This window comes from Capsicum annuum, chromosome 9 (genome assembly GCF_002878395.1).
Source record: "Capsicum annuum cultivar UCD-10X-F1 chromosome 9, UCD10Xv1.1, whole genome shotgun sequence".
Classification (NCBI taxonomy): domain Eukaryota; kingdom Viridiplantae; phylum Streptophyta; class Magnoliopsida; order Solanales; family Solanaceae; genus Capsicum; species Capsicum annuum.
This window is the reverse complement of record NC_061119.1, coordinates 218531390-218603478: the sequence shown is the minus strand read 5'-3', so window position 1 is coordinate 218603478 and position 72089 is coordinate 218531390. Positions and strand designations below refer to the sequence as shown.

The window sequence follows — 72089 nt, the reverse complement described above, 5'->3', positions numbered from 1 at the left end:
AAAAAAAAAAAAACTGTTAGAGAATGTTTCTCTTTTAGATGCGCCTCATGAAAAAATTGAACTGGTGCGAACATCGACTGGTGAGAACATCAATACAAGTATCGAACAACTGAAAAACGAAATTTGTTAGAGAATATTTCTCTCTTAAATGCGTCACAGGGGTTTACCTAGTACGGTTTACATCTCCTATGTGGTTTACGAGCGATTGCACAGTGAGGGATTTACCCAGTGCGCACAAAGTGCTCACCCGAAGGGCAGAGGTTGTAGCGGCAGTGAGTTTTCCTGGAGTTTCCAAAAAAAATAAAAATATAAGTATCGAACAACCAAAAAAAGAAATCTGTTAGAGAATGTTTCTCTCTAAGATGCGCCTTATGAAAAAATTGAATTGGTGAGAACGTCAATACAAATATCGAACAACCAAAAAAAGAAATCTGTTAGAGAATGTTTTTCTTTTAGATGCGCCTCGTGGAAAAATTGAACTGGTGAGAACATCAATACAAGTATCGCACAACAACTAAAAAAAAAGAAAACTGATAGAGAATATTTCTCTCTTAGATGTGTCTCGTGAAAAAATTAAACTGATAAGAACGTCAATATAAATATCGAACAATCGACAAAAGAAACCTATTAAAGAATGTTTCTCTCTTAGATGCGCCTCATGAAAAAATTGAACTAGTGAGAATGTCAATACAAATACCGAACAACCAAAAAAAGAAATATGTTAGAGAATGTTTTTCTTTTAGATGCGCCTCATGGAAAAATTGAACTGGTGAGAAAGTCAATAAAATACCGAACAACCAAAAAAAGAAATATGTTAGAGAACGTTTTTCTCTTAGATGCGTCTCGTGGGAAAATTGAACCGGTGAGAACGTCAATACAAGTATCGAACAACCAAAAAAAGAAATTTGTTAGGGAATGTTTCTCTCTTAAATGCGCCTCATGAAAAAATTAAACTGATGAGAACGTTAATACAAGTATCGAATAATCGAAAAAAGAAATCTGTTAGAAATATTTCTCTCTTAGATGCGTCTCATGAAAAAATTGAACTGGTGAGAACGTCAATACAAGTATCGAACAACCCAAAAAAAAATTTGTTAGAAAACATTTTTTTCTTAGTTGCGCCTCATAAAAAATTAAACTGGTAAGAACGTCAAAATAAATACCAAACAACTGAAAAAAGAAATTCATTAGAAAATATTTCTCTCTTAAATGCGCCTCATAAAAAAATTGAAATGGTGAGAACGTCATACAAGTATCGAACTATCGAAAAGAATATGCTTTTCAATGGCTTATTTCTTGCATTTCTCTAAGTGGGGTAAGATCACAATTAATTTTTTTTAAAAAAAATTAAAGAGAATTAACTACAACTACCTCAAAGAATATGCTTTGTGGCTTCTTTAATTTTCCATCATTATTTAAATTTCATCCTATTAAATTTGTGCACATTTTATGTTAAACAAAGTTTCATGAGAGGATCTTTAGGGCCCGTTTGACCATCAATTTTTTTTCCTTTTTTCGGAAAAAAGTTTTCGGAGTTGGAAATTATAGTGTTTAGCCATGAAAATTTGAAAAATAATTTTAGAAAATTTTTTTGAAAAGGAAAAATAGGTTTTTGTTGTTTTCCAATTTTCCAACTCCGATTTCAACTTTTATTATTATTACATATAACCCCAATCTTTAAAATTTTTACATAAAACTCTCCTTATAACATCACTTTTTCAATCTTACGTATATAACAGTTTTAAAGAATAAGATAATTATAATTTCAAATTTAATGATATCCTAATTAATATATATCTCTTTTTCTCTTTCACCATTATTTTTCTCCCTTATTTAATTTTATCTCTTATTTAAGACATTATTTTAGTGCTAATGATCTTAATTACTATAATATAATAATAATAATAATTTTTCTGTTGTGATACGTACGTTTAAGGAATTATAGTCGTTTAATTAATAATGGATAATCGTTTTCTATATTTATGGAATTAATAAAATTGTAGCAGATTAGTTTACCACTGTCACAAATTATTCTCATTTTTAATTTGATTATATATATTATATTGTGTACATCTTTATTATACTATTCAAATATAAATAGTTTATACGATATATATGCTACAAATATAAAATGGTGATAGTTTTTCATAAAAAAATATGTCCAATTTAACAAATTTATACCTTAAACTGCAACTACTATCTTTATATACCATAATACTCGACATCTTTATACATAAAATATTATATTTATACCCATAAATATATAAAGTATCATATTTATAACAGAAATATACAAAATATGTTATATATAAAGTTTATACCATGTATATACCATATACACACATATATAAATATACAAATTATTAAGAAACATACTAAGCATATTTATAACATAAATATACAAAGTATATTATATATGAAGTTTATATCATGTATATACCATATACATACATATATAAATATACAAAGTATAAAGAAACATACTAAGCATATTTATATATTTATGGTATATGATCTAATGTACCATAAATATGCAAAGTATGTTTTACATAGAAATAATTTATTCACACACAGTAAAATCTTTCATGTATAAGAAAATTAAGGAAATAAATTAGCGGCACCCTAAAATTTAATAACAACTCATCATTTCCTATTTTTTAGGAACGAAAAATAAAATAAATAAATTAGATAAATTCCTAAGAAAATAAATTTGTTCGAAAGATAATATTTGTTATCTAAAAAATAGGAAGCAGTGATCTGTTAATATAACATTCATATTTAAAATTTTTAAGTATGAGAAAACGGCTATTAATGTAAATATTATATATGTCAAAATTGAAATTCATTAAATACAACCATGTATATGTAATTATTTTTATAAAAGTGTCTAATTGTGTTCTTTTTCCGTTAGTAGGTAAATTTTGATAATTTGTAAAAGTTGGGGCATAAAATCATATTTAAAAAAGTTTTTTCAAAAGTAAAAAAAAGAATTCAAAAAAGCATGGCCAAACAACTTCAACTCCAACTTCAACTCCTAACTCGAAAAAATTTTAGTTTTCATGGCCAAACGACTACTTAAAGAACATGCCAGATGGATAAAACATAAAATTTCATTAATCTAATCCAACTTGTGGTTTAAAAGACGGAATTGAGATTTGAAGTTTAATCGAGGATTCTGAATATTAAGGTTAGATAACGACCTCAAAGCAACTATCCATTTGTACGTGGTTTGCAAGTTAATAATACATTTACTAAATTTTTAAATACAAATATAAAGTTTACGCAGAAGTTATTAGATTCGTCTGAATGTTTAGTCCTTTCTTAAATTTTAGAGTAAAGAATCTAGTACTCCTAAAGTATGATCAAATTTGGTACGATACACTTCAACTCACGGGGGTCCTATTACTCCCTTGAACTAAATTTTAGCGTATTTTTGACAATCTTTTTAGCTGACATACACCTTTTGTCGGCCTTTTTAACATCAACAATGAAGCCAAATCCATAACTAGCTAATATATATAATTGTCCACACCCCATCAGTGGCGGAGACAAAATTTTCATTGAGGGGTTCAGAAGTAAATATACGAACTAGTCGAAGGGGGGTCCAACATCTACTATATATACATAAAAATATTTTTGATTATATAAAAATAGTATAATGTTATGACGAAGGGGATTCGGATGAACCCCCTGAATTCAATGTGGCTCCGCCATTGCACCCCACCCTTCCTTGGGTTTGCTTCCATGAATACGCCACTTAGGAGTCCTACTCATATTTCAAAAGCGCTATTTTAATCCAAGCGCAACCCTACCCGACCCCCCTCCCACCCCACCCTCACTCAGTGACGGAGTCAGTTTTGCTTTGGAGGGTTTATCAGAACTCTCTTCGACGGAAAATTATATTGTTTTTATATTATTTTTACATGGTTAAAAATAGTTTTATGCATATATAGTAGATGTTGAACCCCTTCGACTGGTTCGTATATATACTTCTGAACTTCCTCAATGAAAATCCTGGCTTTCGCCACTGGCCCCCACTCCCCACTCCCCACTCCCACCTCTTTTGTTTGCTTTTGTTGTCTTAACTAATCAAACTTGATGATGTTGAAGCATAGAAGTATTGCATTAATACAACAAGCCAATTTTTTGTTTATTTAGTTTCTATGACTTGTATCCATCTACAACTCATTAAGCAACTTTTCTTTTGTCTATAACATAGCTCAGCATGTGTTTTTGATCTAGTGATCATATTTTAGAGTCACATTCACAATAATCTTTGTTTCTTTTGTTTGTTTCTGTTTTCGTTCTAAGTTTAGTATCTATTTTGAGGTTAGACTAAAGATTTTCATCGAAAAGTCCACTTTGAGAAATAAATCGCTCCTTATAAATAAATGATTCCACATTCAAGACTCAAATTTAAAACATCTGATTAAAAATAAAGAAGTACTTAGCATTCCATCAGAATATTTCATGGTCACATTCATAAGAGTCAACATTTAAAAGAAAACACTCCATCATTTGATAATTGAATTTGAGGGGTCATTTACAAGAAAAAATAAATGTTGTACAAGTAAGATAGCATTTGGTATAATAGTATTAAACAACGTTTATATTAAACTTTACATGAATTTAATTGATAAATGTTGGTAATAATCTATTTCTTTTAATTAAAGTAAGTAATCTAAGTATAATAATCTATTCAATATTAAGGAATAAACTGTCAGTCTTGAAGTAAAAAAGAATTCTTTAATTATTTCATAGATATTAATATCTGATTCGACTTTTACCTGATTCTACTTTTACCTGTTCGTTATTCAATATTAAGGAATAAACCGTCAGTCTTGAAGTGAAACTGAGTTCCTTAATCATTCCATAAATATTAATATCTCATTCTATTTTTACCTGTTCTTCAGATCAAATAAAATAATCGATTATTATAAATAATACTCTTTAAGGTTCACCTTTAAAACACGTGTATTATCATTTAACGAATTAGGTTGCTCACCAATCGAGCTACACCCCACTTGTCTTGGCATAAATAGTAATTTAACCAAATATCTATAAGAAATAATATAAACTTTGTAAAAAGGAATTTAGGATAATACCAAAACTTTGGATTATGCTTTTTTTTTTTTTTTTTTTTTTTTTTTTTTTTTAGCATATACTCTAATTGATTCGAATCTCATCCTTTCTTAAAGTGTTAAAATGTCAAAAGGGAATAGTCAATAACATTAACTAATGAATAATGGAAAAAATAATGTTATCAACGAGGATTGTGATAGAATAAATAATTTTTTTTAAACAATCTGTTAGAGAATGTTTCTCACTTAACTGTGTCTCGTGGAAAAATTGAAGTGAACTGATGTGAACATCAATATAAGTATCGAACAACTAAAAAATAAAATAAAATCTGGTAGAGAATATTTCTCTCTTATATGCGCCTCATGAAAAAATTGAATTGGTGCGAACATCGATTGGTGAGAGCATCAATACATGTATCGAACAACTAAAAAAAGAAATCTGTTAGAGAATATATCTCTCTTAAATGCGCCTCATGGAAAAATTAAACTGATGAAAACGTCAATACAAGTATCGAATAACCAAAAATTAAATATGTTAGAGAATATTTCTCTCTTAGATGAGCCTCATGAAAAAATTGAACTAGTACGAACATCGATTGGTGAGAACATCAATACAAGTATCGAACAACTGAAAAAAGAAATCTGTTAGAGAATATTTCTCTCTTAAATGCGTTTCATGAAAAAATTGAACTGATGTGAACATCAATATAAGTATCGAACAACCAAAAAAAGAAATCTATTAGAGAATGTTTCTCTCTAAGATGCGCCTTATGAAAAAATTGAATTGGTGAGAACGTCAATACAAATATCGAACAACCAAAAAAGAAATCTGTTAGAGAATGTTTTTCTTTTAGATACGCCTCGTGAGAAAATTGAACTGGTGAGAATATCAACACAAGTATCAATTAACAATCAAAAAAAGAAATTTATTAGAGAATATTTCTCTCTTAGATGCGTCTTGTGAAAAAATTAAACCAATGAGAACGTCAATATAAATATCGAACAATCGACAAAAAAAAACCTATTAAAGAATGTTTCTCTCTTAGATGCGCCTCATGAAAAAAATTGAACTAGTGAGAATGTCAATACAAATACCGAACAATTGAAAAACGAAATCTATTGGAGAATGTTTTTCTTTTAGATGAGCCTCATAAAAATTAAATTGATGAGAACGTAAATATAAATATTGAACAATCAAAAAAAAAAATCTGTTAGAAATTAACATATTTCCCTCTTAGATGCGCCTTATGAAAAAATACGTTAATACATGTATGGAACAAGTGATAAAAAGGAACTAATGAAAAAAGAGGAAGAAAAAAGATTAGTATTAATTAATATTTTGTTACATAGAATTCTAATTTTACCCCTTAAAATAGAAAAGTTGGTCCATTGTTGAATTTATTTTTTGTCCTTTTGTGGAAATTTTATTTATTTTTTAATATAAGCTAAACGCATATTCCTAAAGACTTGGAATTATACCATTTTTCTTATAATTATTACATAAAAATTTATGGAGAATAGTTAATATGGCTTGACTTCTGCAGCTGTTTTTAAGCCATTTGTTTAAATGATAAATGAAAAAAAGGCATATGAAATCCTCAACCCAACTTATTTAAAAGAAATATATAATATGATACAATACATATACATTTAATTTATTATATACTATTAATATTATTTTTATATTATTGAAATGAAAGGAGTATCTAAGATAGAATATGATAAGCAATATAGCTCACCAGCTCAAACTGTTAACTAACTGCCACGTCACTATATACAAAATCCAAAGGGCCCCACCAATAGCCTACCTGTTGAAATAAAAAAAAGAATATATAAAGCATAAACCAAAAGATATCCTCTTCTAGATATCAAATAAAATGGCACCATAAAAGAATATTCTCAACTATACCCCCTTATATTCGGTGGACAGATATGGAGTCAGAATTTTCATTGAAAGATTTAGAAATAAAAATACGGACTAATTTAAAGGGTTCAATGTTTGATATCAATTTTATAGAGTGGCCAATAAAAAAAATTTCCATACTCGAATTAGAATATGAATTTTTTAGTTAAAAGTAGAGGATTACTACTATTTCACTGTAATTCATATTGATTCCATTCATCACCCTCATTCATAATATTCTCCACATATTTTACCTTTTATCTTAAAAGGGTCAAAAATATTCTTTTAGTGATAACAAGAGTTATATTTGAATTTTCTAAATTGCTCAAAATATATTTAAAGATAAAAAAGATAAAAATGAGGTTTTTATGAGTGGATAAGTTAAAGGAAAAATATGTATAAACCAAATCACAAACATTAATAGTTAGGGCGCCTATAACATATTATTTAATAACTTATTACTATTATATTCTATTACATTATATCAAACAATTGTAACAATAACTTATAGAGTTTAGGATAAAAGCTATGCAAAATTTTAGCCCTATGTCCTGATAATACAATTATTGTTTCCAATAAATTCTTAGCTCAAATAACTTATATCATTATATTGTAATATATTATTTTAAGTATACATAAATATACAATTAAACTATTATAAAATTAAATAAATACACGCATTTAACATGATAAATCTCACATGATTTTACAAATATAACATATACATCTCACGTGATTTGTTACATAAAATGAGGTTTTTCATTATGACACGACAATGAATTGAGATATAAAACAACATATCTCATGGGTAAAGTCTAAAATGATACAATACAATGAATTTAACAATACGATATAGACACAAGAACATAACCAATACTATACCACAAGTGAAATCTAGAACGATATATTATCGATGTGGCTTCTAAAGAAAGTCAACTTAAGCATCTCCCGGAGCTTAACCAAAGAGAGGTGCATCGCGATATATTTTTTCCTTTTCTTTTCTTTGATGGATCATAATTCTTCGGTCGAAATATTTTGAGCTGTTGAATGACAATTGATCGAGGAAATTTTCATCACATAGCTTGATAGTTAAGGTCGAAGCAGCGCTTTTAATTTGTGAAGATCTATTGAAGTGGCAAAAGTGAATAATATTTTAATAATAATAATAGTATTTTAAAAAATAAAAAAGGAAAGAAGCACAAGAAGAGAATATTCCCAACTAAACCCCCAACTCACTCAATATTCTCCCTCTTTTTTTTCACTCCACACATACAAAACACCATTATATCAACCTCTCAAATTCATATGTTCCCCTCATTTTTTCTCAAATCACACCTTCACTGTGTGTAATTTCTCTCAAAATCACACCTTCACTATGTGTTACCGTGTGTAGTTTTCCTCAAAATCACACTTTCTCTGCGTGTAATTTTCCTCAAAATCACACCTTCACTGTGTGTTACTGTGTATAATTTCTCTCAAAATCACACCTTCACTGTGTGTTTTTTCTCAAATCACACTTCAATTCAGTGTGTGTTACTCTGCGTATTTTTTCTCAAATCACACGTTCACTGTGTGTGATTTCTCTCAAAGTCACACTTTTTTGTGTGTGATTCCCTCTATATTTGAACAAATGAAGTTTGGAAAAAGCTTAAGCAATCAAATAGAAGAAACATTACCTGAATGGCGAGACAAATTCTTATCATACAAAGATTTGAAGAAGAAATTAAAGCTAATTGAGCCGAAGAAATCATCAGATTCCGGCGACGTTAGAGCTAATAAGAAGATGAAATATGCTATTGGAGATACTACAGAGAAGGACACTATGACGGGTGCTGAAGTTGAGTTTGTGAATTTGTTGGAAGATGAATTGGAGAAATTTAATTCCTTTTTTGTTGAGAAAGAAGAAGAATATATCATTACATTAAAGGTAACTTTAATTTAATCATAGTGCTTGTACCTTGATTTTTGTTTGTTGATATTTGTTATTTGTTTGGAGTATTTTGATTGTATTGTTCTGTAAGTTAGTATTTATTGTTTCGTTATTACCTATTTTTGTCTAATGTACTTTGATTTTGTCTTTTTCTAGAATTTTTTACATAAATATATTTAATTAGTTTTCAATTCTTAAATATTAGAAAAAATAATAAAAAGATGATTTTATCTGAAGCAAAACTTTTAATGAATGACAAAATTTAAACAATATTTTTAAGTCCGTTCACACTTTTAATAGATTATAGCTTATAGATTATAAATTATAGATTTTGTGTCTTGAGCTTATTGCCTGTTGTCGTACTTGTAATTTCGAGAGTCAATTAGATTTTTTTATTGAATTTTTTTTATATAGCTTTTAAATATTATAAAAATAAAAATAATATCAATATATATATTCAGTATAATCCCATAAAATGGAGTATGAGGAGAATAGATTGTACGAAGTAGAGTGTATGCGGACTTTATTTTTTTACTTAGGTATTTTAAGTTGTTAATTGTTGTGATTTAAAGTAGTTTTTAAGTAGTTTACAAATATATAGGACAGGGTGAATGCAAGATTTTTATTTTCCTGATAGACCCTCGACTTAGTTATTTTAAGTTGTTAATTAGTGTGATTTAGAGTACTTTTTAAGTAATTTACAAATATATAGGACAGAGTGAATGCAAGACTTTATTTTTTCTGATAGACCCTCGACTTAGAAATTTTAAGTTGTTAATTGTTGTGATTTAGAGTAGTTTTTTAAGTAGTCTACAAATATTTGGGACAGAGTGAATGCAAGACTTTATTTTTATGATAGACCCCCGACTTTGATATTTTAATTTGTTAATTATTGTGATTTAGAGTACTTTTTAAGTAGTTTACAAATATATAGGACAGAGCGTATGCAAACCTTAATCTCTATCTCAGAGATAGAGAGATTGTTTCTTATACATCATTCGACTTCAAAACTGGTTAATTATTGTGATATATCGTAACGTTTGCCTAGTTTTCAAATATATAAGGTATGGTCTGGAGAGGATAGACTAGATTGTAAGCAAACCTTTATCCTAGCTTAGAAGTAGAGAGACGGTTTCGATAGACCTTCATATTAAATATTTTAAGTTGTTAATTATAATTATTTATAGTACTTTTTACATAGTTTTCAAATATATAAATTTTATATCAGAAAAACTAAAGCTTTTATGTCAGAATTTATAGTCAAGTTTAGAAATTCGAAATTCAAATTGTGCCATATAAATTGAGACGGAGTGAGTAGAGGGAGTAGAACAACACAGTTTGCCGTTGTAAACCTTGAAGGAAGTCAAAATTGTTTGTGATAACTGCATTAACCCATTCATAAAAGTACATTAAAGGTAAATTTAATTTAGTCGTAGCGCTAAGCTTGTAGTTTCTTGTTCATCGATTTTTGTTGATATTTGTTTTTTGTGTTGTTTGTTTCCGGTAGATTGATTGTATTGTTCTGTTAGTTAGTATCTGTTGTTTAGAAAATGATACTTCAGGTGTGTTTTTGATCGATATCTCTTGAGTAAAGGCATTACTGTTTCTATTTTGGTGATATACATCTCCGTGTGAAACTTGTGTTTTTGACCGATATCTCTTGAGTAAAGTTATTACTGTTTCGATTTTGGTGATATACAGCTCCGTGTGAAACTTGTTGATATGTGTTTTTTTATGTTTTGATGTTTAACGGATAAAGAGATCACTCAGATATTGATCTATAGTATATTACTGCAGTTGTATGTTGCAGGGAGAGAATAAAGTAATGGAATAATTTGCTTTTAACTGTACTAATTAGAACCAAACGCTGTGATGTAGAAAAGCATATAGCAATACTAGTTGCGTAATTAAAGAACAAACATAAAGGAAAGGAATCCCGCAAATCAATAAGCTCATGTAATTCAACTTGTGAATAGAGGTAGAGTAGTAAAAAGATCCCGGCTTTGTTGGATTTATGTAGCAGCGTGCTTAGTGCTTACAAAGTCGGGTCCAGAATTTGAAGTTTACAAGCTCCTACAGTTGACCTTGAGTTAATATACAATAATAACTGTGTTCACGGTCAAATGTAGATTATGTCTATATTATGCTTTAGACCGGCCACTGCGTGCTTATCTGCTTGTATCTGTGACTTTAAGATTCTTTTACACACACATAATTGACTTTAAGGGAAGAGGTTCCATGTCCTCGCTGAATTGTGTGTATATGCTTTATGCAAGCTTCAATTGTTCTGTTAGGTATTTCCTCGTTGTTTTTCAGGTTTGCACTATCGTGTATGAATTTGTTGTAACACGGTGTAACAAACGTTTTTATCTGCATCCATTATTTGACCATAGATATGCCATAGTATATCTTTTGATGTAGTTAGAAGCAAAATCTTGATGCCATAGTTGTGCTGGGATACAAAGAAATCATTGGCCACAGATGTACTTCACATTAACTAATTGGTTATGCATCTAGTTGTTTCCAATAAGGAGGAAAAAAATCGTTACTTCTCAAGAAATAAAAAATGATTATGCTTGTCTTGTTAAATTTTGATCCTGTAGTTGACATGTCTTACGAATTGGTAACAGGAGTTGCAAGATAGAGTGGCAAAGGCGAAAGATCGTAATGATGAGATCATTAAGATTCGCAGGGAGATAGTAGACTTCCATGGGGAGATGGTTTTGCTGGAAAATTACAGTGCCCTCAACTATACTGGTAATTTCGAGTTCTTTCTTTGAATGTGAAAATTAGTTATACCTCAGAATTTTACGGGCGCCTCTGAAAAGTCTCTGTAAATGCGCAAGACTTAACATTTCAGGCTTTTGTTGTACGTTTGTATCTACAGTGATTGTCTGATTATTGTGCACCGAGACGGTGGCATCATAAGTCACTTTATAATCTCATAGGTAGCGAGGAGCATTGGCGGATGTAGCTCTTTGGCAATGGGTTCATCCCAAGTACTTTCAATGTGGTCTATAGATACTATATGTGAAAACCGATTATAATTTCAGTGCTAAAAACCTTAAAGGTCGAACTTATCAAGTTTAATTCCTGGATTCGCTTTCGGGGTGATAATCCATTCTGATCCTTTACCATTTTTTCTTATAGGGCTCGTGAAGATACTCAAGAAGTACGACAAAAGAACCGGTGCTCTTCTTCGGTTGCCTTTCATTCAGAAGGTCTTGCAACAACCTTTCTTCACTACTGATTTGCTTTACAAGCTTGTGAAGGAATGTGAGAATTTGATCGACCGTCTATTCCCCGTCATTGACGCCTCGCATATTCCTGACGGAAATGAAACTTCCACCAGCAACAACAACAAAAGGGCGGGTCTACTGAGAGCCCCCAAGGAGCTGATGGAGATAGAGTATATCGAAAGCTTATACATGAAGAGCACCATATCCGCTTTACGAGCTTTAAAAGAGATTCGGAGCAAGAGCTCAACGGTTAGTGCTTTCTCATTGCCTCCATTGCAAATTAGTGGACTCGAAGATACCTGGAACAAAATTCCAATCTTAGAACAAGTAGCCAAGTAGTTTAACAGTTGTTTACGAGCCCCTTGAACGTATTTGCTTATTATACACTACACTATTTTCGTTTTTTTTTTTTTTTTTTTTCCTTTTAGCGTTCGATATTCTACATGTTTTGCATGTATTAGATACTAACACAGATGTAATATACACAAATTTTAATCTCAAAGAGTATGTGATGAATTTCTGTTCTTCTCTTAAACTGGTTATTCTGCTAGTACATATCATCTTTGTGTCTATGATTGCCTTTATTCTTTGCTATGCACCCTATTGAATATCATCTCTGCGTCGAGCCTGCCTTCCGGCGAATATAGAAAACCTTAGAGCTGCCTATCTTGCTGGCATCCCGGAGATTAAACAACAACAACAACATATGTACTCAGTATATTCCCATCAAGTGGGGTCTGGGGAGGGTAAGTGTGCGCAGTCCATACCGTTACCGTAGAGGTGAACATCCCGGAGGTTAAGAGTCATTTGTGTTACATTTTTGAATTCGAGAGAGGGCTTTTCTAGTCTCTCAAATTATAGGCATTAAAGCTATCGAGAGATTGTACGATAACTATTGCACATGCCCCCAACTCTCTTATCTTTCAGATTTCGATTTACTCTTATAAACCGATAGCAACCTCGCCTCTTCCATTAGTGTGTGATCTTACAGCATCCATGATCAGTTATAGACGAAGCCTTCCTATCGGAAAGAGAATCCATTATTTCTTGATCGTGAATATATGAACCGGTTGGTCTTGGTTTCAATTTGGTCATTCTTTTGCTTCTTCTCCATGCTGGAAAGGATTAACTTGCTTTTACAATTGTTTTTGAGTACATCAAACCGTTGAGCGACAACCCTTCCACTTGGTATTATTAGATCACTAAGGCCGACTTTCCTCCTTTGTTCGAGGGGTGGATCTTGTAATCAAGCTCCCTTCTGCTTTTGTACTCAGCGGGTCAATCTTGGTCTAATCCAAGGAAACCTCAGTTAAATTACTTTTGAGATTTTTATGTCGCTTAGAAAACTGTCTACCTGAGAATGTCTCTTGGTCTGAAGCTTTGGTTCTATCAGAAAACTGAGAAAGATGGTGAGAGATTTGTCTTCACCACCTGTTTAGTTGGTGTCAAAGAAAAGGCCCCACCATTACATCCAAACAACAACAACGTACTCAGCGTAATAACTCAATGTATTCTAGAAAAGGTAGACTGTACACAGTCCTCAGCGCTTCTTCCCAACATTCAATGATCATAAAACTATTCTTCTCATGAATTTACCTTCTATACTCTGTGCAATTACACAAGTGTATTCTGGAGAGAGTAAAGTGTATGCAAATCTTATCCCTATCTTGATAGATTGAAAGGCTTTTTCCAATAAACCTCAGCTCTTCTTGGGATATTCAATGCTTGCTATAAGTATTGCCTAAATTTTTATGATATATTGGAAATACTTTAATATCTCTCTTTAAATTCAGAACACACATTGTCTAAATTTTGAATTCGCCCATGCTTGTGATATTATAGACTTCGTAGTATCTTAAGTGGCAGAGTGTTCTTACTATTACGATCTATTAAGATTCATCCCTTTGTCGCTTCAATTTATAAAAAAGAAAAAATGGAATGAGTTTTGACAATAATAACTGATTTACGGTCGAATATTTAGTGAATAATTTATACACATACAGGTTTGAGCACAAGTTATTACGTTCCCGTGAACCTGCAAAGTTAATTTCGAAAAATTCCCAATTCTCTCTAATCTACCACTGAATGTAATAATCGTTTAGACGTTTCTCAACATATATTTATCTAATAAACGACGAGTTCTATTCATGCCTCAATAAAATATCATCAAGGAGTGTTGCGGATGATCGAAATTCCCCCACTTTTAATAGGAGATCTCGAATTAAAGAAAACAAACAATATTTTTATTAATATAATAATGTTAGAAATGAATAATATTTTGATGAGGAGCATTTATAATTTCAATATATCTACTCTACTCGATACACGATACAAATTTGAATTAATTTAGTGAAGTACTTGGAATACTGAACTGTTTAATCAGAAAAGGACATGTCACACACTAAAAATAATTGATTTTAATTTTGCCCATACTTGTACTTTGCTCTTATCTTCATCATTATTGTTGTTGCTATACATTATTGCTCTTCTTTATTAAAAAAAAAAATAACATCGATTATAACTTCTATAATTATTATATTCATCGACTTATTCAAGATTTTGTAAAATAGCAATCCTCGATCACATGCAAAATTTATTGCATTAAACACACACCTCCGAGACAGTGATAGGGACTATGTATCCTCTACTCTCCGTAAATCGCATCGTGTAAAAATATATCGAATATGTTATTATGTTGTATGCATGATTTATTGTATTTAATGCACAACTAAATCCTTTAAATATATAGTTACATGGACCACAAGGACCACCGAAAATTATTTTTTTCAAATCGAATCAAAATTGAACTCTCGCGGAGCGACATTTAGAAGTTCGATATCTATTTCTAGTTATCGATAACTGAAAGATGAAAATAATGATAAATTTTCATTCATCAAATTATATTAATAAATAGAACGGCAAAGGAATGAATATAACTTCAAATTATGATAAATGCTACGCATATACCCGTCATTATACTTTGAATACATATATGCCCCTACCGTTAATGAAATAGTACATATATGCCCCTCATACTAACGGTAGGGGCATATATGTATCCAAAGCATGACAGAGGGTATATACGTACTATTTATCATAGTTCGAGTTTGTTTCTTTAAATAATTAATTCAAACCCACTACCCGACCCAATAAACTCACTACCCGACTCAGTCTCAATTAAAATTTAAGAGACACCTATCTAACATATGCGTTTTTTCCACCCTTATAACGATATACACACAATACTGTAACACCCACTACTATTAATTTTTTTAAAAAACAAAAAGGAACATTAACCCATAACACCCAAAAACAACACCAAATAAATTGAACCTCACACGTTTCAAACCATCGGTAGGGGTGTTCATGGGTCGGTTTGGATCGGTTAGCGGATAAAGTCATAACCAAAACCAATTTAGTCGGTTTTTGAATTTCTAAAATCAAATCAAACCACAAAAAGGAAATAACCATCGGTTTGGTTCTTGTCGATTTGGTTCGTTTTTTTTGTTTTTTTCGGTTATTGACTAGCCTACTCAAACCATCTCTAGAATAAACTTCTTTTTTTAACCCATAGAAAAGAATATTACATTGAACAATTTCTCATGAAATATTTGTACAGTGATGGACAAATGACACTATAAACTCTTAAAAATCAGAACAAACACATTAAACAAAATCAACATTGAGATAAAAAGCACTAGCTTTGTATTGTAGGCACTAAGATTATCCAATAACATACAAACACATATATGTACATTGTAAAACAGAGCTTTGTATTCTATTGCAGTGTACAACAAGAAGAGACATAGTTGGGGTAAATTTGGGTAATCTCTTTACTTTAAAGACTAGCTATGATACAATAAAGACAAGAGAAACACGAAACAACTTCAAAACAGTTCGCAAATCTTAAGGATCCGAGGACCTTTCTGGAGATCACTCTCGGATTCGCTATCAACAAGAAGAATACAAGATATAATGATGTATATATCACCAAAAAATAGCTACAAAATGTAATGAACAAGATGAACAACAATAACACAAGTTTCGGATTCACTTAAGGACCCAAAACAGTCCACTACACAAGATAACAACGACAAAAGTACAGGATAGATAGTGAGACCAAGATTATTACAATATTAAAAACTAAAGAGTGTATTAAACTCAAAACCCCCTAATAAATGTAATAATCCAAACCACACTCTTACGGTGATTGCCAAGGGAATCAACTCACCTCAAGATTCACCGTTTCCAAGCAAAGATTAATATTAGCTTTTTCAAGCCCTAAACTAAGACTACCTAAAGTGTTCTACTCTCAAGAGAGAGGATTTGTGTTTCAATCTTTCATTCTTCCAAAACTAGTGAAAATAAGACTAAAGGGGCCTATTTATAATATATTACAAATGAAGATAAAAAGACCACTTTGCCCTTAATGAGAGGGGCTGCCATGGTGTGTAAATACACCATATGTAATGTATAAAATATCCTTAATGAAGGGGCAACCAAGGTATGTTATAACTTGAATGAATGGCGCCTTTTCAATGCTCTCAAAAACTGAGTATGGTTCATACTTCAAGGCTTGTGGTTCTCGGGTTAGCATCAATGTAAGCAACCAAGCAACCTTCCACACACGAGATTGCTTTAAGTCGTGCTCAAAATGATCCTTCCTTACGTATCCTTGTGCTCTCGGGGTGACCAAGTCTTGAGCCTTTAGGTGTTGGCCTTCAAAGATGTCATCAAAAGCTAAGGTGACCATTTGACTCGTATCATCCTCCCCATCTTGAAAAGGATTCGACCTCAAATCCAAACCTTGCAAAACCAAAGAAAGAACACACAAATACAAACTCCTCATGGAATGAGGGTTAGGGTTAGCACGACAAATCACCTCAACATTCCAAGGTTGCACATATTTAGAATATAACTAAGGATCTCTTGAACTAAATATTATATAATTAATGAAAAATGCACAAAGGATTTGGTTATGGAATTTACCAAAAGTGATACTTTGCTTTTCATGTAAACCAAGCAACAAATTGGGTGCCCCATCATCATAAAATCTATATTTGGCACCGGGGTCAAAAAGAGTGGCCATAGACACGAGTCTAGACAACACTCCCCTTTTCCGTGGTCTCTACCCAAACTAAATGGCGTACTCACTACAATAGCATATATATTATCCAAAGCAAATAGAGAGTAGAGAAAGGTATCACTCAAGTCAACTTCTACTAAGGTGCCCTCATGTGTGTACTCACTACTAGTTTCACAATCATCACTATGAGTACTCTCAACAATAAAATCACACAAAGTAGAAGGAGAAGTAGTTTCCAAGACTACACATCCCTTACCCTTAAGAGTACTTTCATCTTCCAAGAAGTGATTTCCATCTTTAGTAGAAATGTTGTCACGCCATAGTGGGTTAGCATATCGGCTATAGCTTCTAAGGCAAGCTATACCATAATTTTCACCACTAGGTTCATTAGGAGTGGTTATATCATCTTCAAACAAGACATTATATCTAAAGAGAGCATGATCTATTTCACGGCCAGATTCAGAACAAACACGTTCATCACTTTCTTAAAGATTAATATCAAGTTTCAAAGAGATTTCAAGTGCAAGATTATCCCAAGAATAGCTCTCGAGTTCACTCCTATACCTTTGATCAACATTTTCAACATCATCACATACTCGAGGTTCATTAATTACATCATAAACATCCTCAAGTGGTGGGTAATTTCACACATAAGTTGATCAACACAAATTTCAGAAGATAATCTACTTTCATTCAACATAATGGTTTCAACACTAGGTGGACATAGATCGATCTTACAAGAAGAGTTGATTCGGTCATCAATAGGATCAACTAGTGTATCCACACTCACAACATGTACATCATCATCAAGTGGCAAAGAAACAATAGACTCACATATAGGCAAGCTACAACTCACACTCAATGGACTACTAGCCACACAATTATCATTCACATGTACAAAAGTGTAAGAGTTAGCCATTTTACCTTGAAGTCCTTGAGTAGATTCTTCTTTGTCATGGTGTGAAGGTCCTCCAAAAGCTTGGGAAACAACTTACTTTTGGCATTGTTCGTCTTCGCTTGCCATGTTGGTACCTACACAAATGTCCTTAGAAATAGAAGGAAAACCAATGTTAGCACAGTTTGGTGGTAATCCCCTCACTTCGCTCCACACAACCTCTTCTTTTTCCACTCTCGGATTACCACCTTTCACTCCCTTACTCCTCTCAATCTTTTGTCTCTCATAATTATTTGGATTGAAGTAGGTAGACATTTCTCTTCACGATTTCGGCAACAAGTAAGTCATGAGGCGATTTTTCCATTGGTCTCTTACAATATTAGGCCAATTTTCCACGTTAGGAACTTGATGTTGTGCAAACCAATCGGCGCCTAAGTATACAAGACCGTAGGCCAAGGAAAGAACATCGTACCACACCTCCTCATGGTATTCATATTGGGAGAAGATAACTTTTACCCTCTCGGTAACCTTGAACTCGTCCAAGAAGTATGGAACAAGTTAAAGATCGCAAAACAACCCCAAGTAGTCAACCATGGAGGGAACGATGTATTTTTCATAGTACCTATCATTTAACACAATGAGGCAGCCCGGTATCCCACAAATGGTCACCTTTCTGAAGTGTACACTCCTTCTTGGATCAACATTGTAAGGCATATGAGTACCCCTTGGTTTTGGAGATGCATACCCTCTTCTTCTCATTGGATAACCTCCACTATAGCTAGTATAACCATTCACACTATATCGACCTTAATAAGAAGTACTACAAGGTGGAGAATATGAATATTCACACTCCTCACGTGTACTCTCATCATATGTCTCATAAGTTTTTCGAACGAAAGGATTATACCTAACACCAAATCTAGGTTCAGAGTGAGAATTATAAGACACCTCACATGCTCCAACGTTATAATATGATCCATCACGAGGTCCTATATCATCTCCAAAGTCACCATAAGCACTAGGTACTTTATTCACCTCATTTTCTCCCTCAAAACAATAACTTTCAAATCTGCCCAAGTTTTGATCATGGCTATTTTCATAGCCTCCGCAATCTCCCTCAACTTCGTAGCCATAAAACCCCTTACTACAATCATAGTCTCCCATATTGTAGTCACATTAATCCCCGGCTATCGAAGACATGTTTCCCTTATATTACCTTTTAAACCTACAAAGTGAACAAACAAGATTAGTAGTAAAATCTCCTCACCAACACTCGTATTCATTCACTTTTGTGATCCTTACAATTTGGAGCGGCGAATATTGAAAGTTGCTTTTACTCCGGTAGTCAATAAGATGCCAATTCTACTTGGCGGCCAGAATAGATTCTTGTTTGATCGACTCAAGACACAAAATAAATCTACTTATGAACTTGAAACAATGAAGTTACGACGAGTTAAAAATAAGAAAAAGCACATAAATAACGAAGACACGAAAGAAACAAACTCAACAACTAATCTACAACTAAGTAGGTGATTACTAGTTGCTAATTAGTATTAGAACCAACACCGAAACTAAGGGACAATTAAAATGAAACTAAGAATCTAAAATTTTGAGCTCGAAAATATTACGTGAACAATAGTAGTGATGACATGGCAGCCACGTATTGGTTCGATTTTATCAAGTGGTTATTCTCAAATGTTCAAGTCTTAGTCAAAAATTAATTTGGATTGGTGGAATTTGTTTTAGGAGGGAAAATAAGTCTTGTGGCCTTTTTCAATTTTCAAGACTTGACTTTTTCTTGTACTTCTCCTTAAAACATGGGTCCTTAAATCATGAAAAAATGGTTGAGAAGTGATATAAAGTCTTTTGGTGGTTGGTGATCTTTCAAGACTAACAAGTACATACACCTTTTTCCTTCACCTTTTAGGATCTAACATTCACTTTATGTTCTAACAATATATGAAGGAAGGTGAAGAACTTCAAGAACAACAACAACCGCACCAAGAACAATAACAACAATCTTCAAGAACAACAACAATTCCAACGGCCAACTCCAATCCACAATAACAATATCTTCAACACTTGGCCAAGACAACTACAACTTCAACAAAATGGTTCTCAAGCCACCAAGTAACAACAATGTCACGTGGTCAAGTTTAGAACATCAAGGAGAATCCACACGGCCAAAACAGTCCACCACAATAATGGTCAACAACAATGGGCCAAGTTTATGTTCACAACAACAACTTTCAACAAGTTCAAGCTCAAGTTTAAATCTATACTCAAAGTGTTAGTGGACAAGAAAACTAACACTAGAAACAACAAAACAAACAAGAACACTACTAGATCTAGTCACACAACAAACAAATCTCGGCCAAGACAAAATAAGAACACAATTTTGGCCAAGAACACAAACACGGACAGATTGCTATTTTTCTATAATTTTCAGTTTTTCACACTTTTTTTTTGAATTTTTTAACAAGCAAGCCCAAGAATGATACCAAATGATACAATAAAGACAAGAGAAACACGAAACAACTCCAAAACAGTCAGTAAATCTTAAGGATCCAAGGACCTTTTTGGAGACCACTCTCGGATTCGCTATCAACAAGAAGAATACAAGATACAATGATGTATATATCACAAAAAACAGCTACAAAACGTGATGAACAAGATGAACAATAATAACACAAGTTTCGGATTCAATAAAGGACCCAAAACAGTCCACTACACAAGATAACAATAACAAAAGTAAATGATAGACAGTGAGACCAAGATTATTGCAATATTAAGAACTAAAGAGTGTATTAAACTCAAAACCCCCTAATAAATGTAATAATCCAAACCACACTCTTACGGTGACTGCCAAGGGAATCAACTCACCTCAAGATTCACCGTTTCCAAGCAAAGATCAATATTAGCTTTTCCAAGCCCTAAACTAAGACTACCTAAAGTGTTCTACTCTTAAGAGAGAGGATTTGTGTTTCAATCTTTCATTCTTCCAAAACTAGTGAAAATAAGACTAAAGGGGCCTATTTATAATATATTACAAATGAAGATAAAAAGACCACTTTGTCCTTAATGAGAGGGGCTGCCATGGTGTGTAAATACACCATATGTAATGTATAAAATACCCTTAATGAAAGGGCAGCCAAGGTATGTTATAACTTGAATGAATGCTGCCTTTTCAATGCTCTCAAAAATCGAGTATGGTTCATACTTCAAGTCTTGTGGTTCTCGGGTTAACATCAATGTAAGCAACCAAGCAACCTTCCACACACGAGATTGCTTTATGTCATGATCAAAATGATAGATTGCTTTAAGTCATGCTCAAAATGATCCTTCCTTGCGTATCCTTGTGCTCTCGGGGTGGCCAAGTCTTGAGCCTTTAGGTGTTGGCCTTCAAAGATGTCATCAAAAGCTAAGGTGACCATTTGACTCGTATCAAGCTAGGTGAGCTAATCATATAGGGAAAAGATTGAATAAACAAGGAGACATAAACCTACCATTTAAATCAGGGACCATGGTAACTTGTTTGAAAGATTCTTTGTTTATGTAACCGAAGATGAAGCAACATATGGATTACAGTTTCAGTCATCATTCATGTCATCTCTCTTGGATTATTCACAAACCATACATCAATAAAAATTCAGTAACATTTAATAAAACCCCTCTGCACCATTGCCTGGCTAAAGTTATATCCCATGAAACTTTGAGATTTTACTATAGAATAGAATCAGATTTAATCACCGAAAACATCCCATAAAAAATGTAGAGAACACTACACTACAAAAGCGAGCATAAACGAGATATAGGGGGTTAAGAAACTAAACAAGAAAATATTGCAATATCTGAGCTAGTCGAGACTTCTTTCAATGCGGTGTGGTGCTGCCTTTCAATGAAGAACAAAAGAAGCAACAGTTGATATACTATGTATTGTGAAAGCTAAATTAGAAAAAGTGAGGCAGGGACCGTAGGGTTAACTTATTAGTAATAATAGATAGAGTTGAGCTTGGTTTGGGGCTTTGGGCAATTGGGCTAAAGTATTGGTTGGGTTAGATATAGATTAAAATTTAGTTTAAGATTAAATTAAATAAAATATTTATATTTTATTTATAAATTATATATAAATAATTATAATATATATACATAAAATTTATTGGTTCGATTTGGTTATTTTCACGGTGTTTTAAAAGTAAAATCAAAACCAAACCAAATAGCATTGGTTTTTTAAAATTTAAAACCAAACCAAACCAAACGTCGATTTTTTTAATAAGTTTGGTTCGATTTACGGTTCGATTTGGTTTTTAACCAAACCCATGAACACCCCTAACCATCGGTCAACACCATATAGTCACGTCTTCGTGAACTGAAAACACCCACCGACGAATAATCGTTGTACCCCTAGCTCCGGCCATTAATCTCCACTCTCTCCAACTAGTAAACACCAACTAGTAGGAATGATCAATCATTGCACTTTGATTGGGGTTCGCGTTTCAGAAAACAACAAAGGGAGTGTTGGGTTTGGAACGAAAAATAGTGGTAGAGTCGAGTTGGTTTGAAATCGGGTTCAATGGATTTATTGGGTCGGATAGTGGGTTTGAGTTAATTATTTGAGATAAAAAAATTAGAACAGTACCCCCGAACTATGCTAAATGATACGTATATACCATTTGTCATACGTATGTATATACCATCTGTCATACTTTGAATACACATATACCCCTATCGGTAGTGTGCGTGGCATATACGTACCATTTCATTAATGGTAGTATATTTATGTACCCGAAATATGACGGATGATATATACGTACCATTTATTATAATTCGGAAATATATTTATCTCTTTTCAATAAATAAAATATTGTACAAGGACAAAATAGTAGCTATATTACGTTAATCAAAACTAAAATTCAAAACAAAGTTTTACTATAAGTTATTGTCACTTTGTAGTATTAAAAGTTTGAATTTACTTTAACGTTAAGTAGATTAATTAGTACTTTAACAAGAAAAATAGAAGAAGATTACAAGTTAACATTTGATTAGAACAATGTAATAAAAAGATTACAAGTTGGAGTATAGATATAGATTTTTCCTTATCTTATGTTATAAAAATATAATAAAAAGAGAAATTATTTTCAATCCAACTACCAATCTATTTAATAAGTTATAGCTTATTTGGCAAAATTTATAAAATCGAATTATTTGATTTTTTTTTAATTAAAAATGACTTTTGGAAAAAGAATTTTCATGAGTTTGACTAATCAATTTGATAATCATTTTTGTTAATATTATACCAACAATTTGTACTTGTTAAGGTTCTAAAAATGATTTGAAAGAAAAAAATGTTTTTTTTTTCTTTAAATTTGATCACAAACAATTATTTCAAACGGTCTAAAATAACCTTTTTTTTTCTCTTAAAATTATATAAAATATACTATTAATTAATTTGCTTAACAAATGAACTCACAATAACAATGATATATTCAATGTAGTTTTATAAATACAATCTGAAGTGGATGATATATATACAACTTCATTTCCTATTTTATGAAGATAAAATAATTATTTTCGATAACGATAGACTCTTATACTACAAATAAAAAAATAACCATATGTTTTTTTTTTTTTTGTAAAGGAAATTTATTAATGGCACTAGGAATGCCACGTCAGCTTTTCCTATCACAAAGTACATTATTTTATTTTATTTTTTTAATAAAAAACTTATTAATAGGGCCACACAATAAGAATAAGAATAAAGTAAACGTAAAGGACTCAAACGACGTCGTATTCATACAATTTTCTAATTGTTACGAAAGCATTTCCAAATTAAGATAAGAAACAAATAAAACAAACTTATATATGTGGTACTACCAACCGACCTGACGCAGCGAATAAGGCTGCTCTTCATTTAATTACTGTTACAAAAGTTTTTCTCAATTAAGAAACAAATAAAACAAACTTATATATGGTACTATCAACCGACCTAACACAATGAATGAGACTGCTCTTCGTTTAATTGTTGTTATGAAAGTATTGCTCAATTAAGAAACGAATAAAACAAATTTATATATGGTACTGTCAGTTGACCTGACGCAGCGGATGAGAATATGTTGTTGTTGTTGAATATGAAAAAGTCTTTGGTAGGAGGCTTTGTCTTCAAATAGCCCTTTCGACACAAAGTTGAATTAGTCCTGTTTCAATAAAAGTATCGAGTACCAGATGAGAAATAGATAAAAGAAAGCCGTTCATAGTACCATCGACTGATATGAATGGATAGAAGTGCTGCTCTTTTAATTAAAGATCTTAATTTTAAATAATTTTAAATTCTGCATAGAAAAAGTCTTTGATAATACTCATCACTTTTGAATGGGATTTATCTAAATTAGTCCTGTCTAATGTAAGTATCAGACATCATCTACGAAAACGAGAGTGAATGAAGTTGCTCCTCTCTCAACTTAAGGACCTCAATTTTAAACTCTACGAGAGAAATTCTTTGATAGAATCCTACATGATGCGAATCTAAATTAATTGTACTCTAATATAAGTATCAAATATCAAATAAGACTTAAAAAAAAAAACTTACAGCACCACTTATAGTTATGATTCAATGAATAAAGGTGCTCATCTCTTAATTAAAGATCTCAGTTTTGCATTATCTGCATGCAAAAGTAACTTCGAATGAGCTCTACTTAACGTAAATGTGAATTTATCGCAAAGCAAATATCGAACACCACCACCACCAATAATATATCCAATATATTCCCACAATATGAGATTTGGGGAGAGGGTAAAGTATACGCAGTCCATATCACTACCTCAGATGAAGTAATATCCCTTAATTAAAAGGCTTAGTTTTGCATTGTCTGCATGCAAAAACAACTTCGAATGGACTCTACTCAACGAAAATGTAAATTTATCGCAAAGCAAATACCAAACACCATCACCATCACCAATAACATATTCAGTGTATTTCCATGACGCGGAGTCTGAAGAGAGCATAAAGTGTACGCAGTTCATACCATTATCTCAGATGAAGTAGAAAGACTGTTTTCGATAGATCCTCAGCTCAGAACATATAACAGTATAACAAAAAAAACACACAATTCAATAAAGTTGAGATGAGTACCATAGGTCTCAGGTTCAACTCACTGCAGAGACAAACACTAGGTATTTTCTTTCTATCTGTTCTAACCTTGGTGGACAGAGTTACCTAGTATTTGTTGTTGGTAAGAGGTGACAGGTATCCTGTGAATTTAGTCGAGGTGCGAGCAAGTTGGCTCGAATACCAAAATTTAGAGCTATCAATATGGGTCGGCCCAGCTCATTCGGGCTAGACGACACGAGTTTTGAGTTTGACGGGTCAAGCCGGATTGACCCATCAAAATAATGGGTCAAAAAACACCAAGCCCACACTATTTCTTTGTGGGCTGTGGGCCTCGCGGGTTAACCCACTTTTAAAAAAAATAATATTTTATAATTAAATTTTAGAATGTTAATAAACATAAATATTACCAGACAATATTATATAGTGTTAATACTTGTTAATCAAGTCTCCAACACCTCCAAAAAAAAAATACTCCTAATAGCGAAATTAAATAACTTTTGACATGATATTCTGAGTCAAATAAAAATACTAATAAGCAATCTAAATAGTTGCATGTATTTGACTTACGGGTCGGGTCACGGATTAGCCCAATCCATATTGCTCAAACCCATAAGCTACAGACTTATCCGACCCAGGTTAAAAAGCCTTGTTCTTAAATGAGCAGCAAAATCTGAAGCTCAACTCCATCAAGTTATTGGCCGGCTTGGGCTGGTCCAACGGTTCTAGCTCTTACTCTACCAAAATTCTTCAAGAATCACAAGCACACAATAAAATTAGATAACACATTGCTTTATAATAAAGAAAATAGTACACCACCAACATGAGTTGCGGTGCAGTGAATGGGCTGTTCTACCCTTAATTAGAGGTAGAGAGTTCGATTCTGGATATGAAGAAAACTCTGTTAGGGAGCGCTTTGCTCTGAGACTTACGTGGTGCGAATCCAAATTAATCGAGTTTCAATATTGGATACTCGATAAAAAAAGAAAAGAAAAGAAAATAGTACACCATATAAGGAAAAAAAAAGAAAAGGAAAGAAAAAAGAAACCTATCCATGGAGGTCTTCAAGAACTTCCCATAAATCCCATTAAAGAAAGCATTTTTATATTCTTGATTGAGCATATAGATACACATGTGGTATGTTTGTATCTATAACTCTTGCTTCTAAGAAACCCCACAACAATTAAACTAAAGATTTTCAATTATTATTATTATTATTATTTTGCTATCATCACTTCCATTTCTTTGTTCCAATCCATTCAAGAAGAAGAAGAAGAAGGTTAATCTGTCCTTTTCACTCCATTTATTCAAATACCAATTATCAAGAACTCTTTAAAATGGCTTGTATTACACCTTTATCTCAATCCCAACCCCTTTATGAGAATACCCCATTTACAGTTTTGAAAAAGTCTAAGAATCAAGTTTGTGCAATACCCTTTTCAAGAATCACTCAAAGTTCAAATCTTTGTGAATTTGGAGTTGTGAAAAAGCCTAAAAATCAAGTTTGTGAGATACCCTTTTCAAGAATCACTCAAAGTTCAAGTCTTTGTCAGTTTGGAGTATTGAAAAAGCCTAAGAATCAAGTTTGTGCAATACCCTTTTCAAGAATCACTCAAAGTTCAAATCTTTGTGAATTTGGAGTTGTGAAAAAGCCTAAAAATCAGTTTTTGGAAATACCCTTTTCAAGAATAACTCAAAGTTCAAATCTTTGTGTGAAAAAATCAAGGATGGTGTTGGTTTCAGCAACAACTACTGCTGAGAAATCAAGTAAGAGGTATCCTGGTGAAGCTAAGGGGTTTGTGGAGGAAATGAGGTTTGTGGCTATGAAATTGCATACTAAGGATCAAGCTAAGGAAGGGGAAAAAGAGGTTGAAGGTCAGCCTTTGGCTAAATGGGAACCTACTGTTGAAGGGTATTTGAAGTTCTTGGTGGACAGCAAATTGGTTTATGATACTTTGGAAAAGATTGTGGAAAAAGCTCCTTTTCCTGAATGTGAGTTTTCTTGACTTATGTTTATCTTTTTGGAGTGTTTGGTAGAGTGTATAATAATAGTACTAAATAAGGTGTTTAGTAATGTTGTGATTAGTTATGCTGCACTAGTTTATATGCACTTATCTTTGGCGTTTGTTGTTCTGTCAGTTTATTTTGCGTACCGTACTAGTTTATATGCACTTATCTTTTGTGTTTGGTATACTGTTATCGGTCCTAAGCCGGGGGTCTATCGGAAACAGCCTCTCTACTTCACCTGAGGTAGTGGTATGGTCTGTGTACACTCTACCTCTACCTTCCCCAGACCCCACTATGTGGGAATACACTGGGTATGTTGTTGTTGTTGTAGTTATGTCGAGATTATTTTTTATCTATTGTTTGGTTTGATATATTAAGGTAGTTCTATCTTAAATCATGGAATGTGAGCCTTGGAGTGACTGGTTAAGTTGCTGTCATGTGACCTAATAGGTCACGGGTTAAAGCCGTGGAAACAGCCCCTTGTAGAAATGTAAGTGACGCTGCGTACAATAGACCATGTGGTCCGGCCCTTCTCTAGACGCCGTGTACTGCAGATGGTGCATTAGTAATGCTGCCCTTAGTTATGCTATACTGGGATTATTTTTATCGATTGTTTGGTTTGATATATTAAGGTTGTTCTATCGTTAATTATGGTAGGGGAGCCTTGGAGTAACTGGTTTAGTTGCTGTCATGTGATCTCCTCAAGCCGTGGAAACATCCCCTAGCAGAAATGGAAGGTGAGGTTGCGTACAATAGACCCTTGTGGTCCGGCTCTTCCCCGGACCTCGAGCATAGCAGGAGGTTTAGTTCACCGGGCTGCCCTTTATCTTTAATCATGTTTATCCGTATATTAATAATCCTTGTATTGCTACTGGCATGGTTTTCTGTGTATAACTAATTACATAGGCTGAAAATCCTATCAAACAAAGAATCAAACAATACCATAATTAATACATGTATTGTTTTCTCTAATAAATCCTACCCAACAAACCCCTTAGAGTTCTAATCTGTTGTTTTGTTTGGTTCATGGTATTGGCAATTGAAAAACTTGATTAATTGGTCCTGCTGTGGGGCATTGTGTTAAACTCTTTACTTTGGAAACTATGGAATTTCCAGATGAGTTTTTCAATTTCTGTTGATACCTATGGTGCTTTCTGGTATATTGTTTTTTTTCAAATAACCATGGTGTCTGAGCCAGCTTTCGCTCACCTCGATTAATTCCACGAGATACCTTTCTCCTCCCACCAACAACAAGTACCAGGTAACTCGGTCCACCTAGGCTAGAACAGATGGGCACCAAGTGTTTTTGTCTCCGCTGAGATTTGAACATGTGACCTCCGGGTTCTCAATCCACCTCATTGACCACTAGGGTACACCCTTGGGCAGTGGTGGAGTTACCTTTGCTCCAGGTGGTTGAATCCCCTTTGACAGAAAATTATATTGTTTTTATGCTATTTTTACATGGTTAAAAATACTTTTTATGCATATATAGTAGATGTTGAACCCCCTTCGATTAGTTCGCATATTTACTTCTGAACCCTTCAATGGCTCCGCCACTGCCCTTGGGTGCATTTGTGGTATACTGTCTTGTTATCCAGAATACCTTTACATACAAAAAATAAGTGATACGTTTTCTTGTTTGCTTCATGGTATTGACAAATGACAAACTTGATAGATTGCTCTTGTTGTGGTGCAGTTTGTTATACTCTTTTAACCACTATCTGCCGTTTGATTGAGTGACTGTTAATGTGATTATGATTTTATGTGCTACGTGTGAAAGCAATATGTTTCTGTCAAGTTAACCAGTTCATTTTATCACCCTAAGCTGGGTATATATTTTCCTTTGTTAGTGTTGTTATAGGTGGAAATAGAACAACAATTGTAAACGTTGGAGTTCTTTAATGTTTTAGGGAACTTTGTCAATTCGTCCTTCTTATTTATAGGTAAAAGAAAAGGTCTTGACACTTTACCATACGTTCTTTTTCGGCATCTGTGTGCTCCACATATTGTAAGCTGAGTTGTTTCTTAAGAAAACTCAAGCATAGCGTACAACTAGACCTTCAGTAAACAAGTGGTTGGGTATTATGCTGAGATGGCTTGAGAAGGATAACCAAACTCTGATTTGGGATCGACTAATAATTAACGTCGAGCAGCTGTGACTCATTATTTGGCTATTTTTTGTATATCTAAAAAGTGAATTTTGGTTCTTTCCGTAATCCGTGACTCATTTGGCTGATGCGAACGAAGACATGTAGACGCTTTGGTAAGGGTGAAGTACTGAATTTGCTGACGTTTTTGTACCAATCGGTTGCATTTCAGCTTTAACTAATGACCTCGGGGCTGGTCTGCTACGCTTCTCTTTTCTTTCGCTTTGGTTGTTTCAGCTTTATGTTTAATAAAATGCTTTTCACCAATGGAGTCTACAACATGAAGTGATTAGTTTTCACATACGGCAAAATCAAGTGATCTGTACCTTCCAATTTTCAAGACGTATAAATAAATATGACACTGTAGAAAAACGGAATCTTAGTGCTCTTTCGTTTGACTGCAGATGCTGAGTTCAGGAACACGGGATTAGAAAGGTCTGCGGTCTTAGCAAAGGATTTGGAATGGTTTAGGCAGCAAGGTCATGCCATCCCGGAACCGTCTACTCCTGGTGTCAGCTATGCTCATTACTTAGAGGAGCTATCGGAAAAGGATCCTCAAGCATTTATTTGCCATTTTTACAACACCTACTTTGCACATTCAGCCGGAGGTCGCATGATAGGGAGAAAGGTCAGTAATGTCTTCTTTGAAGTGTTAGTATTTTTCGACATTGTACTTATTGATACTGTGGTATATAAAGCTGGATTTTCATCATAGAAATATGGAACGAGCGAAATTCTAAGTTAAGTCATAATTTGAAGGGTATCCGAGGACACCCAAGGGTATGGTATAATAGTCAATGAATTGGGAGGAGAAATATGATGAGGTTTAAATCCGAGCAGTGGCAAAAAAAAACACTAGGCGGTTCATTCTGTTTATCTAAGCCTTGCTAGGTAGAGTTACCCCATACCTGTGTTGGTGAGAGGTAGCAGGTACTCGGTGGAATAGCCAAAGTGAGCACAAGCTAGACTCCGCACCACCATTGTAGATCTTTTTCTCTTTGAAGGGTAGCCAAGGCAACTTATGTGGTGAACATGGTTCAGTAAACTCAATGTTCCACACTAAGTTGCTCGGACTCTCCAAAAATGTTGCCGCACTCGTGTCATATCCTTTAAAAATACAGTATTTTTGAAGGATCGGACACACATCCATCAGACATTTTTGAAGAGTCCTAGCAACATGGGTTTCACATGTGTGTGAGGGTGGATGGTTTAGTTCATACCACAACAATACGCTTCTGTCACAAACAATTTAGTTCATTGGTCTTAGAATTTTCGGAATTACATTTTTCTCCTTACATATTGCCGTTCGATCCCTTTTACTCGTTAGTACTTCAACTTTGATGGATAGTTGAAATATTACCAGTTCCTGTCTTTATCTTCACTTAGTCGTAACATCAACTTAATCTGTTGAAATATGATTACAGTAGGAAACAAACTAAAAAACATTGTAAAAACGAAAATTTTTAGCATTCATCAGTGTTAAAAATGTCCGGCAGATGATAAATTCAGATTAGAAGAAATGTAACATATAGTAATCCTAAACTGTCGATACAAATTCCTTTGTTAAACTAGTGCTATCGTAGAAGTTGCTGCCGCTCTATCGCGTTGTTTCTTTTCCTCCTTAGACCTACGAACGTTCAAGGAAAAAAGGTAACCAGCTACTGTCCACAATCTTGCTTTCGTCTTGCTTTATAGGTAGCTGAAAAGATACTCGACAAGAAAGAGCTGGAATTCTACAAATGGGACGGCGACCTTTCTCAGCTGCTGCAGAATGTTAGAGATAAGCTGAACAAAGTTGCAGAAGTAATCCTATCAACTTTTTAGAACTATTATCATCTTCTTTCACGTAACTTGTTATTATCGACTTAACATGATCCATTTTCATCGATGCTTTTGTTCAGAACTGGACTAGAGAGGAGAAGAACCATTGTCTGGAAGAGACGGAGAAGTCATTCAAGTTCTCCGGGGCCATCCTCCGATTGATATTCTCTTGATGCACAACTTTTTACGCTCTGTTTCCTTGTTAACTTGTACATTGTATGGTCAAAACCTGCAAATTTCTGTGAATAGTCGTGTTTCTTTTCGCGTTTAATTCTGTCTATGGTGTACAAGAACTTGATTATAATTCAAGTGTTACATCATTACTCAATTCTCAATGTTGCTGATACTTAACTATGGGCTTTCCAGCCTCATAGAAAGCGACGTTTTCTTTTTTCCTCTGTTGTAATGTGGTGCTTGTACATCGTGTTTGGCCTAAGAAGTATCGGACAGGATGAAGTTCTTACCATTTGATGAACCTTGATCCAACTATAGATCAAAGGCTTGTTGGAAACTAATAGCTTGTTTGGCCGAACTTCCTATTTCTGGCTTTTGTCCAAAGTAATTTTGGATGTAGCAGTTTGTGTTAGGCTAATCAATTTGAGAAACAGTCTACGTGTTGTCCAATTATCTGGCTCATAAGTATATCTGTGATGGCCGGGTTTACAGCAGAAATTTGTGTGTACACCACTGATTGTTTTCACCTGGATCATTGTAAGAACGAACCTCTACAGCTTTGTTTCCTAGGCATTCTCGCTCTTCCTGAGTTCGTCCTGCAGAAGCCACGAGTTTTGCGCTACTGTTTTGTAACTCGATTAGTTGTAGCATGTACGGAGCCACCTATATCAAAGGGTAGTGAGCACACCCTTCGTCCAAAAAATGTGTTGTGTTGTGTAGGTATAAGTTCTATACGAAGAAGGAAAGAAAGAAAACATCAAAGTTTATGAACTTTATAAAAATGGGCTGACGACTGTGGCAGATCTAGAATTTTCCCTTAGAAAGTCAAAGGATAAAAATATAGTGCCGCTGATTTGAACTTGGAGAGAGTAGAGTGTAGGCAGATCTTATCACTACCCCGTGGAGGTAGAGAGACCGTTACCCCGTGGAGGTAGAGAGATCGTTTCCGAAAGTATTAGGCAAAGACTAAAAAATTTGTACGTCTAAATCCTTGATAAACAAGTTATTTTTAAAGAAAACTATTGTATTCCACAGCTTTGTTTCCTAGGTATTTTTGCTCTTCTTGAATTCGTCCCCTATCCAAAAGTTGAAGGTGGCAGAGATGCGAATGTTGCGATGGATGTGTGGACATACCAGGAAAGATAGGGTGAGGAATGAGATTATTCGGGAGAAGGTGGGAGTTGCTTTGGTGGAGAATAAGATGCGAAAAGTGAGGTTACGTTGGTTCGGACACGTGATGAGGAGGGGCTCGGGTTAAGAGCGATTCTATTGTTCTCATAAGAGAAGCCACACTTGCATGAGCCATATCTACTGTATTCTCGTTTTTGTCCTTTGTGACTATGACCTGAAACCTGCAGGGTTGCAAGAGGTCAATGGTATTACAAATAACGAGATACACAGATTTGCTAAAAAGGCACACATAAACTAAATAAGATCAGGTAATGCATTTTCCTTAATCATAGCTATCACAGGGTAACAGTGAGTTTAGTCCCAAACTTGTGAAATTCAAGCATTACAGCTTGATAATTCATGAACAAGGAAGAAGAGATGAGAGAGTGAAATTGTAAACTTTATTCATCATCAAAAATCACGTGTTACAATCTGATATTGTGCCTTATATATTGGCTATGAAAGAGATACAAAAATATTTAATAACTACCTCCTTCTAGAATATTCTACTTGACACTTCATTGCACCTAACTAATCATTTGTCAAACAACCTCTAACAACCTTCAACACCCTATACAACTGACTCAACAATATACTAACTAACTAAATATCTACTCCTATCAGTGCTACACATTAGTGAAACAGGTAGTCACACATGTGTCTTTAAAACACGCCCCCTCAAGCTGCAGGGTGCAAGATATTTAGCACACCAAGCTTGCCTAATAAATGAGCATGTTGAGCTTGGCTTAGCCCCTTAGTAAGAAGATCAGCCACTTGGTCCTGAGTGTGAACATGTATAGCTTGTATCAGTCCACTTTTGATCTTGTCCTTGATGAAATGGCAGTCAATCTCTATGTGTTTTGTTCTCTCATGAAACACAGGATTATTGGCCAACTGAATTGCTGAATTGCTGTCTGTAAAGACTGATATGGGTAAGGTAATGGGAACCTTGAGTTCATGAAACAAGCCAACCAACCAAGTTATCTCTGCAATTGCTGAAGCCATGCTTCTGTACTCAGCTTCAACAGAACTCCTGGAAACAGTGTGCTGTTTCTTGGACTTCCAAGAAATCAAAGATTCACCAAAATGAACTACATAACCAGTAACTGATCTCCTGGGACAAGCAGCCCAATCTGAGTCACACCAGCAAGTTAGAGTGGTAGAATGTTTAGCCTGTAACCAGATTCCTTGACCAACAGAGACTTTGAGGTACCTGACTACCCTGATAACAGCCTCCCAGTGTGATCTCTTGGGATGTTGCATAAACTGGCTGAGAGTGTGGACTGCAAAACTGATATCTGGTTTGGTAATAGTAGCATACATGAGTTTGCCTATTAGTCTTTGATAAGAAGAAGCATCAGACAGTAAATCATCACCTTGTGCACCTGTGGTTTGATCATACTCAAGTGAAGTCAGCCTTACATTGGACTCTAAGGGAGTGATTGCAAGTTTTGAACCACCAAGACCAGTATCTGAAATTAATTCTAGGACATATTTCCTTTGATTTAATAACACCCCTGAAGTTGATCTGAGAACTTCAATACCCAAGAAGTATTTGAGATTCCCCAAGTCTTTCATCTTGAATTGTTGGTGCAACTTGGCTTTTGTTGCATCAATCAAATTAGCATTGCTTCCAGTAAGGAGCAAATCATCAACATATACAAGAACTATCACTGTGTCATTACCTTGATACAGAAAGAAGAGAGAATAATCATGAGCATTTTGAGTGAATCCAGCTTCAAGCAAAGCATGAGTCAGTTTCAGGTTCCATTGTCTGGAAGCCTGTTTGAGGCCATACAAGGATTTGAGCAACTTGCAAACCTTATGCTCTCCTTGTCTTTTGAAACCTTCTGGAAGCTCCATATATAGTTCCTCTTCAAGATCCCCTTGTAAAAATGTATTATAGACATCCATTTGATAGAGAGGCCATCCTTTAGATACTGCTACAGCAATCACACTCCTGACAGTAACTATTTTTGCCACTGGTGAATATGTCTCATGATAATCAAGCCCTTCTTGTTGGCTATATCCCTTGGCCACTAATCTTGCTTTGAACCTTTCCACTTCACCATTTGCAAGATATTTAATCTTGTATATCCATTTGGAACCAACAGTGTTCTTTCCTTTGGGTAGTTCAACAATGGTCCATGTGTTGTTTGCCTCTAATGCTTGAATTTCTAAATTCATAGCTTCCACCCATCTTTCATCTTTTACAACTTGTTTGAAGTGTTGAGGCTCAGTCAGAGTAGAGAACTTTGACAAGTAACATTGATATGCTGGTTTTAGTTTACTGTAAGATAGGCTGTTGGCTATGGGGTACTTGCATCTCTGGGATTTTGAAGTATCAACATAATCATGCATCCACACAGGAGGTCTTCTTGTTCTCGTTGGTCTAATTAAAGTGGGTTGAAGCAGGGAACGGTTATCTTGACATGTTTCTTCATGAGTGGTGCCAGGTGAAGTTGCACCTGGTACTGCATCATCAGAGGACTCTTGGCAATCAACATGAGTATTTGCATCCTCAATATGAATATCCTCTAAAGGGACATCAGCACCAACTTCATCATATATAGAGACCAGGAAGTCATTGATGTCTTCATCAGTTTTGGAAGTATCTGCACGCTGGGATCCTGCTTGTGATGGATCAAAAGAGAAAGAATCTTCATAAAACACAACATCCCTACTCACTAATAATTCTTTTGAGTTGATGTCCAGTAACAAGTAACCCTTTTGAGATTCTGAATATCCTACTAGTACAACAGGTTTAGCTCTTTCAGAGAACTTGTCACCCCTAGGAACAACAGTCATATAACACAAACATCCAAACACCCTCAAATGAGATAGCTTGGGATCTGTAGAGAATAACAACTGATATGGGCTCTTACCACTCAGGACTAACCTGTTCATGATATATACTGCAGCTTTTACACATAATCCCCAGTACTTGATGGGCAAATGGGATTGAAATTTAAGAGCTCTAGCAATATTCAATATGTGTCTGTGCTTTCTTTCCACCACTCCATTTTGCTGCGGAGTGTAAGGACAACTGGTCTGATGTAAGATTCCCAGAGACTATAACAATGTATGACATTGAGTATTGATAAACTCAGTCCCATTATCAGATCTAATGGCTTTTATCACCACTACAAACCATGTTTTAATCATGGATATGAATGTCTTAATAGCTACTATGGTCTCAGATTTTATCCGCAACAGATGAATCCAAGTATATCTACTATAGTCATCCACCATAGTCAAGAAATAACACTTATTATCAAATGTAGGTGTTTTATAAGGACCCCATAAATCCATGTGTACAAGTTCAAAACATACAGAACATCTAGTAGTACTTGTGGGAAATGACATTCTTGTTTGTTTAGCTAGTGGGCATACAGTACATTTATTCAATATATTTACATCACTATGATTCATCAAAATATCTAAGTCTCTTCTATACGGGGTATTACACCTGTTCATCAGTTGGATGTTAACAATGCCTTCTTGCAGGGTCATCTTAATGAGGAAGTTTACATGCGCCAGCCACCTGGATTTGAGGATTCTAGAAATTCTACCCACGTATGTCATCTTCAGAAAGCAATTTATGGTCTCAAACAGGCTCTTCGTGCATGGTACACTGAATTGAAGCAAGTTTCCAGAATAGTTCAGTCTATGTGGCCAGCAAATCAGTTTAGCAGTCAGATTCGCATGTCTTATTTTCTCGTTTGTTCATTTAATCATGCTACACAAAGATCACAGATATGTTACTATTCCAAGATAGAGTATACTAGTAGTTGCGAGTATAGCTTAGTTCATACGTCATGTACTAGATTCAGATTCCAGATTTTCGGTTGTGATTTAATTCGTAGGTGCCTAGTGCATCGCCTCAATTTTTCGAGTATCTTAGTGAATTGAGCATTCATTGAAGGACATAGTGTCCCAAGGGGGAGATACCCCATTCAGTTGTATGCATAGATTCTTATTACAAGCTTCGCATCAGTTATTATTACGTATTCAGTCATACATTCATACGTCAGTTCAGTCAGATATGCATGCATTAAAATGCATGTTAAATAGAAAAAGTTCAGCTTATCAATGTATTCAGTCCCGCGTTCATGAGAACAACTCAGTCCATGCATCAGATATACATGTTCATTATGAGAACTCAGTTTATGAGTAGCTTCAGTCGTGTATTCCATGCATCAGATATGCATGTCCGGCATAAGAATTCAGAACATCAGTAGTTCCATTCTTATAGTCATGTTTCAGATCAGTGTTTTCTTTCTTAGAGAACATATCATGCCCGCGTTATTCCATACCTTTAAGGCTTCAGCATTCCTATCCATCATTCGAAGACGAATGATCCCAAGGGGGAGATAATGTAACACCCTGTATTTTTGAACTAGAAAATTTAGTCATCGTTGTAACGACCCTGTAAAAGTCGTACATGTGTTATCTCTTAGTAACATGTATATTGTAACGCCCCGTAAAATTCGTACAATACATCGTCTCTTAATAGCATGGACATGGGATAAGAAAGCTTGAAATTTTTCTAAGTGTCAAAAGACTTAGTCTCATTTGTAGCACTGAACCTTCGGGAATCTCATTCTCAGTCCTCCCGACCTCCGTTTTTAGATTTTTTGTTGCGTCACGATGGGACAAGCCTATAGAACATCTCGGGTGAGTTTCAAAATTTTTGGACATCGTTTATGGATTGTTTGATTTTCAAAACAGTAGCACCATGCGATATGCATACGTCACATGCTCTATCTCATGGTGGCGGCATGCGATATAGCATGCGTCGCATGCTCCATTGTGGTTGGAAATAGCATGCGACGCATGGTCTATTGCACGCCTGGAAAATTTTCAGCATTTAAGTTCCATCTCATTAAGGGCATTTTGGGTATTTTTCATCCCCCTATCAGCTTAAACATGGGATTTAATCCCTCAAACACCAAAATATCATCATATTCATCAAATTTCCTCAAGAACACTCTCTAGGGTTTCAAAATAAAAACCCTAATAACTCGATATTCAACCGTGAGTTTTAGAAGACAATTAGAGATTCGAAATTCCCACTCCGCGAGCGTCAAGAAACACCTATTATCTTTGGGAACAGAGGTACGTGGGGTTTATCCTAAAAACTACATGGGCTTAAAAACCTTTAGAGCATGATTTTAAGGTTTTGATGCATGTATTTTATGGGGGTTTTGAGAACTATATTATTGATTATGTATTTCGAAAGTTTCAATGTTGTTATTGTTTTGACCTTGTGGTCCTATCCCCTAAATTGATTTACATGTATATGTATATGTATGAAATTCAAGATTTAAGATTGTTTGAGAGCATAAATTATGAACTCCCTCTCGTGTATCGGATTAAAGATTATGGTTTTGTGATTTGAAAGATGTTTTCGCAATATTATTGCATTTGGTCATGAATTGGAATTGTTGAGAGGGTGGTTCTTGATATACACGTGTTCTTGTGTTTAAAAGAAAGAATTGCATGTGAATTGAGAACTTTGGCATGACCACCTTGTACTGTACTATTAAAATGCGTGACAAAGATGAATTCCTTGTATGTGTTTTACATGAGGTTTGAGAAAGAGTTTCTTGAATTGAATTATTGAAATGGTGATCCCAAAACTTGTGTTATGAAAACAGAGATTTATGACAGACTTATTGTGGCTCAGAGATGTGACTTGCAAGTCAATGGTATGACGATACCATATGTATTTATGCCATAACAACTTATATTTTCAGAGTATGTTTTCAGAGCATATTTTCAGAGTATGTTTTCAGAGCATGTTTTCATAGACTGCATGTTTTGATAGAGTTTTAAAAAGGGGCTTAAAGAGGGTTAGGTGGTTACCCGAAGAAGGCGCGAGTTCAAGTAACTCTTAGCCTGAAACCGTATTTGTCGATACGGGTAGATTATTATTGTACGCTGGCGACAACCGTGTGGCGTAGTAGAGTCAGAGACTCTGACCCTTGCGGCACACTTGGGTTGAGGGCTTCGCTGTCGAGTTAATGGCACTTTCCATATAGCCCATGGAATTTTCAGAATTGTAGGGTACACCACCTAACGCAGATGTAATACAGATTTCTCAGAGTCATGATGATTTTCACAGAGTCTTTTAAAATGCCCATGTGATTTCTTACTATATGACATGTTTATGAACTGTTTTAAACTGCTCTCATATATGTTGATTATAAATGATTATTTTGAATTTGCTCTGCGTACCAGTACATTTGTATTGATCCCCCTCCTCCCTCCAGGTTCTGAGGTTCAGTCTAGGGGTCCAGATAAGCAGTAGATAATTTCGACAGGTGATCAGATTTTGTAGTGGTGAGCCTTCTCTGTTTGAAGGACTGTCTTTTCAGATTATGACACTTATTTTAGTTTTGGTCTACTGGGGGCCTTGTCCCAGTTTTTAGATAGTTGTCAGAATTTCATGTAGTAGAGATTTCGCAGACTGTTCCAGATGTTGTATAGTTGATTTCGGATTTTATTCCTTATTGTTAAACTTAATCTAGATTATGACCATGTTTCCGTAGCAGATTTTATTTCCGCATTTATCTGTTATGATATGAATGATGTGCATGATTACCCGATAGACAGAGGGTGTCCCGGACCTTCACGGTTCAGGAATTCTCGTCACGGCCAGGGCTCCGGTTTAGGTCGTGACAGCCTGCAATGTCTCTTATGTATCAGAAACCTTAGAATTATGTATAAAACTCAGTAAAGTGAATGTATCAGATGTTAAAAAAAAAATCTAAATCACATGTAAATTTCAGTATGTATTGGAAAACATGCAATGTCTCAGTGCATTATATGTATCAGAAACCTTAGAACTATGTATCAAACTCAGCAAAGTGAATGTATCAGATGTTAAAAAAGAACCTAAATCACATATAAATTTCAGTATGTATTGGAAAGCATGCAATGTCTCAGTGCATGATACTTATGTATCGGATTCACTACAAAACATGTAATTCATACCTTTGATAAATGGTTTCTCTTTGTAACTTGCTTTCTTTTCTACTTTGTAGATACAACAATAGATGTTTATGGCTACTACCAGTAGCCTCCCGTAATTTCTTCTTCATATTCGGATAAATTTGAAGAAAAAAGTTAATGGAGGTTGTAAATTTGAAAATAAATTAACACGATTGTTAATGAAGAAATTAAAAATTTGAAAAAAAGTTAATTACAATGGAAAATTTGAAAACAAATTAACAAATTTGTAAAAAAAGTTATGAAAACAAATTAACCTCCAAATAAATTTGAGGAAAAAAGTTAATGGAGGCTGTAATTGGAAGTTGAAACTTGAATATGTTGAAGTAGTGGATGATAAGTTGATAACACAATTGTAATTGTTGAATTGATGAATTTGTCAGATATTTTACCATGATTTTGGGCGAGTTTTAAGGAGCAGGAGGCAGGGGCGGATCCAGGATTTTCAGTGAGGGGGTTCAGTAGTACATATACGGAATAGTCGAAGGGGGTTCAACCTCTATTATTTATACATAATTTTTTTTTTACCATGTAAAAATAGTATAATTTTCCGACGAAGGGGGTTCAGATGAACCCCCTGAAATACAAGTACATTCGTCATTGGCCGGAGGCACATAAATAGGGTGAGTTGTAATGTATCAGCAAATATTAGGGTTTTATGAGTTAGAAAGACTTTTTGTAATTAATTTAGTGGGATGGGATTTTAAGTAATAATGAAAAGTTAAGGTGTGGTCTTAAGTAATTTATCGTTAAAAAAATGGGTGCGCGGATATGACTTATATAAATGCTTGCATTTGAAGTCAGTAGCATAACACAATTTAAGGTTCACAGATTATGAGAAAAGAACGTAAACTTGTATGGCGAAAAAGAGAACAGAACGAGTGCAGTGTCTCATCAATTTCTTCACTGAAATCTCACTGCCGTATTTGAAAAATTCCGAAGAGCAGAAGACATGTAAACATTGTTCATCAGGATTGTTCGTCAGGATCATCTGTTGCAAATGACTTGACATCTTCAGCAACATTTTTCGAATCTTCCAATGTCTATAGATTTAGACAAAATCCCCACAACCGAGATACATTTATCTATAATCTGCTTCCCGATAGTCTCAAATTAAGATGGTAATGCTTCATTTATAAACACAGCTCTATTTAAGAGATAAACATCCAGTACCCCTCGAACTATGACCAAAGTTGCAACGATGCATCCAGCTCTAGATGCTTTACTCTTAAAAAGGTTCCAACTCTCGCATGGATCGATCCATGGAACCCGTCAACAATGAAGTACACTTACCATTTAAATTTTTTGGTATCATGTCTGCTAGCTGCGCCGCTAACGGATCACCATACAAATGCACATTTCCGTTCATTTAATAAATAACATTACCAACTAAAATGAGTGTGCGATTGTGTTAACCATTGTGAGCTCATGAACTCAAAACTTTAGAAATGCCCAACTGAGTAATATTACTAAATATTCTTTCAACGCAAAAATATGTTACAATACATAAGGGATCACATCTCCTTGGAACCCACACGTTGCTTGAAACCGATAATATAGTGGTAATTTGCGACGAGGAACCGAAATGAAATCCCAAGTGTTCAATCCTTCTGCCCTTGAACTCCTTTGCTAATATTCTTCTGAATCAGAACTACTCTAGTCCACTGAGAAGAAACAAAAAGGGCAGTAGAAGTTTGACAAGTCACATTATTCAGATGCAGATTTAGAGCGTGTTCAACCAAACTCACATCTTTCAACTCAACCTCATGTGACAACACACATACACACACTGGCAGACACAAGAATACACATATGACAATCATTTAAAAGTGTGACAAATATTTTGAATCCGCTGACTCTAAATTATGGATTTTCAATAAAGCATCTTGAGCAAATCATAAGGGAATATGTGAGATGTTATCGACTTGAGTTCTTCCTCTTTGACTTAGAAAAGTTTTAACAGAGGATTCTGCATTCAGTTCCAGAAGTTTATGCAATCACTTGTCAGCTAAAAAGGATGACAAAAATACGTTATAATAGGACCCCGTGAAGTTGGAGTGTGTCGTAGCAAATTCGGACATGGTGGGTACAAGCTCCTTTACTCTTTATTTATTATCATATACTAATTTTTCTTTTTTTTGTGCTAATATCACTAGTTATTTTGGTCATTGTAAAAGAAAAGAACTTTTTTATGACTAGAACTTGGTAACGGCTTATTAACTATTCAGCAGTATGCTGTATTTACACAAGCTAGACAAGCATTGAATATGAATAAATATTTTGTTCATACTATTAGTTCATTTAAGTAAATAAATATAATTTTCATATTTGTTTTGTCATAGTGCCTATAAATATAATTATGAACACTTTTAAGTAAAGTTTTAACTAATTTTGTCGAAGTTATTTCTATAAAAGAATATGGGGGACAAGTTATATGGGGGACAACTAAGTAACTTTTGTGTATGACTTGACTTGAGAAAATGAGAAAAGTGTAACCTTGATAAATATATACTTACATGGATCGGAGATACGAACATCCACAGGGTCGTTTCCGAGGTCTTCTTGTTCTTTATGAATTCGTGCTGCAGATTCCCCAAGTTCGGGAAGATACTTTGTTAACTCAATCAGTTGTAGTGTGTGGATTTCTGCAAACTCAATGGGTATCTCTTTCAAATATCTGCACTCTTTAAGCATGAGGCGCTCAAGGACAGGAAAATTGTCATCTGTGGCTTTCCAGTACTTGACATCATTATCTTCAATTAACAAAATCTTCAATCGAGTAAATCCCCTGACTTTTGGATACCATTCTTCGCCACAACAAGCAGCATACAGCAGCTTCAGCACCTCAAGGTTAGGCAACTCAGCAATGATGTCCAAGTATGACCATCTTACTGAAGTAAGTCTTAACTTCAGCTTCTTGAGCGTTGCTGGAAAAGCTTCTGCACTTGCTGGCCAAAATCCTCCAAAACGAAATGTAAGACTCAATGTTTCAAGTTTCTGCAGATGGACGATATTGTTGAGAAGACCAGTGTCCCGAATACTCATAGAGCCAGTGTCATATCCAAGGATTCCTAATTCTTTGACATTCTGAATCCCCATAATAACCTCCTTCGTGCAACAATCCGAAGACAAATTAGAAATAGTTTGTATGTTTGAAAAACCCATGTGACTCCCTTTGTCATCAGATAGGCTTGGGGGATTTGGCAGATGAAATTCGGGCAGTTTGAGATGCCTTAATTGCATTAGTCCCCAAATTTGCACTGGACAATTATTGTCTTCAGTTGGGTAAAGATACCCTTGAACAATGAATGTCTGTAGATTCCATAACCTACAGATTTCTGGAGGTATGTCTAAATTCTCCTCATGACATTGCAATGATAGGTACCTCAACCAGATGAGGCTTAGTATCTGTAGAGAGAAATTATCAATCTCTCCATGTCCCATCTCCAAGACTTTGAGTAATTTGAAGTGAATAAGCTCTGATTTGAGAACACGAGAAAACATTAAATCCTCAAAATGAAAAGAGAAAATAGAACGGGTTCGTTTCAAAAGATCATTGTTGTCATGATCTCTCAACTTACGATGTACAGGGGTAAGAAGAGCCCTATAAAGACCATAGGGACAATAAAAAATTTCATCACCAGTCACCCGTTTAAAGGGCTGCATTTTTTGCATACTGAGATATCGACATTCTGAATCTGAGTAATCAAGCACAATGTCGTTCATGGTAAAAACATTTCCCCTTTGAATTTCTCTCATGCACAGGTCATATATTAGATCATGAACCTTACATGATCTAATTTTTGTTCCATCTACACTTGTCTTGCAGACGAGAACTAGACATCTATCAACAAGCTCTTGCAAACACTTCTCAGCCTCTCCTTCCAAATCATTTTCCAACTTCAGGAACCCCTCAGCCATCCATGATCTCATCAAATTCTTCGCTGGTATCTCACTGTCTTCTGGAAAAATTCCGAAATGCAGAAGACATGTTTTTAGATCGCTAGTCAAGTGATTGTAACTCAACCCAAGCACATGTGAACATTGTTCATCAGGATCATTTGTGATGAATGACGTGACATCTATGGCGACACTTTCCCAATCTTCTATTTCCCTTTTATATTTGAGAAGCCCAGCAACCACGACAATAGTTAGTGGTAACCCGTGACATTTCTCTGCGATTTTCTTCCCAATAGTCTCAAACTCAGATGACAATGCTTCGTTTGAAAATGCTGCACTTTTAAAAAGGTTCCAACTCTCATCTTGATCCATGAAGTTCATCTGCATGGAAAGATTCTCTGTACCAGCATTGCGAGCTACTTCGTTGTTACGGGTAGTCAACAGTATTCGACTCCCTGCATTGTCTTCAGTTGGAAAGCATCGTCTCACGCCATCCCACACTTCACAACTCCAGATATCATCCAAGACAATTAAGTACCTCTTTCTCTTTAAACTTTTCTGCAGCATATCTGCTAGCTCTGCTTCATCTTTCGTCTTAACCATGTCATCCATTTTGATCCTCGATTGCAGAAGGCTCAGCAAAATTTCCTTTATGTTGTGCTGTTGAGATACAATAGCCCAGGCACGAACATCAAAACGGCGTAGAATTGATTCATGATTGTAAACTTCTTTCGCTAATGTTGTTTTACCTATGCCTCCCATCCCGACAATTGGGATGACTTTGGGTTCACCAGAGTAGCTTCCAGTCAGATCTTCTAACAAGCGTTCCTTTTGATCATCACGTCCAATCATATTATTGTTAAAATTCAGAATATCGTTTGTTGAACTTGAAAAATCATGAACCAATGATTCCTTTGATACTTGTTTGCCTTTATCTTGATTCTTTGTCGACTCTTTCCGGCTACGATCCATGTCCTCTGCTACTTGTTGCAGGGTATCAGAAAGCCTCTCATGTGTCTTTTCATCATTTGCCAATACAACTTCAGTTACTCTTAGTTGAATTGTGTGTTCAGCAGCACTTGCAACTTCTTTTACCTCTACTTCGAAATCCGTCATTTCCCAACAAACATTGTTTTTCTCAAAGTTCTTGACAAATACTTCCAGGGAACTAACCTTTTCATGAAGAGCGCAAAATTCTTCTCTGTGATCACAGAACAGAGATCGCATCGGAGAATTGGATGTCAAGAGCGATTCTATTGTTCTCATAAGAGATGCCACACTTGCATGAGCCATATCTACTGTATTCTTGTTTTTGTCCTTAGCGATTATAACCTGAAAGTTGCAGCTTGCAAGAGGTCAATGATATTGCAGATAACATGATTTGCAAAGTTGCAAAAAGTGAGGCATAAACTAAACAAGATCAGGTTATTTATCAGTCTTAATCATGGCTACCACAAAGAGGCTAACTTAATTGCTGACCAACGAGTTGCACTGTAACCTGCAACGGCGAAGCAAACGCTAAATGGTCCTTACTTGCAGGGGCAGAGTCAGCCTTAAAGCTACGGATTCAGCAAAATTCAGTAGCTTTAGCTCATTTAATGTGTAAAAAAACAATTTAAGAAGTTGTTACACCCGTGTTTGCTTACTCAGGTAATGTTTTCTTAGGATGATGTATAGATCTACCGAAAATATAGACTTTTACTATATTGATTGGGACGCTTTAAGAAGTTGTCACACCCCTGTCAAATCCTCAAAAAATGCACAACTTCTGAAAGATCCGATATTTAATCAACATTATTTTTGAAGAGTTGGAGCAACATAAATATATACATTACAAAGAGCTAAATTACACATTGATAAGCAAGCAACTACAAGTGTTGTTTTGCTCTAAAACTTTAATTAAATGAGAGAGTAATTAAGGGAAACTAACCTTTCAATGGAAGATCGATCATACAGCTTCAAAATCACTGAAAGAGATATTTGAGAAAAGGATAGAAGAAATGACAATATTATGAGTATCAATAAACAAATGTGTAAAGAACAAAAGATTCAGTACCTAAACAAGATAACATTTGAGTGGTTGAAATGATATCTGAAGAATTTATTTTGAGAAAACAGCCTAAAGGATCCCTTAGCATTAAATAGTAGGTTCACTTAGGTCCCTGATATCTAATGCTGACATAAATGGTCCTTTATGTTTCCCAAAAGGATGCATTTTTGGTCTTGGTCAACGAGAAAACACTATTATATTTTGAACCCGTCAAATTTACATCTTAAATCCGCCTTTGTCCTTCTCTTACAATGAAGTTTATCAACTTCAATAATTTTACATATTGTTTCATATTATTGATGAATTATTATTCAATATATCAGTGATTATTGTGTAATTGGAGGGATGTGCATGGACTAATGGCTAGTATAGAGCCTCCATGTTGGAGTTTTAATCAACACAAGTTCATTTTGATGAACAGCTTCGCTTATGCCGAGGATACGTTGTTCAAGAGTTGAACTTAATTTTTGGGGATGAGTTACTTTCACTTGTTATGTTTACTTGCCGACTTTGCCTTCTTTTTTGTTTTGCTTGGCAGGATCGTCAACCCATTGATCGCTTTGTTGAGAAAAAGAAAAAAACAACCCATTCATCAATGATAATGAACAGTATGCAAAGCAACCGCAATACTAGCAGTTTCCAATTTCATAGAAATCAAAGCCCCCCCCCCAAGTATTTGTATTTTTTTATAAATGATTTTCGTTGGATTTTTAATTTTTTTTTAAATTTTGTTCCATCTCGACTTTTCTTGCAGACGAGGACTAGACATCTATCGACAAGCTCTTGCAAACACTTCTCAGCCTCTCCTTCCAAATCATTTTCCATCTTCAGGAACCCCTCAGCCATCCATGATCTCACCAATCTCTTCACTGGAATATCTGTCTTCTGGAAAAATTCCGAAATGCAGAAGACATGTTTTTAGATTGTTTGTCAAGTGATCGTAACTCAACCCAAGCACACGTTAACATCGTTCATTAGGATCATTTGTGATGAATGACTTGACATCTTTAGCAACACTTTTCCAATCTTCTATTGTCCTTTTAGATTTGAGAAGCCCTGCAACCACAACAATTGTTAGTGGTAACCCGTGACATTCATCTGCAATTTGCTTTCCAACAGTCTCGAACTCATATGGTAATGCTTCACTTGAGAATGCTGCACTTTTGAAAAGACTCCAACTCTCATCTTGATCCATGAAGCTCATCCGCAAAGAAAGATTCTCTACACCAGCATAACAAGCTACTTCATCGTTACGGGTAGTCAATAGTATTCGACTCCCTGCATTGTCTTCAGTCGGAAAGCATCGTCTCGCGCCATCCCACACTTCACAACTCCAGATATCATCCAAGACAATTAAGTACCTCTTTCTCTTTAAACTTTTCTGCAGCATGTCCGCTAGCTCTGCTTCACCTTTCGTCTTAACCGTGTCATACATTTTGATCGTCGATTGTAGAAGGCTCAGCAAAATTTCCTTTATGTTGTGCTGTTGAGATACAGTAGCCCCGGCACGAACATTAAAACGGCGTAGAATTGATTCATGATTGTAAACTTCTTTCGCTAATGTTGTTTTACCTATGCCTCCCATCCCGACTATCGGGATGACTTTCTGTTCGCCAGAGTAGCTTATACTCAGATCTTCTAACAAGCGTTCCTTTTGATCATCACGTCCAACCATATTGTTGTTAACATTCAGAATACTTTTTGTTGAACTTGAAAAATCTTGAACCAATGATCCCTCTGATACTTGTTTGCCTTTATCTTGAATCTTTGTCGACTCTTTCCAGATACGATCCATGTCCTCTGCTACTTGTTGCAGGGTATCAGCAAGCCTCTCATGTGTCTTTTCATCATTTGCCAATACAACTTCAGTTAGTTTAATTGTGTGCTCAACGACATTTGCAACTTCTTTTAGCTCTACTTCAAAATCTGTCATATCCACAGAAACATTGTTTTTCTCAAAGTGCTTGACAAATACTTCCAGGGAACTAACTTTTTCATCCAGAGCGCAAAATTCTTCTCTGTAATCACAGGATAGAGATTGCATCGGTGAATTGGATGTCAAGAGCGATTCCACTGTTCTCATAAGAGAAGCCACACTTGCATGAGCCATATCTACTGTATTCTCGTTTTTGTCCTTTGCGATTATAACCTGAAAGTTGCAGGTTGCAAGAGGTCAATGGTATTGCAGATAACATGCTTTGCGAAGTTGCAAAAAGTGAGGCATAAACTAAACAAGATCAGGTAATTTATTAGTCTTAATCATGGCTACTACAAAGAGGCTAACTTAATTGCTGACCAACAAGTTGCACTGCAATCTGCAACGGCAAAGCAAACGCTAAATGGTCCTTACTTACAGGGGTAGAGTCAGCTACGGATTCAGCAAAATTAGGTAGCTTTAGCTCACTTAATGGTCCTTAATTGCTGGCCCCGCCTTTGCCTACTTAGGTAATGTTCTCTTAGGATGATGTATAGATCTACTGAAAAATATAGACTTTTACTATATTGATTGGGACACTTTAAAAAGTTTTTACACAGATCCTCAAAAAATGCACAACTTTTGAAGGATCCAACACGTAATCAACGTTATTTTTGAAGAGTTGGAGCAACATAAATATATATAGTACAAAGAGCTAAATTACACATTGATAAGCAAGTCACTACAAGTGTTGCTTTGCTCTAAAACTTTAATTAAATGAGAGAGTAATTAAGGGAAACTAACCTTTCAATGGAAGATCATACAGCTTCAAAATCACTGAAAGAGATATTTGAGAAAAGGATAGACAATATTATGAGTAACAATAAACAAATGTGTAAAGAACAAAAGATACACAGTACCTAAACAAGATAACATCTGAGTGGCTGAAATGATATCTGAAGAATTTATCTTGTGAAAACAGCCTAAAGGATCCCTTAACATTAAATAGTAGGTTCACTTAGGTCCCTGTTATCTAATGCTGGACATTTTTATCTTGGTCAACGAGAAAACACTATTATATTTTGAACCCGTCAAATTTAAATCTTAAATCCCCCTTTGTCCTTCTCTTACAAATATATTAAATTTAAACTCCTTTCTTTTTTATTTGATTCTCTGGTTTTGACTTGGCACTAAGTTTAAGAAAGTAAAGAAATTGCATCTCCTAAGAAGCCCCAAAATAATGGTAAATTTAAAGTTTTAACAGTATGAACTCTCCTTAGCTAACATCACTATGAATCAAACGCAACTCCCGTGCTTTAGCTGTAGGAAAGGAACACAAAATTCACAACTCACAAGCATTCAGAGACGGATTTGATCATTTCCTTTTGTTGTTCTATCATTGAGAAGCTATTGTTTTGATGTGTTCGTAAATGTCGTTAACAGCACTTTCAGTTATTCCCACTACTTGTCTGCCCATATGCAAATATGGTTGCTGCAAAAGAAGTACGATGACATTAATTTAATGGTTTACCTTCAAACGATAAGCAATTGAATAAGGTACAATGGTTCTACTATTTATCCCATTTAGAGCGGAGAGAGCAACATCTCTAGCCCCTTGTTCATAAACATTGCGAGTTGAACACGCTGGGTCAAAGACATAATCTGGCACGTAAAGAAACAAGTAAGCAGACAAAACTAAAAAATCAGAACCTAGACCAAGTGATGTCATTGCACTTGGTGTTTTAGGATCGAACGCAGCAGATTATAATGTTGTGGCATTTGTGTCACATGTCTTTACTGCACCGTACTCGATTTTACATGTTTATTAAAGGGGATCCATCAGATCAGATATACATGGAGGTTGAGCTTAGGAGGCTGACATGGTTAAATCATACCTTAACAAAGCTTGGTAATGCGATCCCTGTACTCATGGGTGATGATCTGCTTCCTGGCTATGTCTCATCAAGGTATAATATATTTGTTAGAGCTGTGACCTGAATTTCGTTGATCTGGACCTGAAAGTTTCGCGGTGCGACCCATGTTTGTGATTTTCAATTCACCCCTGCGGTATGGACCTTTATGTTTTTGGACCTAGGACCTATTTGTACGCACGTATTATATAAGTGCGAATTAGTGGGCTGTTGTCACATACATGAAATTGAGACTATTCTCTCCAACATTGTACTCTCTCTCCATTGTAGTGAAACCTTCTTTACCTCTGCTCGTGGTTTTTCCCGCAAGGGTTTTGTCACGACCCGAACCGAGGCCCTGGCCGTGACGAGCATTCCGAACCATGAAAGCCCAGACACCCTTCTAACTTGAAATCATATACACCATTCATACATAAATAAGGAAATACAAAAATTATAGCAAGACGGAATCATGTTCATAAATCTGATTTGAATTTAGCATTGAAGAACGAAATTCAAAACTAACTAGCAACATCTGCAAACTGTCTGCGAAGTCTCTACTACATACTCTCTAACACAATCTGAAAGCTGGGACAAGGCCCCCAGTAGACCAAAACCATAACCACTAATAATTGTTTGAAAATAAACAGGCCTTCCGGAATATAGAAGGCTCACCAACTGGACACTGCAACTCTGTTTGATGAATTCTACTGCTTATCTGTACCCCTAGACCGAGCCTCAGAACCTGTGAGGTAGCGGAGGGGAGTCAATACAATGTACTGGTACACAAAGTAATCCAAAATAAAACTTTTATATAAGTAAAATAGTGGAGAGCAATTTGTTAAAACATCATGCATAAAGAGTTCTCAAAACACATGGGCACTTTCTGAAAATCATAAGTCATTCTTGTCAATGCAATGTCTGTTCTTTGTATTACTTCTGAGTTAGGTGGCACTCCCCTACAACTCTGATATTCCACGGGCTATATGAAATCCGCCATTGATTCGGCGGGGAAGCCCCCAACCCAAGTATGCCGCAAGGGTTGGAGTCTGATTCTGATACGCCACACGGCACTAGGCCAGCGTAATATAATATACCCGGATCGGCAAATCACGGTTTTGGGCAATGAGTTATCTGAAATCGTTCCCTCTTCAGGGAACCACCTAACATCTCTTTATGTCCTATTTTAGCCTATTTCGAACATGCATCATTCTGAAATTCTAAAACATGAAAGTCTGATATCTGTATTAGTCTGTGTCTGTTATGGCATTATCTGAGTTGGTATCGTCATACCAAGACTTGCAAGTCATTATTCTGAGCCATATATGATTATTTAATTCTAAAACAATGTTCAGGCCGCTTGATCATGCATATAGTGTAAGAAGAGTCATATCTCTAATCATAAGTCAAGGCTTTTCATTCATTCAACAAATTTCATTAAGTAGTGGCCAACTTCTCAAAAACATTCCTGAATTTTCTTTGGTTATCAATCTCAATATTTAAAATTATTAAAGCATTCCTCTCTCCCATTCTTAATCATCATGAATTTCACATAAGACAAATAGTATCTTGAATCATTCTGTAAACCATAAAATGTAAGGATTCATAACTTGTAAATCAAATAATAAAGTAATGGGAGAGGAAGATTATATATTTCATTCTCTCAATTCACAATTCATGGTTTTCAATTCATACGCATATATATACAATTCAAATCAATTTGGTGAAAGGCCTAAAGACCAAAACAATATTATCGAAGCTTCTAAAACATGAGTGTACTCATAAATTCAAAAACCCCTTTGGTAAAATCATGATTTCTATACCCATGAGATTTTAGGAAAACCCCACGCACCTTGATTATGAAGAATAATGGCTGATCCTTGAAGCCTACGGTTTGGGGATTCCAAATCTCCGATTAATTTTGAAAACCCACGGTTGAATCTTGAGTTTCTTGGAGGAGAAGTATCTGAACTAGGGTTTTTGTTTTGACGAAAATCTTGAGAATGTCATATATTATGCTTGTAGAGGTCTTAATCTCCTATTTGGACGTTTTAAGAGACTTAAAAAAAGTCCAAACTACCCTTGTTAGCTTCTAAGTGAAACTGGAAAAATTTAAATTGGGAACCCGATCTTATGGGCCACCGCGATGCGCCACTATCGCGGTGGCTTATTGGAAATTGACGAATGGGAATTCGGCCCACTTTGCGACGCACCACCATCGCAGAGTCTCACTGGAAATTGACCATCGTCATTTACACCCTCTCCGCAACGCGCCAAGGACAGGAATAGCAGTGTTTTACGACTAGGACTTAAATTAACCATAACTCCTTCACCGAGTGTCCATTTTGGACAAATCTTATGTCGACGGAAACTTATTCGATCGTCTACGTGATGAAAAGTTGAAATCTAAGGAGTTCTACAGGGAAAAAAGTATAAATCATTCTTGAAGCCAACATTTGATACTTTATGGACAAAAAATTTAGCTAGAAAAAACTTTGGGGCGTTACAATATCTCCCTCTTGGGAACATTCGTCCCCGAATGTTGACGCGGGACACAGACAAGCATAATTTCAAGCATACTAAGGCATCGAAAGAACAAGGCAAGGATTGTACCTTCCATTTTGTCATCCGCTGGATTAAAAAGGTTTAGGTATCTAGCTCTCATGTCAACTTCCGATTCGCAAGTTGCTTCTTCAATTTTCTAGTTTCTCCACAACACTTTAACTTAGGATATCTCTTTGCTCCTCAATCTTCTAACTTGGCGACCCAAAATTTCTACAAGCTCTTCTTTAGAGGATAAGGAGTCTGTCACTTTGATTTCTTCGATTGGCAACACTAAAGAATGGTCTCCAATACACTTCTTCAACATAGATATATGAAATACCGAATGGACAAAACCCAAAATGGCAGGCAATTCTAACTCATACGCAACTTCACCTATCCTTCTCACAATCTGATATGGCCCTACATAGCGAGGACTCAGCTTACCTTTTTTCCCGAATCGCATGACTCCCTTCATGGGAGAAACCTTGAAAAACATCCAATCTCCAACCTCAAACTCTAGATCTCTTCTCCTAACGTCGACGTAGGATTTATGACGACTCTGAGCTATCTTAAGTTGTTCTCTAATGACTTTCACATCCTCTATTGCCTGATGAACAAGATCAGGCTCAAACATCTGCATCTCACCTACTTCATACCATCCTATAGGAGACCTACATCTTCTCTCATACAATGCCTCAAATGGTGCCATTTTAATACTGGAATGGAAACTGTTATTATATGCGAACTCTATCAATGGCAAGTGCTCTACCCAACTACCTTTAAAATCAATCACGCAGGCCCTCAACATATCCTCAAGGGTCTGGATGGTGCGCTCAGCTTGCTGTCTGTCTGAGGGTGGAAAGCCGTGCTCAAATTCACTTGGGTGCCTAAACCCTTTTGAAACGATCTCCAAAACTATGAAGAAAACTGTGTACCTAGGTCAACTATGATGGACACAGGTGCCCCATGCAAGTGAACTATTTCTGCAATGAACAGTTTGGCATAATCCTCTCCCAAATAATTAGTCCTGATAGAAAGTGAGCTGACTTGGTCAGTCTATTTACAATCACCCAAATGGAATCATACTGGTTTCGGGACCTCGGAAATGAAGTCCATATTAATCATCTCCCACTTCCACAAAGGCAAAGCTATCTCTTGAACAACCGCTCCTCCATCCTTGAAATCCAAAAGTCGCACTCCTAGATTTGCAAGTCGGTGAATATCCTTCACCATCTCCCTCTTCTCTTTCCCCACATGAGAAAGACTGCCCATGGATAACCTGCTGAGGGCATCGGCTACCACATTCACCTTGCCCGGATGATAGTGCAGGCTCATGTCATAGTCCTTTAAAAGTTTCAACCATCGCCTCTGCCTGAGATTCAATTCTTTCTGCGAGAAAACATACTGTAAACTCTTGTGGTCAGTAAATATATCAACATGTACCCCATACAAATAGTGCCGCCATATCTTAAGTGCAAAAACCACAGCCGCTAACTCCAAGTCATGAGTAGGATGGTTCCGCTCATGCACCTTCAACTGCCTAGATGCAAAAGCCACTACCTTACCGTGCTGCATAAGAACACACCCAAGTCCCACTCGGGAAGCATCACAGTATACAACAAAACCTTCTATACCCTCCGGAAGAGTTAAAACAGGAGCAGTAGTCAACTTGTCTTTCAGCTTCTCAAAACTATTCTCACAAGAGTCAGACCACAAAAACTTCACCTTTTTCTGGGTCAACTTAGTAAGTGGTGCAGCTATGGAAGAAAAACTCTCTACGAACCTGCTATAATAACACGGGGAGCATAGAGGTTTAGTTGTTCGTTTTTTTAGCAAACTAAAAGTTGTTCATTTTTTTAGCAAACTTCACATCTTGCTGGAATTTTAGCAAAGAGGTTTAGTTGTTCGTTTTTTTTCAAGAAATACTAAAAGTAACATTCATGAATGACTATGACCGGGGAGCGTAGAGTGTATGCGAACCTTACCCCTACCTTAGAGGTAGAAAGGATGTTTCCGATAGATGAGGAAAAGCAAATCAATGCAATCCAAAAAAAGAAGTAACAGATGTGAAATCATAACAAAGCATGATGATTTATATAAATTCTTGCATTTGAGGTCTTTAGCATAACTGAATTTAAGGTTCACAGTTTTGAGCAAAAAATATAAACTTGTATGGCGAAAAAGAGAACACAACGAGTGTAGTGTCCCGATCTATCCGTAATCTCTCCAATTTCTTCACTGAAATCTCACTGTCTTATTTGAAAAATTCCGAAAAACAGAAGACATGTAAACGTTGTTCATCAGGATCATCTGTTGCAAATGACTTGACATCTTCAGCAACATCTTTAGAATCTTTCAACGTCTTTAGATTTTGACAAAATCCCAACAACAGAGGTGACATTTGTCTATAATCTGCTTCCCGATAGTCTCAAATTCAGATGGTTCTGCTTCATTTACAAACAATAAAAAGTACTTCTAGCGGAACATCAACAGTAAAAAGTAACACATGAGAATCACCATATAAATGCACATTTCCGTTCATTTAATAGATAACGTTACCAAATAAAATGAGTATGCGATCCTGTTAACCATTCTGAGCTCATGAACTCAGAACTTTAGTAATGCCCAACTGAGTAATTACTAAAAATTCTATCAACCCAAAAATATGTTACAATACATAAGGGATCACATCTCCTTGGAAGCCACACATTGCTTGAAACCGATAATATAGTGGTAATTTGCGACAGAGGAACCGAAATGAAATCTCAAGAGTTCAATCCTTCTTCCCTTGAACTCCTTAGCTAATGTTCTTCTGAATCAGAATCACTCTCCTCCACTGAGAAGAAACAAGAAGCGTCAGTAGAAGTTTGACAAGTCACATTATTTAGATGTAGATTTAGCGCATGTTCAACCAAACTCACATCTTTCAGCTCAAATTCATGTGAGAAACACATACACACACGTGCGCAAACACACATACGAAAATCATTTAAAAGTGTGACAAAACACTGGATCGTATCTACTAAAGCATCTCGAGAGAATCATTGCGAGATGTAATCGACTGGAGTTCTTCCTCTTTGACATGGAACAAAACTTTTAATAAAGGATTCTGTCTTTCATGTAAGAATCAAATCGTCTTACCAATTGAGGGAAAATTCAGTGAACAATAAGAAAAGGAAAACATGCATTCAGTTTCAAAAGTAATTTTTAGGAGTTTATGCGAACTGATATATAATATTGCACTTGTCGGCTAAAAAGGAAAGCAAAAATACGTTAAAATTTAGTTCATGCAGATAATAGGACCCCCGTGAAGTTGGAGTGTGTCGTAGCAAATTCGGTCATAGTGGCTGCTAGTGCTTTACTCTTTATTTATTATCATGTACTATTAAATATGCGACCTAAAATACAATATTTTTAGTAAATGGAGTTACTAGAAGAAAACAACAAAACAAAATAAAGTTACATATAATGAAATAAATAAATCTAATTTTTTTTGAATGGGAGATACTTTGAAGGAGCCGGGAACATAGCTGAAAGATTTATTGAAAGTTAAAAATGATGGCCTGCTAACAATATTTAAAAATTTATATAAAGTGTTTCGCTTCTTGATATTCAATTATTTCATAAAAAAGTTGATTCCAAGTAAACCTTATTTTACTACAATTTATACAATTGATACCTTAAAATTTCGCGTCAAAGATAGCCAAGAGTGCAAACTCCTACTCTTCATTTTAAATTTTATTTTTGTCCAACAGCAATACAGAATAGAATAAATAAAAGGGTAGAAACTCATAAAACAATTAATTCAACAAAATAATTTTAAAAGGTGAAAGTAAGTTTAATTTTATCATACATTCTTACATTAGTGATAAATACGTTAGAGGAATTGTTACAAAGAAATCAAAATAACCAAAGTAAGGTTGTATCGTATGTTACATGGGAGATCAACTTTATAGAGCGAAACTTGGGGAGAGGACTTTGAAATTATTCTAAAAATAACATAAATTACACATAACAAGTCGCACCAAATCTTGAAATAAACAAATGTATTTGATGGATACCAAATGTGCTCACATTTAGCAAGCTTAAATTCTAACAACCGTATGATGTGACTTGTGTAAATGAGAAAGAGAGTGTAGCCTTGATAAATACTATATGTATATATATACTTACATGGATCGGAGATACGGACATCCATAGGGTTGTTTCCGAGGTCTTCTTGTTCTTTCTGAATTTGTGCAGCAGATTCCCCAAGTTTGGGAGGACACTTTCTTAACTCAATCAGCTGTAGTGTGTGTAACTCGATGGGTATCTCTTTCAAATTATATCAATAATTAATCACGAGACGCTCAAGAACAGGAAAATTATCGTCTGTGGCTTTCCGGTACTTGAGATGATTTTCTTCAATTAACAAAAGCTTCAATCGAGCAAATCCCCTAACATTTGGATGCCATCCTTCGCCTCGACAAGCTTTATGCATCAGCTTCAGCACCTCAAGGTTAGGCAACTCAGCTATGATGTCCAAGTATGACCAACTTAATGAAGTAAGTCTTAACTTCAGCTTCTTGAGCGTTGCTGGAAAAGCTTTTGCACTTGCTGGCAAACAGGAAAAGCAAAATATAAAACTCAATGTTTCAAGTTGCTGCAGATGGACAAGATTGTTGAGAAGCACAGAATCCCGAATACTTTGACATTCTGAATCCCCATATCCATTGATTCCTAATTATTTGACATTCTGAATCCCCATAATAACCTCCTTCGTGCAGCAACGTGGTGACAAGTAAGAAATAGTTTGTGAGTTTGAAAAATCCAAGTTCCTTCCTTTGTCAACAGATCCACTTGGACAATCTGGCAAATAAATTCTGGGCAGTTTAAGATGCCTTAATTGCATTAGTCCCCAAATTTCCTCAGGAAAAGTTATTTTAAATAATAGATCAGGCTCTCTGTCACGACCCGAACCAGGGCCTGGCATTTCGAACCATGGAGGCTCAAAATACCCCTATAATCATGCACCTAATTCATATGATCAAAGTAATGCGGAAGAAACACAATATAACGGAAACATGGTCAAGAATCATATGAAAACAATAATGGGGAATAATGTCCCACAATCTCAATCAACATCTCGAAAATCGTCTGCGAAATCTCTACTACATGACTGAAACAAGTAACTATTTGAAAACTGGGACAAGGCCGCCAGCAGACCCAAAACTAATATAAGATAAAAGGACTGCAGGACATAAAACCTTCCGAAACATAGAAGGCTCACCACTTGTCTCTGCAACTCTGTCTGAATGATCTACTGGTTCTCTTGACCCCTAGACTGGGCCTCTGAACCTGAGAGGTTGGAGAGGGGAGGGGGTCAGCACAAAAGTACTGGCACGCAGAGATATCAAAGCAAAACATAATATTTTTACAAAATATAGTTGAGAGCCATTATAAAGCAATTTCGTATCAAATAATTTGAAAGCACATGGGTGTAATGCAATAGTTTTTCTCAACAGTAATGAAATGCAACTGAGCTAGGTGGAATACCCTACATAATTTACACCAACTGTCAAACCTCGGTTGCCGCCGAGATTAGAGTATAAGTGAGGGAGAGACACTCAAGACCACACAGCATGGTGTCTCGACCCAATGGTAGTGCCCAAGATCACTTGGCTCGGGATCCTACCTATAGTCCCAATTTGGGAATGACATGAAGTCAACTACATAGATCGCTTATCCTGGTACCAATATTCCGTGTCGGCAAACACGTTATTCCACCGATGAGCCCTTGTGTCTCAAACGCCTTCTTTGGGCATCCACCTTTCTCATGTAAAATCAATGCATTCAAATTTCATTTTTTTTCAATCACATATCGTATTTTGAAGGCTATTGTCATACCCGACTTGCAAGTCATCAATGTCACATCCACATATGCATAATCATGTAAAAACCAAGGTGCTTCATCATTTACAAGTGGTGAACAATATTTATTTCAAATTCATGCTCTCTTTTGTTGATCACAATATAATATGGAGTATCGAAACATTATCATGGGAATTTGAAAATAATTTATCATTCATATTTATCAACTTCCATGGAAAATCTTAAATCACATATGCATGGTTTCAACCATTGAAGTATATAGGCAAACAATTCCCATGACATAAAGAAAATGACTTAGAAATCATATTGAAAGCAAGATATTAGCATATGATTGAAAACCCCCATTTAAAAGCATGCATGTTCATAAAACTACACCCATGAGATTTTTGGATAACCCCACGTACCTCTATTTCCAAGGATAATAGATGTTTCTTGAAGCTTGCGGATTGGTGATTCTGAATATGTAATTATCTTTGAAAACCTATGGTCAAATCTTGAACTATTTGGGTTTTTATTTTTGAAACCCTAAGGAGAATCTTGAGCACTTTTGATGAAAGAATATGTATTTTGGGGTCCTTGGAACTAAATCTCGTGTTTTAGGGCTAAGTAAGGGTGGAAAAGGACAGAGTGTTTAAATCACTAGAATTCCTTACATAGGCGCCGCCCATCCCATTACCTTCACATAGGCGCCACCTAGGCTATCGCCTATGTTCACATAGGCGCCGCCTAGGCTATCGCCTATGCTTTCCAGTGGCCATGGGCGATTGGTTAGACATTGCTTATCACTTTGAAAGGTCATAACTTATTACTCGGGTGTCGGATTTTAGCCAAATTGGTATCGTTGGAAAGCTAACTCGAATACCTATCATTTGACACATAGTAGGTTCCCTAATTCGACATATACAAAGAGTTATGGTCAAAGGAAGCTGACACACTTTACAACGTCCACTAAAACTTAGTCGATCAAAATAGTTTCGACTCGTCCTTGAGTTGAAGGACCTATATGGTCTAAATTCAAGCTTGAGTGGATTTCACATGGTACACGATAATTAAGATGCCGTATTTGCATAGGATTTTATGGCTTCGGGATTATCAACGCATCGAAATAATGGTCTATATTGTAGCCCGAATTGTGGGGTGTTACAAAATCCTAAGTTTTCTTTGAATATGGAACCCCCTTCGTTGAAATCCTGCTCCGCCTCTGGACATGGGCCCCATTTTATATAATAAAGGTATCATGTCGGTGCAAAAGGGTGATAAAAATATGCTAAAATAGAGTTCAGGGGGACCCCTGAGAAGTTGAAGTATATTGTACCAGCTTTGTTCATAGTTCGAGGGGGTACTGGATGCTTATCTCATTTAAAAATAAAGGTAAAGATGACTATATTGTATTTCAATTGTCATCATACTATTTTTGTTATGTTCTTTTTCTGAATGTTATTTGCTGCTTTCTCTATTAGTTATGGTGTTTTCTTCACTATCATTTTGACATCTCAACCCCTCAACTCAATAAAACTCAATATTTTAAAGGAGTAAAGGTAACCAGTTACTGTCCACAAGCTTGCTTCTTCTTGCTTTATAGGTAGATGAAAAGATACTCGACAAGAGAGAACTAGAATTCTACAAATGGGACGGCGACCTTTCTCAGCTGCTGCAGAATGTTTTAGAGATAAGCTGAACAAAGTTGTAGAAGTAATCCTATCAACTTTTTAAAACTATTATCATATTCTTTCACGTAACTTGTTATTATCGACTTAACATGATCCATTTTCATCGATGCTTTTGTTCAGAACTGGACTAGAGAGGAGAAGAACTATTGTCTGGAAGAGACGGAGAAGTCATTCAAGTTCTCCGGGGCCATCCTCCGATTGATATTCTCTTGATGCACAACTTTTTACGCTTTGTTTCCTTGTTAACTTGTACATTGGATGGTCGAAACCTGCAAATTTCTGTGAATAGTCGTGTTTCTTTTCGTGTTTAATTCTGTGTATGGTGTATAAGAACTTGATTATAATTCAAGTGTTACATCATTACTCGATTCTCAACGTTGCTGATACTTAACTATGGGCTGTCCAGCCTCATAGAAAGCGATGTTTTCTTTTTTCCTCCGTTGTAATGTGATGCTTGTATGTCGGTGTTTGTCCTAAGAAGCATCGGACAGGATGAAGTTCTTACCATTTGATGAACCTTGATCCAACTATAGATCAAAGGCTTGTTGGAAACTAATAGCTTGTTTGGCCGAACTTCCTATTTCTGCCTTTCGTCCAAAGTATTTTTGGATGTTGCAGTTTGTGTTAGGCTAATCAATTTGAGAAACAGTGTATAAGAGCAGTAAATCTCTTATTCGGCAGGCTAATTCTTTGGCCTCTTTGCGGTTTAGACCCTCTCCCAATAGCTTGGCCAACCTTTGTCCAATTATCTGGCTCATAAGTATTATCTGTGATGGCCGGGTTCACAGCAGGAAGTTCTGTATACGCCACTGATTGTGTTCACCTGGATCATTTTAAGAACAAACCTCCACAGCTTTGTTTCCTATGTATTCTTGTTCTTGAATTCGTCCAGCACAAGCCACCAGTTTTGCACTACAGTTTTGTAACTCGATTAGTTGTAGCATGGACGGAGCCACCTATATCAAAGGGTAGTCAGCACACCCTTCGTCGAAAACTCTTCTTGAATTTGTCCAGCAGAAGGCACGAGTTTTGCACTACAGTTCATTAACTTGATTAGTTGTAGCGAGTAAATATCTGCAAACTCAATAGGGATCTCCTGCAATTGAAGGCAATGTCTGATCACCAGATGCTCAAGAGCAGGGAAATGATCATCTGTGGCTTTCCAGTACTCTAGATTTGTACCTTCAATTAGCAAAAACTTCAACCTACGAAATCCTCCTTCAATTTGATACCATTCTGTTCCACGGCAAGCATCCGGTTTCAGCTTCAGCATCTCAAGGTTGAGCCACTTACCTATGAGTTCCGACCAGTTTTAACTTCTTGAGAATTGTTGGAAAATGTTCTGCACTAGGTTTGGAGTGTATACACGCATTTTGTTGAAAACTAATTTAGTTACTGCGGTAAATTTTAGTTAATAAGTTGTTTAGAATTAAGATGAGTTTGAATTTTAAATTTTAGATTAGGTTATTTTAGTTGTTGAGATATTTTAGATTATTTTGAAATTAAAATTATGCTGGTTTATGTTTAATGTTGGCTATTTAAAGCCCCTCAATACTTAATAAAATCATTGAAAGCTATTGAAAGTTATTCAATCCATTGAGAGCCATTTTAAACCCCTTTTCGCTAGAGCCATTTTAAACCCCTTTTCGCTGCCCCATTTTTTTTTTAAAAAAAATCAACAGTGGTATCAAGAGCTTCATTGATCTTACGGGATCTGTGAATTCTTCCAAAGCGTTATCATATCATTTTTAACCTGTAAGGGCTACGTTTTTAACCCGTCAGGGCTACCATTTTCAACCTGTGCTTATTTTCAAAGCGTAGGGCTATTTTTCAAGATGTCAAGCAGCAGTCTCTCATTAAATGCCCCAAAAATTTTACTGGCGAAAACTACCAAATTTAGTCAGTGAAAATGAAATCATATCTTCAAGCCTATGATCTGTGGGAAGTTGTAGCGGCAGATACACCATTATAACCACTCCCTGAAAATCCTACCGTTGCTTAGATTAAATCTCATTTAGATGAAAAGCTCAAAAAATTCAAAGCCAAAATTATAATTCAAAATTTAGTTGCAGATTCGATTTTTTCTAAAATCATTGCTTGTGAGACAGCAAATGAAGCTTGGGAAAAACTAAAAAAAGAATATCAAGGAAGTGACCGAGTTAGACAAATACAAATTTTGAATTTGAAAAAGGGATTTTGAAACTCTTAGGATGCAAGAGGACAAACCTAGTGCAGTGATCAGTTGATTCTTCGCACAATGCGTGTATATACTCCAAAATCACGTGGTTTGGAGTGCATATACGCATTTTGTTGAAAATAGATTTAGTTGAAAATTTAAAATTCTGTACTCATGTCATTTTGAATCAAAATCACGCCCCCTTGAAAGAAACATAAAGGGTCAGTAAAAGTTCGACGAGTCACATTAGTTAGATGCAGATTTAGAGCGTGTTCAACTGAACAAATACAGACATATGAAAATGATATGAAAGTGTGACAAACATACTGAATCCACTTATTCTAAATTATGGATTGTCTCTACTTAAGCCTCTCGAGAGAATCATACAGGGATATATGTGATGTAAACATACACAACAAATATTAAACCAATTACACTATTGTCTAAACTAAATCATCATCCAGTTCCAACAATATAAATTGCTCTACGAAGGAGGAAAAGTACACTACAATAAGAATTAACAAGTTAGAAGACATTACAACATAAATATATCGAATCAAACTCCCTATATTGGATAGAAACCGATTGAATACTCTTGTTCTTCGTCCTCTCCTTGTGTTCTTTTTTCCAAAAGATGCTCAAAGAATCCACAATACTTAGTCGATGTCAAGCCTTCTAACATCGCGTCTTACTATAACAAAGCATTATAAATTAGAAATATAAAATCTCCCATTTACCATCAAATCATGTCAATTAAAGTATAGAAATATCAAAAGGCAGAGTTTAAGTATACATTTTTGCATTAGTGATATATATGTTAGAAGAATTGTTACAAAGAAATCAATGTAATGAAGCGAAACGAGCTACACCAAATTATGCAATAAACTAGAAAATAAAAATGCAAAAAGAACACCTAGAAATGTGAGTTCATATTAAATTTTCTTTTTCACAATTCTGTAAAATTTACTCCCCTATATAAAAAATAAATGTCAATAATACTTGTCCATTTCGAAACCAATGAATAATTTATCCATTTTACCCTTAGCATTAAATACGATTCATTATCCAATGTGTTTACCAAAGCATTAGATTTATTAGATTCAAAGGGTAATATGGTAAAACTAGTCCTATCATTTACTATTTCTTAACTTATGTGTCAAGTTAATAGTGGACAACTATTGATAGACGGAGGTAAACTAAAGTACCAAAATTGCTCAAAAATATATGTAAGGGGCCATTTTGAACTATCCTCAAATATAAGGGATATTCTTGCTAATTTCTCTTACATATTAAGTAGAGTTTTAACAAATTTTGTCAAAGTTATTTTTGTAAAAGAATATGGGGCAAAACTAAATAACTTTTGTATACGACTTGACTTGTGGAAATGAGAAACAGAGTGTGACCTTGATAAATACTATATACTTACATGGACGGGAGATACGAACGTCCACGGGGTTGTTTCCGAGCTCTTCTTGTTCTTGTTGAATTCTTGCAGCAGATTCCCCAAGTTCGGAAAGACACCTTGTTAACTCAATCAGTTGTAGTGTGTGGATTTCTGCAAACTCAATGGGTATATCTTTCAAATAACTGCATTCTTTAAGCACAAGGCTCTCAAGTATTGGAAAATTGTCATTTGTGGCTTTCCAGTACTTGAGAGAACTATCTGCAATTAACAGAAACTTCAATCGAGTAAATCCCCTAACATTTGGATGCCATTCATCTCCACGACAAGCACCACGCATCAGCTTCAGCACCTCAAGGTTAGGCAACTTAGCTATGATGTCTAAGTACGACCACCTTAGAGTAGTTGCTTCCAACTTCAGCTTCTTGAGCGTTGCTGGAAAAGCTTTTTCACTTGCTGGCAAAAGCTTAAAGCAATGTTTAATTCTCAACTTTTCAAGTTGCTGCAGATGGACAAGATTGTTGAGAAGCCCAGAGTCCCGAATACTCAAGTCAGTCTCATATCCACAGATTCCTAATTCTTTTACATTTTGAATCCCCTTAATAACCTTCTTCCTGCAACAACGTGGAGACAAGTAAGAAATAGTTTGTATGTTTGAAAAACCCACGTGGCTCCCTTTGTCAGCAGATACTCTAGGGGGATTTGGCAGATAAAATTGGGGCAGTAAAAGATGCCTTAATTGCATTAGTCCCCAAATTTCCTCAGGAAAAGCTATTAGAATTGATCGACCACGCCCTTGAACAATGAATGTCTGCAGATTCCATAACCTGCAAATTTCTGGAGGTATGCCAAGATTCTCAAGACAGAGCAATGATAGGTACCTCAACCAGATGAGGCTTAGTATCTCTAGAGGGAAATTATATATCTCGTGTCTCAACTCCAAGACTTTGAGAAATTTGAAATAAATAAGCTGTGATTTGAGAAGAGGAGATAAAAGTGAAATATGGAAGGAGAAAATAGAATGGGTTCTTTTCACAAGATCGTTGTTGTCATGATCTCTCAACTGACGATGTACAGGGGTAAGAAGAGCCCTATAATGACCATACCGACAATAATCATTAATTTTATCACCAGTCACGCGTTTAAAGGGCTGCATTTTTTGCCTACTGAGATATGGAAAATCTGGGTATAAAGGGACAATGTCATTCATGATAAAAATGTTCTCCCTTTGAATTTCTCTCAAGCACAGGTCATATATTAGATCATGAACCTTACATGATCTAATTTTTGTTCCATCTACACTTTTCTTGCATACGAGAACTAGACATCTATCGACAAGCTCTTGCAAACACTTCTCAGCCTCTCCTTCCAAATCATTTTCCAACTTCAGAAAACCGTCAGCCATCCATGATCTCACCAATCTCTTCACTGGAATATCACTGTCTTTTGGAAAAATTCCGAAATGCAGAAGACATGTCTTTAGATCGCTTGTCAAGTGATCGTAACTCAACCCAAGCAGACGTGAACATTGTTTGTTAGGATCATTTGTGACGAATGACCTGACATCTTTAGCTACACTTTCCCAATCGTCTATTTCCCTTTTAGATTTGAGAAGTCCAGCAACCACGACTATAGTTAGTGGTAACCCGTGGCATTCATGTGCGATTTGCTTCCCAATATTCTCGTACTTAGATAGTAATGTTTCATTTGAAAATGCTGCACTTTTAAAAAGGTTCCAACTCTCTTCTTGATCCATGAAGTTCATCCGCAAAGAAAGATTCTCTGTATCAGCATAACAGGCTACTTCGTTGTTACGGGTAGTCAATAGTATTCGACTCCCTGCATTGTCTTCAGTTGGAAAGCATCGTTTCACGCCATCCCACACTTCACAACTCCAGATATCATCCAAGACAATTAAGTACCTCTTTCTCTTTAAACTTTTCTGCAGCATGTCTGCTAGCTCTGCTTCACCCCTCGTTTTAACCGTGTCATCCATTTTGATCGTCGATTGCAAAAGGCCCAGCAAAATTTCCTTTCTGTTGTGCTGTTGAGATATACAGTAGCCCAGGCACGAACATCAAAACGACGTAAAACTGATTTATTATTGTAAACTTCTTTTGTTAAGGTTGTTTTACCTATGCCTCCCATCCCGACAATCGGGATGACTTTGAGTTCACCAGAGTAGCTTATAGTCAGATCTTCTAACAAGCGTTCCTTTTGATCATCACGTCCAACCATATTATTGTTAACATTCAGAATATCGTTTGTTGAACTTGAAAAATCATGAACCAATGATTCCTTTGATACTTGTTTGCCTTTATCTTGAATCTTTGTTGACTCTTTCCTGACATGATCAATGTCGTTTGCTAATTGTTGAAGGCTTTTACGAATCTTTCGGCGTGTCCATATATTCGAGATTCCTTGAAAAACTATTGAGCCAATGATTCCTATGATGCTTTTATTTTCTCCCCTCTCAATGATTTCTATGATGCTTTTATTTACTCCGAGTGCAGTGTCTGTTAGTCTCAGTTGAATTGTGTATTCAACAGCACTTGCAACTTCTTTTACCTCTACTTCAAAATCCTTCATTTCCCCAGAAACATTGTTTTTCTCAAAGTTTTTGACAAATACTTCCAGGAACTAACTTTTTCACAAAGAGCGCAAAATTCTTCTCTGTGATCACAGATTAGAGATTGCATTGGCGAATTGGATGTCAAGAGTGATTCTATTGTTCTCATAAGAGAAGCCACACTTGCATGAGCCATATCTTGTAATTATGACCTGAAATCTGCAATATGCAAGAGGTCAATAGTATTATAGCTAACGTGATACACAGATTGGCAAAAAAGGTACGCATAATCTAAATAAGATTAGTCTTGTAATTTATTAGTCTTCGGTTTGAACCTTCCTCCATATGTTTATAGAGGAAGGACACAGAAAATAATTAGTATCTTTATATTATTAAAAGGAGAAGGACAAAGCCTCTACACTAAGGCAAGTGACAGTCCTTAAAATTGACACATGTAGTTTTTTTATGTCAAATTAGTTAATTAGGTTAGATTTAGTTAGTATTTATTTTTAATTTTTACAGCTTTTTTTATAATTCAAATTTTCTTTTGCTTTAAGTTTTTCCTATTTTTTAATTGTTAAGTTTTATAGAAAAATTAAAATACCTGAAGTACTGAACAATATAATTTTTTTTTTTTCTAAACTGCTACTTTCATTTCTAAAAAATAATTGAAAATCTACTAAAACTCTCTGCAAATCCCTTAAAAGAGTCCATAGTGATATCTTTCACCTGCTACTTAAGTCATCAACTACATTTCCCCTAAAAACTCTCTGCAAATCCCCTAAAAGAGTCCATAGTGATATCTTTCACCTGTTGGATTGGAAAGAAAATTCTTAACGAATAATATTTAGTAAAAATATTAAGTCAAGTGACAAACTAATAATAATGACCGATTGAACACTTGAAATAATATTAAAAGTACATTATAAGTTAAGAGAGGTTAATTTTTGAATTGTAATTAATTTGTAAAGTTTTAAATCTAAGTAAGCTTTGCTTGGATTTGCATTGAACGATTATATTAAATTTGATTAAATATAAAATCATGTTCTCATGGCTTAACAAATTAACAAATAAATATAGAAGCCAAGTAATTAGCAATTATTTTTTTAATATCATCACCTTTGTTAAATATGTCAATGACATATGATAAAGAATTTTAGTTTTCATATAAAAAATATCTAAAATAATTGCAATAGTGATACCAACCGCGCATCGCGCGGGTACGAAGACTAGTTAAAATTAAGAACTAATTAAGATTGTCACATTATTTTTTCGATGGGATTATTGTAAAATCGCCATAGTGACTTTTGTGAAGCTAGAGCAAAGTAAAGTGACTTTTATGATGACCAGAGCAAAGCAAAGCAAAGCGAATTTTATGTTATGAATAAAAGAAAAATAACTTTTGTGTAATAGACACAAAGATAAATGACCATGAATGAAATTTACTTCAATATCTAAGGAAGAATCAGATATTTATAGCCAAAAGGTGTTGCTTTAGAATTACTTCTTTCAGACTAATTACGATAATTGGTCAGTTATTGAATAACATAGAAGACCGATGTATAATATCGGTCGGATCGATAATCGATCTGTCCACATATCGGTCGGATCAATAATCGATCTATCTATATCGGTAGGACCGATAATTGATTTGTGTCCATCTATCGGTTAGATCGATAATCGATCTATCCATATATCAATTGGATCGATAATCAATCTATCGTTTTCGGTCGAATCGATAATAGATCTCTCCGATAAAAATTATGACGGTCAAATTGATAATAGATCTCTCCGATAAAAATTATGACATGCAAGGATGATATACAAACATTCCAGTGATAAAATGACAAGAAGGTCAACTAACCTCTTAGTGGCAGATAAAGGTTAAATGGACTGCAAACTAAATGCTTGTACTGCAACAAATACAATGACAAAATAATAGAAGAAATTAAACACAAATATGAATAACAATCAACAAATGAATGAAGCAAGAAAGATATATTTATATAGTACAGTAACAAAGAAAAAGGATCTGAGAAGACAGAAAAATGGCATACCAATAAAGGGCTGCAAGCAATAATATGTATAGGCAATCTGAGTTAAGCAAAATCTATATATAAAAAAAAAGTGTTGACTTCATAAAATGGGTATTAGAATATTTATATACAACATGGGTGTTAGTATATATTATACTGAAACAAGTTGGTCACCTCTTAACAGGCATTGTATGTTCCAAGAAGAAAGTGACAGTCCAATGTGCTGATGGGGTTTGGAGAAGGGTCGAGCCATAAAGGTCTACTGTATCTAGTCTTACCTTGCATTTCTGCCAGAGGTTGTTTTTACGACTTGAATTGGTAACCTCCTGATCACGTGGCAACAACTTTATCAGTTACTCCAAGGCTCTAAAAAGTGAAAAATAATTAATTCAATAGATGGAAAGAAAGAGTTGACTTCATAAAATGGAGAAGGGTCGGACAATAAGGTCTATTGTACGCAGTATTACCTTGCTTTTCTGTCGTTTCAACAACTTAAACTTGTGGCATCCTAATTACATGACAACAACTTTACCTGTCACTTTGATGCTCCAAAATACAAGGAAAGAAAGAGTTGACTTCATAAAAACGTGCTCAATCTAGGGAAGAACATTAATCTTTTTCATTTGAGTGTTATACAAATATAATATAAGAAACCATGTGATTATATTGTTGGGTTATTGGGTCTTTTTCCTTTCCTATGTGGATAAATGAAGCCCAATTTGGACCAACCCACTTTTGCCCATAGGCCCATTACTATGGGACATATATATTGATATTTTTAGGTCTTATTCACCATCACAAAAAGAGAGCTTTCAGCAGCCAAAGAGAGAAAAACAAAGCTGATTTTCGTACCTAAATTTCAGCCACAGCTGTCAACTTCAAATTGCGATTTCCGCTCCGTTTCTTGTCCGATTGAGCTGATTTTTGAACTTATTATTACTCTCATCTCAATATTTGATTAGGAACTTACGGAGCTTGATTTGGTAGACTGTAGCTCCTGTTTTTCATTCCCGAACAGTAGCTGTGTTTTTGGTGCTTTCACTCCTTTATTTCTCTAGTGTTTGGTGCTGTGGTTTATGTATTGTTTCTTGTTGTTTGGCACTTTTTTGGTGGCCATTTTGGAGGACAATACTATAAATCTTTGGTGATTATAGTGGAGGTTTTGGTCCCGTGATTTTTTACTCTTTACACTGAAGAGTTTTTCACGTAAATCTTGTGTCTCGTGTGATTGCCTTTATTCTTCTATTATTTTATTTGGTTGATTTGTTTACTATATATTAATCTATTTTGTTTGGGTTTGTCTGTATCCTCTTGGTTCAAGTTGAAAGGGAAAGTTTAGTCTTGGGTATTTTTCGTTGCTACCTTGTCGGGCTCTTTGATTGTGTGCCCGTTTTCCCCAACAAAGTGGTATCAGAGAGTTGGTTGTTGTTGATTGTAGATTTGAATGATGGAGGAAAATATGAGAAAGATGGTGTGTTTGAATGGTAGTAACTATCATACTTGGAAAGGCAAGATGAAAGATCTTCTATTTGTCAAGAAAATGCATCTACCTGTGTTTACATCTACTAAACCTGAATCCATGACAGATGAGGATTGGAAATTTGAGTACTTACAGGTTTGTGGCTATATCAGACAATGGGTTGAAGATAATGTTAGAAATCATATTGTGAATAAGACACATGCTAGAAGTTTGTGAGACAAGCTCGAGACACTTTATCCTTCGAAGACTGGCAATAACAAGTTGTTCCTACTTAAGTAATTGATGAATATCAGGTATAAAGAGGGTAGTCCTATTTCTGATCATATTAATGATTTTCAGGGTGTCCTTGACCAGCTGTCCGAAATAGGTGTAAAGTTCGATGAAGAAATTCAGAGACTTTGGCTTCTTGATACTCTGCCTGACTCTTGGGAAACTCTTCGAGTTTCTTTGACTAATTCTTCTCCCAGTGGTATTGTAACTATGGAATATGTTAAGAGTGGTGTCTTGAATGAAGAGATAAGAAGAAGAACTCAGGCCTCATCTTTTTCATCTTCACACTCTGATGTTTTGGTTACTGAAGAGAGGGGGAGAAACAAGTCCAGAGATTCAAATGATAGAGATAAAAGTAGAAGCAAGTCAAGGTTCAAATTCAAGAATGTTACATGTGACTATTGCAACAAAAAGGGGCATATCATGAAATATTGTTACAAGCATAAGAGAGATATGAGACAGCAAAAGAAAGAAGTCGATAATGAAAATCGTGTTGCTATTGTTGCTAATGATGATCTTCTTGTTGCTTGTGGTGAGAATGCAATTAATCTTGTTTGCGATGAGTCTAGCTGGTTTGTGGATTCTGGTGCTACTTCTTATGTTAAGCCAAAGAAGGAATTATTTTCTTCTTATACTCCAGGTAATTTTGGGATGTTGAAAATGGGCAATAATGATGAAGTTAAAGTACTTGGGATTGACGCGATTTGTTTGGAAAGTAACAATGGTTCCAAACTAGTTCTCAATAATGTCAAGTATGCTCCAGATGTTCGCCTGAATTTGATTTCTGTAGGGAACCTTAATGATTAGGGTTATGTTAACACCCTTAGTGCTGGCCAGTGGAAGCTTATTAGAGGTTTGATGATTGTGGCTCGAGGTGACAAGTTGTCTAACTTGTACGTATTCAGGGCTCTACTTCTAGAGGCTTGATAAACTTGGTGGAGAATGATACTTCATCAGAGTTTTGGCATAGAAGGTTGAGTCATATGAGTGAGAAGGGGATTGATAGTTTGGCTAAGAAAAATTTACTTTCTGGAGTGAAACAAGCAAAGTTGAAGAAGTGTGTTCATTGCTTAGCTGGTAAACAGAAAAAAGTTTCTTTTTAGAATCATCCGCTTTCAAGAAAGTTCGATTTGCTGGAGTTGGTGCATTCTGATTTGTGCGGTTCTCTTAAAGTGAGGTCTCATGGTGGTGCACTTTACTTTGTGACTTTTATTGATGATCATTCTCGAAAACTCTGGGTATTTCCTTTGAAGTCCAAGGATCAAGTACTTGATGTGTTCAAGAATTTTCAGGCTTTGGTTGAAAGACAGACAGGGAATAAATTGAAATGCATCCGTTCAGATAATGGTGGTGAGTATATTGGTCCTTTTGATAGATATTGCAAAGATCAGGGCATTCCGTATCAGAAAACTCCTCCAAAGACTCCTCAGTTGAATGGCTTAGCAGAGATAATAAACAGAACACTAGTTGAGAGGGTTAGATGTATGCTTCCAGATGCTAAGCTGCCAGATTCTTTTTGGGCAGAAGCAATTAATACGGCTGCTTATGTTATCAATTTATCTCCTACTGTTGCTTTGGATGGTGATGTCCCTGACAGAGTTTGGTTTGGTAAGAATGTTTCTTATGATCATCTTAGAGTCTTTGGGTGTAAAGCTTTTGTGCATGTTCCTAAGGATGAAAGGTTAAAGTTGGATGTTAAAACTAGGCAGTGTATCTTCATTGGTTATGGTCAAGATGAATTTGGCTATCGTTTCTATAATCTAGTTGAGAAGAAACTTGTTAGAAGCCGTGATGTTGTGTTCTTTGAAGACCAAACAATTGAAGATTTTGACAAAGCTGAGAAGGTTGATTCTCAGAGTAGTGAAAGTCTAGTTGATGTTGATCCAGTTCTTTTGACTACTACTCCCGAAGAAAATCTTCATGATGATGAAAATCAAGTTGATAATGAAGATGGTGATCATGTTCAGAATGACCAGCATGATGTTGTTGATGCTCTGCACTTGATATGGTTGATCAGCAACCAGTTGTTGATGTTCCAGAGAGTTCTCTCAGATGATCTACTAGAGAGAGAATACCTTCATCTTGTTATTCTCCCAATGAGTATGTATTCTTGACTGATGGGTGAGGCCATGGAAAGTGAAGAAAAAGAAAAGTGGTTTGATGCTATGAAATTAAATCTTTGCATGATAATCATACCTTTGATTTGGTTAAGCTGCCTAAGGATAGAAAAGCTTTGAAAAACAGGTGGGTTTTTAAGGTGAAGCATAAAGATGGTAATCCAGTTCCACGGTACAAGGATAGATTGGTTGTGAAGGGATTTAACCAGAAAAAAGGAGTTGATTTTGATGAGATATTTTCTCCAATTGTGAAGATGTCATCCATTCGTGTAGTTCTAGGCTTAGCTTCAAGTCTAGATTTAGAGGTTGAGCAAATGGATATTAAAACTGCTTTTCTCCATGGTGACTTAGATGAATAAATTTATATGGAGAAGCCCGAAGGTTTTGAAGTCAAGGGAAAAGGGAATTATGTTTGCAAATTGAAGAAGAGCTTGTATGGTTTGAAACAAGCTCCTTGGCAGTGGTACAGGAAGTTTGGTTCCTTTATGAGTCGGCAGGGCTTCAAGAAGACTACTTTAGACCATTGTGTTTTTGTGCAAAAATTCTCTGATGGTGACTTTATTATTGTGTTGCTTTATGTTGATGACATGCTTGTTGTTGGTCATAA

At 35.3% G+C, this 72089-nt stretch overlaps 5 protein-coding genes and 1 long non-coding RNA gene across 9 annotated transcripts; 3 read left to right on the top strand and 3 right to left on the bottom strand.

Moving 5' to 3' along the window:
• The first annotated feature begins 7970 nt into the window (after positions 1-7970).
• LOC107840775 (SPX domain-containing protein 1) lies at positions 7971-12688 on the top strand. The gene is made up of 3 exons (XM_016684677.2): positions 7971-8911; positions 11545-11671; positions 12065-12688. Exons 1-3 carry the CDS (start codon positions 8615-8617, stop codon positions 12490-12492), a joined length of 852 nt encoding a protein of 283 aa, XP_016540163.1. The 5' UTR covers positions 7971-8614; the 3' UTR covers positions 12493-12688.
• A 13431-nt stretch (positions 12689-26119) lies between these two features.
• Positions 26120-31542, top strand: LOC107840774 (heme oxygenase 1, chloroplastic). 3 transcript variants are annotated; one of them, XM_047396671.1, is made up of 5 exons: positions 26271-26700; positions 26863-27231; positions 29798-30021; positions 31089-31196; positions 31295-31542. In XM_047396671.1, exons 1-5 carry the CDS (start codon positions 26577-26579, stop codon positions 31385-31387), a joined length of 918 nt encoding a protein of 305 aa, XP_047252627.1. In that variant the 5' UTR covers positions 26271-26576; the 3' UTR covers positions 31388-31542. The 3 variants fall into 3 exon arrangements, with proteins under 3 accessions (XP_016540162.1, XP_047252627.1, XP_047252625.1); XM_047396669.1 differs by having other exon boundaries at positions 26271-26741; positions 26904-27231; XM_016684676.2 differs by having other exon boundaries at positions 26120-27231.
• A 9053-nt stretch (positions 31543-40595) lies between these two features.
• On the bottom strand, positions 40596-46080 carry LOC107840770 (putative late blight resistance protein homolog R1B-16). 2 transcript variants are annotated; one of them, XM_016684674.2, is made up of 3 exons: positions 45403-46080; positions 42089-44804; positions 40596-41236 (listed from the first exon to the last, which is right to left on the bottom strand). In XM_016684674.2, the coding sequence occupies exons 2-3, from the start codon at positions 44763-44765 to the stop codon at positions 41229-41231; spliced, it is 2685 nt and encodes an 894-aa protein (XP_016540160.1). In that variant the 5' UTR covers positions 44766-44804; positions 45403-46080; the 3' UTR covers positions 40596-41228. The 2 variants fall into 2 exon arrangements, with proteins under 2 accessions (XP_016540160.1, XP_016540158.1); XM_016684672.2 differs by having other exon boundaries at positions 40596-44804.
• Positions 46081-46218: 138 nt separating this feature from the next.
• On the bottom strand, positions 46219-48406 carry LOC107876266 (putative late blight resistance protein homolog R1A-10). Its single transcript, XM_047396668.1, has 2 exons — positions 48242-48406; positions 46219-47671 (listed from the first exon to the last, which is right to left on the bottom strand). Exon 2 carries the CDS (start codon positions 47630-47632, stop codon positions 46484-46486), a length of 1149 nt encoding a protein of 382 aa, XP_047252624.1. The 5' UTR covers positions 47633-47671; positions 48242-48406; the 3' UTR covers positions 46219-46483.
• Positions 48407-59422: 11016 nt separating this feature from the next.
• LOC124887266 lies at positions 59423-59798 on the top strand. Its single transcript, XR_007044659.1, has 2 exons — positions 59423-59454; positions 59553-59798. It is a non-coding gene; the product is annotated as an uncharacterized LOC124887266 (long non-coding RNA).
• Positions 59799-61939: 2141 nt separating this feature from the next.
• On the bottom strand, positions 61940-67571 carry LOC107840769 (putative late blight resistance protein homolog R1A-10). The gene is given in 5 exon segments (XM_047396667.1): positions 61940-62299; positions 63035-65066; positions 65069-65649; positions 65652-65798; positions 67444-67571. Coding segments are annotated over 4 exon segments (2772 nt in total). The 5' UTR covers positions 65776-65798; positions 67444-67571; the 3' UTR covers positions 61940-62264.
• Between the last annotated feature and the right edge of the window lie 4518 nt (positions 67572-72089).

Bases quoted from the DNA above. Each gene is read 5' to 3' on its own strand.
- LOC107840775 (XM_016684677.2), top strand. From the start codon at position 8,615: ATGAAGTTTGGAAAAAGCTTAAGCAATCAAATAGAAGAAACATTACCT. The intron at 8,912-11,544 runs GTAACTTTAATT...AATTGGTAACAG, and splicing joins AATATATCATTACATTAAAG to GAGTTGCAAGATAGAGTGGC. The intron at 11,672-12,064 runs GTAATTTCGAGT...TTTTTCTTATAG, and splicing joins CAGTGCCCTCAACTATACTG to GGCTCGTGAAGATACTCAAG.
- LOC107840774 (XM_016684676.2), top strand. From the start codon at position 26,577: ATGGCTTGTATTACACCTTTATCTCAATCCCAACCCCTTTATGAGAAT. The intron at 27,232-29,797 runs GTGAGTTTTCTT...GTTTGACTGCAG, and splicing joins AAAAGCTCCTTTTCCTGAAT to ATGCTGAGTTCAGGAACACG. The intron at 30,022-31,088 runs GTCAGTAATGTC...CTTGCTTTATAG, and splicing joins GTCGCATGATAGGGAGAAAG to GTAGCTGAAAAGATACTCGA.
- LOC107840770 (XM_016684672.2), bottom strand. From the start codon at position 44,765: ATGGCTCATGCAAGTGTGGCATCTCTTATGAGAACAATAGAATCGCTC.
- LOC107876266 (XM_047396668.1), bottom strand. From the start codon at position 47,632: ATGGCTCATGCAAGTGTGGCTTCTCTTATGAGAACAGTGGAATCGCTC.